The sequence below is a fragment of the Argiope bruennichi genome, chromosome 7 (genome assembly GCF_947563725.1).
Source record: "Argiope bruennichi chromosome 7, qqArgBrue1.1, whole genome shotgun sequence".
Lineage (NCBI taxonomy): Eukaryota > Metazoa > Arthropoda > Arachnida > Araneae > Araneidae > Argiope > Argiope bruennichi.
This window is the reverse complement of record NC_079157.1, coordinates 68,176,116-68,232,455: the sequence shown is the minus strand read 5'-3', so window position 1 is coordinate 68,232,455 and position 56,340 is coordinate 68,176,116. Positions and strand designations below refer to the sequence as shown.

At 37.5% G+C, this 56,340-nt stretch overlaps 1 protein-coding gene across 1 annotated transcript; it reads right to left on the bottom strand.

Annotated features, from left to right (window-relative positions):
* Nucleotides 1–42,344: 42,344 nt before the first annotated feature.
* Nucleotides 42,345–54,621, bottom strand: LOC129974983 (fibroin heavy chain-like). The gene has a single exon (XM_056087824.1). It carries the CDS (start codon nt 54,603–54,605, stop codon nt 42,438–42,440), a length of 12,168 nt encoding a protein of 4,055 aa, XP_055943799.1. The 5' UTR covers nt 54,606–54,621; the 3' UTR covers nt 42,345–42,437.
* Nucleotides 54,622–56,340: the final 1,719 nt, after the last annotated feature.

Here is a 56,340-nt window from a genome sequence, read left to right as displayed (position 1 = left end):
CACGGTTACAACGCATTTAAAAACATTTGCGAGATTCAAAACAATTTTAAAAAGGAGAAATGTGTTAGCCGAAATATCAGGAAAATGGTCAAATTACCACGCGCTAGGACTGCAAAGCATTTTAGTTCCCAAAATAAGTTGAATATTTCACATACAATTCGCAATCAAACTCATTCTATAGATGTTGCAAAATTAATTTTAATTCATTAAACGGAAGTTAATCATTTCGTTTCTGGAGGTTATACCAACGCTACTGATTTTAGAAACTGAAAATTTAGTGATCAATTCATATGCTTAATATTGATGCCTGTCATGCCTAATGACTTTTCATTAAGTCGGAACAAATTTATGAAACAAAAATTCTAACGCATTTCGAATATTCTATATGATGCTTTATACACTGCCAGGAGCTTCGCATATGTTAAAATGTTTTTTAAAAATTTATTTACACATAATTCAAGCATGCACATTCGACATTAGACATAGAATATTATTTAACACATTAGATATAGAATGAAAATATAAATTGACATTTATGTTTTTTTCTGCAAATTGTGAGAAGATAAATTTCAGAGTATCAACTAATTAACAACTCTTTCATAAAGAAATTGTGCTTTAAAATTCCATGAATAAAAACATTCATTCGTTTTGTGATTAGCAAATTCTTGGAAAATATTCACCCACATATTCTTGTGTGCATTAGACAACACTTGGGCGGTTAATGAAAAATAGGAGTTTTAAATATTAGGATGATAAGATACGAGTAATCTCATTTTAAAGTTCGCCAAAATTACGATAAAAGTTCCGATTATAAATGTAACACGCATCAAAATATTTTAGTAAATTCCCACGAAGTTTCTTTTACGAAAAATTAGCTACCTCAATTCCCAGTTACAAAATCAATTTCAAGAAAATATTTAAAAGGACACTTCGCTCTTCTAATTTGAATCCATTAGGTGACAAAATTCCGGAATCAGTAAATTAAATACCGATTATAAGTACTTGTTTGTACAAAATCTGAAGATTAATTTTGTATAATCATGACATTTCTGAACAGATGACGTATATTTTGCACTTACCATTACTTTTAAGTGAAAATGCTATTCAGTATTTAATTTCATTTTACATTTCATGAAATAACAAGAAAAATTGTTAAATGCTGCTGGCGACTAAAAAGTTATTCATCTGAAAGGATAAAATGCCGGTTTAATTTGCAATTAGGGTTTGTTACAGAGATTGGAAAAAGATGGCAACTTATAATTTAATCCATGACAAACAACTAAAAAGGAAAAAAATTCTTCCCATTCACGTTCAAAATAACCGATAATCCAGAAATGCTTTATTATTTATAAAGCGAAACCATCAGTGCTCAAATTCCGAACACTATTCTTGTAACCTTTAGCAATTAAAATTCTATGATAAATGGTTGCTGAATTTTTATAGTTTGAAGATTTTATAATGAAATGAAATTTAGGGAAATACAATTTAAAATACAAACTCAAAGTATTAAATTCTTCTTTTGCATCTATATGGGTGTCTAGTAATCGAAAAAGAATATTAGGAAAAATTCAAAGTAATTCATGATAAATATCGGAAGATGGAAATTTCCCAGGACAAATTGAATAATTTAATAAGTACCTTTTCATTTCCAACGATTCAAACATTTTAAGCAAAAGACGATGTTTCTGAAGAAAAACCAGAAAAACTCCCTTCAGTGTTTGTACAAATTCTAAAGTGACCTTATTTTTATAGCCTTGAAACAAACTCGAAAATAAAATCGCGGAAGATGAGTCCAAATCGAAGTAGTATTTCATTTGGCAAGCGCAACATTTCTCACGGATCAGATAATAAATTTGAGGTCTTAAATTCAAAAGGGATGCAAAAGAAACTTTCCTGCATTTACCAGACAAATATGCATATTTCATTTTTAAGGAACCGAATAGTTAAAAATAAATGCCAATATTTTAGCGAGAAAAACAAGTTGTTGCATCCGTGATACAGTTTTGGAACATCAAAAAATGCGAATCAAATATGGAAATCCGCATTTATCAAAGAATTTGTTTTTGAAACAAGCACCTAGGAGAGAAAGGATATATTCGAATAATCGAAGAATTTCGTTTTATTTGGTAAAAAAGATATAGGGACACATTATGCTTCTTCGCTCATTTTCTTTAAATGTATTGTCAGGAACTGAAATTATAGGTATCCTGGTAATGTCTCCAGATATGAAAGTCCCGTATAGCCATAATCCAGTACTGTAAATTAATAATTCTCTACCTAGAGATTTAGAATAGAAAGTTTTTTCCCCCTCTTCTTGTCCCCGCACTGCCGGAAAGATTGCGAGGGTCCCACAACCAGATTTTTCAATAAACATAACATTCTATTCATCTATTACTTTAAAATTTCAACATGCTAAACAATGAAGAAAGTTTATAGCACAATTCCCTCTATTAATTCTTGAAATAAGACTGCGATACTGAAATCGTTGTTCGCTAAGTTTTGATGTGCTTATCTTTAAAAGTTTAAATTCGTATCGTATATAACGTGAAATATCAATTGACGATACTATTCAGTACTTCATCCGAATGCATAGCTGTTAGCTGAATAGAAAGTTCCATTTTATGATAAGTGATCAATTTTTTACTACATAAAATTTTCAGGAATTTAATAACTGTTGAAGGGTTCTCTTTGTACACTATACCCAAAAGCATTCCAAGATTTATATCTTAACACATTTCCCATTCCAACAAACCTCCAGCCTCCTCTGCACATCCACACATTTCCCATTCCAAGAAAAATCCAGCCACCTCTGCATATCCACACATGTCCCATTCCCAGCCCACATCCTCCGCCACGCATCCACACATGTCCCATTCCCAGCCCACAACCTCCGTCACGCATCCACACATGTCCCATTCCCAGCCCACAACCTCCGTCACGCATCCACACATGTCCCATTCCAACAAACTCATAAACTACATCCTTACAACGCCCATCAGACCTCAGTTCTCACTTTTACGAATGAATCAATAACTCGAGTAACCATTCTGACACAGATTTCTCAGTGCTACTTATTAGATTTTTTTAATATTATAGAATTATCCATAAATCTCTTTTCAAGCTCCCCCCTCCGCTCCACACTCACTGCTGTTTTCTTGCTTCCATAGCACTCGTTTCATATGAATTAAGTTCTAGCATTTTCCTCAAAAGAAAGGACCGACGGAAAATTTAATATTAAGGAATAGGAATTCTACATTAAATTTCTCTCACTGTATTTAGTGAATACAATTTTAAAAAGTAATGAATGATCCATTTGGATATAATTGAATAAGGTATTTTAAAAAGTAATGAATAATATCTATTTAAAAGCCCTGGCTTTGGATCCTCTTACCGTTGAGAAGTAGAGTATTCAACAATTCAGCAACCGCAACGTCATGACGTTTCGGAGTTCCACCGCGTGACAAAGTGGTCACGAGCAACTGCACATCATAATTTGGACTAGCAATTATAATTTGTAAGTTTAGGGAAAGATTAATTTAATTTTAAACTATTTTAGACAAGCTCAAGGCTCTAATATCATGAATTTGTTTAATTATTAAATTGATTTTTTATGATATTTTTAATATAAAATAATATTTCCCCCCAATTCATAATAGAACCTATTTGGTAAAATTTAAATGTATAGTGCCACTAACAATGTTATAAGGCCATCACTACGTTTTGAAATCTAAATATTTCAGATTCAATAAATTCGAAAATGTAAGACGAAGACAGGACTAGACATGCAAGATCTTTTCGAAATGTCGAACTAAAATATTTGAATTTGTTTCAAAAGTAAAAGGTATCAAACGTCTAGATTGTTGAGAGTAATTTTTGGAATAGCGTATTAAATAATTCTTCGACATCCCATTCAAAATCATGATATTCTTATTTCGCTGTAATTAAGCTTAACCTCTTGATGCTATCGAAATATTCGAAACTTGTTAATTAAATTAAAGTATTAAGTCGAATTAAAGTAATGATTAATTGATTATTGGTTTTCACAGCATTTGATATTTAATGCTAAACAGCTTTACGGGAAAAATTAATGCGTACGCTTAAACTTACCAAGATCCCACAATCAATAAAGTTTCTTTTAAATGGGTAATTTGTTTAAATTAGCTTTTATCAAACTAGAAATTTGGTAGCCTAATACGCTTGTAATCACTAATTTCTACAATCATTTTTGACAATTCATTTGAAGAAAATAAATGAAAAAAACGGAACGTATTCCTGTATTTTTATGCCAAATGCGATGAAATTCTTAGAATATTCGAATATCTGCCCTCTCCTATGAAATATGTAATCTGAAGGAAGTATAAATTTATTAATAAATTTCGATTTTCAACGATGATTCACACCCTTGATAATCGAAACTTGTTGCATGGATGTAACAAATGGTCTTTCGCATTGAAATGTTGACATTTATTTTTAGCTCTCGGATGCTTAAAAATTGAAAGTTGCATATTTAATTGTCCGGTAAGGACTAGAAATTCTTTTGCATCCCTTTTGAATTTTAGACCTCAAATTTATTATCCGACCCTTGAAAAAGGTTGTGCTTTTCAAATAAAATACTACTACAGTTTGGAGACTCATTTTTCGAGATTTAACCATTTTCGAAGTTTCAAGGCTATAAAAATAAGGTCGCTTTAGAATTTGATTAAAAACTGAAAGGAGTTCGTTTTTCTGATTTTCTTCAGAAACATCGACATTTACTTACAATTTTTGGATCATTAGAAATGTAAAGGTACTTAAATTATTCGATGTGTCCTGTGAAATTTCCATCTTCCGATATTTATCATGAATTACTTCCGAAAAAAACTGACAAGCCAAAAAAAAACCTCGCTCTTGTCAAATTAAATACTATTACGATTTGGGGACTCGTCTTCCCAAATTTTATCATCTTCGAACTTGTTAACAAGCAATTTCAAGGCTATAAAAAAGTCTTTAGCATTTGTACAAAAATAAATGTCTATTATTCTCAAAAATAAAGATATGGTCTTTTGCTAGATTTGGATTTTTATTGTTGAAGATAAAATGTGAGCATTATTCTGGCGCAAAATCCTTTTATCGGATAAACTGCGCCGAAGCTTAAGGTTCGGAAAATAACTTTTTTTTATATTCTGAAAGTGAATTAAAAACCACACAGATGGAATAAAACCATAAGTGGAAGATTTTTTTATAGCTGAAAAACTCAGTTTAAGAGATATTTGGACACATTTCAATACTGCTAAAATACTTGATGTTTTGCAATTTAAAACAAGTTTGCAATAACTTACATTTCCATATAATGCTGAACGGACCAAAAAGACATCGGACCAACAAAAACGTTTGGTTTTCCAATACAGTCATGTGACCAACTCAAAAATTACTTGCTCATAAGAAAATATTTCTTAAAATTTCTAGAAACAATTTTATTCCTTTAGTTCTCTTTGTATTATATTTATATTATTTAGCTGGCAAAATATCTGCCTCGTCACCTTCCTCAGATTGTTATTGTCCCATTGTCCCTTTTACAATCCGTTAGTTAAATTCACCCGAGTATGCCATACTTTCCACATACTTTATAAAAATCTAAGTATCCACAGCCGTCATTGTAAAAAAACTAATCTAATATATCGGATTTATCTTGAATATCTAACGCATAAAGCGAATGTTTATTTTTGCTTTGTTTATGGTTCATTTTATTTGAAATTAAATCTAAACGGTTTAAATTACTGAGAATCCTCTAAGCATTTAGTTTAAGAATTTTAGTTTAGTTCGATTTTATTGCACAACGACCAGATTTGGTCATTCTGCGCCAAACATTTGTTAAACATGATTTTCGTGTTGAAATTTAAGACATTAAGAAAAAGATAATTAAATCTGATGTAAAATCTGAATATTTTAAAAGGAAAAAATATTTGAATGAGTGTTATCACCTAAAATGGCATTTAAGTTAAAAAACAGTCGTACCGAAATAAACTTGTTCTATATTAAATCTTGGCATTCTCATAGAATAGGCTTAACCCTTAAAACACAATTGCATTTATTACAAAGTGGTACATAATCAGAGTGCAAAATATGTCAAAAAGTTGTGGCCTACTCAAAGTCTCGTAATAACTATATCTTTCTTTCTGGTTAGAGTTACTTTTGAAACCTGTGACAAATGGCTTTATTTTAAAATACTATATTCGTAGAGAGCTTTTCCCACGGAGATTGCCAAAGTTTGTTTTGAATTATTTTTATTGCTTGTAAATACATCGGGTTAATGGGACATAATTAAGAATTTTCTATTTGTCATTCCGTTGTGGTGGAAGTATGAATGACTATATATACGGAATGTGCATACCTTAGTCTAAATTAAGATTTTGGTCTAAATGTTTGGATTACCTGAACTAAGAATTCTAATTAAGAGCAATACCTAGAAGCTCCTGGAATTGTAAATGTATCATATGGAATATTCGAGACAGAAGTATTCTTTCATAAATTTGTTCTATGCTTAATTAACTGTTAATTATTAAGCTTAATTAAAATGGTTTGGATAGAACAAAATAAACAGGATGAAGTAATGGAACGTCAGTAATCTTTTTGACCTCTAAGAACTGAAAAAGAATTGAATCATACTGCAGTTTAAAGCGAAATTAAAATTCATTTCAATTAAAATTAAAATTCATTAAATTTCAGATTAAAGTTAAATTAATTCATCGTGGGAATATCCACGAAGCGATTTTCTTAATAAATAGGGAAAATATTTGCCTGTCATTTGTAAAGGAATTTATTCTTTATCCGTGTAAATTCTCCATTTTAAAATTTATGTTCTCGTTATTTCCAAGAGTCCAAACACGGTTTTAGTTATTTTGAAACTCGCAAATGTGTCGATAAAACATTTAGATTTAGTCCTACCTTAGTTTAAATAATTTTAAAATATTCCAGAAAAGTTCTATTTGGCAGAAGTTACAAAATTATATGGTCTTACTTGATACAGTCCACGTGAATGAAGACATTCATAAGATGTTTTGTTACATCGTCGATAAACGACAGCATCATTTCGCAATCAACTTTCATCCAGTTTTGCATTCTGAACTGACAACAGAGAAGAATGGCTTTTTATAAATTGCATATACCATGGTTTTATGTGCATTGAGCAAAAGTATAGAACTGAAATGCTTCAAAGTGTTTGCGGGATAACAGAGCTGAAAAGAAAAAATACATATTAATAATTGGAAGATATTAGAAATGGAAGTATTTTTTAAACAGATTATCAAGTGACAAGCCAGTAAACCAGATAAATTTGGTTTTCTAGACTAGCAGTATTTAAAATATTCTTGTTTTGCAAAAGAAAAACGCTGCGTGAATGTAGAACTGTGACGATTGTAGATAAAATTCTGGCAAATACTATTACTTTCAAAAGTTTTTAAAGCTATTTATTTTATCACAGAATGCATAGAGATAAAACTTGTTTATTTAGTCTTTTATTCGAAATAATTACCCCAGGCAATTACGTCGTTTTTTCCATCTTTCGAGCAGTGATATAACTGCGGATTTCAACTCTTTGCTATTGTAATATCTTGATCCTGACCGATCAAATAAGAGTAGCGTAACAAAACAATTTTTATTTACAACCATATATATGTACACAAAAACAACTTGTTCTCATCTAGGTTAATATTACATACAAATTTATACAACAGTTGAAAATTTAATCACGAAATAGTTTTTAATAGTTCTAATACGAGAACATACACAAAAAACCGCTTACAGGCTGTTAGTTCATACGGCTATTCCAGGGGCAGCTCCAGAAGTGCATCGATTTTATTACAGTTGATTATATAAAAGTAAGAACTTTTGATTCAAAAGTTAACGGCCCCTGGATATTCTAGTTCACTGCTAGATTGTGCAATTGAACCCTGTCTAGATCCGAGTTCTCTTTCAGTATATCCAAAATATATTTGATATGCAGTTATCAATCGAATACATAGCGAACAGATTAGAGAATTTCCTTAAACTCGAACAATTATTTCAATAAATAATTAGAATTAGTTCATAATTAGGTTACTCACTTAAACCATACATGCATTGTAATGTTATAAATGGTTCAACATTTATGCAATGAAACTTAATATTTTCTTCTTCTGTCGGATGAGTCATACAAATCAATGCAAAACTTGATCAAAACAAATCTTGAAAAACTTTCTTCCAGTTCTCGTAGTTTTGTATGTTCACTCTCGGGGTTTAAAATTAATAAATTTTCCTTTATGATTACGGAAAATAAAAACTTCGGAAACTACGCAGTATATATAGTCTTTATAACTAGGAAGATCAATTAAAATGGTTTTAGCTTAGTTGCCAAATAAATTTGTAAAATGTATAAATTTTATTGCTTAAAAAATCTAAAAAGTACAATGTTTGTTTACATTAATTTGATAAAACTTGCGTAGTTCAAAGTATAATTGACTTTTAATGTATTCGAATATTAAATATTTATTGCTATTTTTCAATTGATAGGTATTTTAAAATAATAAATATCAAATAAATGTAATAAAAATTATTTAAAATCCTTCAGAATTAAACGCTTATTTTGCTTCAAGGAAATCTAATAATCAAGGTTAATTTTTCCTGAATTTCATTGCTTTATTTTAAAGTTAAAATTAAAATAAAAATTCACAAAGCTTCACAATTGGAAAGAAATTATTCATGTGCGAATAATTTTAGTTAACGATGTTTTGAAATAAATTGATCATTTAGTTAAAAAAAAAAAAAGTTAATATATTTATTGCCTAGTATTGCAAAATGGCTAAATCCGTCACTGAAACTACGCTAATTAACGAAAAGTAATTTTTTAAAATATAGCTTTAAACTTGACTGCGAGGTAAAGCTTCAATTTACAATATTTTAACATAACGCTAATAAGAAATTCAAGGATCAAGAGAGAAATTAGAATCACCGACAGATTAACGAAGCTCTACACTACTTATGGTTCTTTACTTAAACTTAAAGTTCACAAGTTATTAAACAATAACAAAATTTCAATTGAACAGACGAAGTTAACTTTCTGAAATTCATCATCATATTAAAATAATTATGAACAAACAAAATATTTTACCTAATTATTATCCCAAGTTTGAAATGAAACTAGGTAGATTTCTTTGGTCTTAAAAATATCAAAACACCAGAAAACTTAGCCAGTGCAACACTATCGTTCAAGTTCATTGCATGAATTAATAAGCAGTGAATAAAAACTTCCAAATAAAAATCTGTGAAAAATATCGATCAATTTATGCAAATAACACTAAGAGAAAAAGGTCCCGCTTAATGGAATTGCTTTTTATAAGCTTGTCTTCGCTCAGTCAAAACCCTTCAGTTCCTTCTTCCAAAAATGTATGCAACTGGAAGGTGTACAGATAACAAAAATCACATAAAAAAAGTCCAGATTTGACCCCAAAAGAAGCGTACACCATCATACTGAAAGATGAAAAATATTTCGACAAGTGAAAAAATAGCATAAAATAGAATATCTAAAAATATTTTAGCTATAAAATAAAAATAAATAAAACGATCCTCTTTGGAAGAGAAATAAAATAAAAGAACATGTCATTTGCCATTTAAATAGCATACATAGTGGTGATCTCAAATGTTATGTTCGGGTTCTATGTCAAAAATAGAAGATACCGGTCCGGAAGCATAGAGGTTAATGAAAAAAAATCATAAAGCTAAATTCGAACTCCTGTTCTCTCTGATTGTTTGTTCTTTTATCTAATTCAATCTATAAAATGAGAAAATATTGCACTCGTCAAAATATTCTATCTCGACATTTTAATTAATCTCCATGTTTCAAATCTACTTGAGTACGAGAACTGTGTTTGTCTACACGTCGGTCTCTGAATACGATAGTTCAAAAACCCAATGAGCTAATGCCGTGAAGCTCGGACAGTCGATTTTGTATAAATATAATATATTTATATTTATATTCACTCGAAACCTATAAGCAGGAAATCTATTCGTCCATCCACGTCCATGTAAATACGGTATCTAAAAACTAAAACAGCTAGATAGATGAAATTAAAGCTCATGCAATGATAAAACATATTCTTAAGCTTTGGATAAAATATTTATTCGCACTAATGCTTGAATTTTTCATCTGTTAAATATTGTTCTTTAACCCGTTAAAAAAAAAAAATTATTTAAATAATTTCTACCTCTTTTTCTTAATGCCTATCCAGAAAATAAACGACAAATATAATCGATTTGACCTACTCAAGAATAGAAGTATTACATAAATTTGAAAGAATGGATGACTATTTGGTGTCTTTTGTTGTCAGATCGAACAATGAACTTCGTAATCAACATAAAATCTTAAAAGTGATTCATATTGAAGCATTTGTATTATAGAACACTTATGTATTATCTACGTTTTGACTTCGTCCGAAAAAGTACATGAAATGACGACGAAGAAAGAGAAAAAGACAATAATTCATTTTTTAAAATTTTATTTATAGAAATTGAAAAGAAAAACAAAACTCTTTATTTTGTATAAAGCATTTTTAAGTAATTATCTACATGTCTGAATTTTCTGGAAAACGACTAAGTTCTTTAAGCTTGTAAATTTTGTGGAGAATGACCAGACTGTAGGAAGGCAATTTGCTAGCCAACTGCAAATAGTCAGTTATTAATTCCAAATTAGTTACTATGAAATTCTATTCCTGGTTTTGTTATTGATCACATTACATCTACGATAGAGCCGGCATCCTGGCCTAGGGGTAGCGCGCCTTCCCAGTGATCTGTGCATACCAGGTGCGACTCCTGGTTCGGGCATGGTTGTGTTTTACCCTGTGTTTTATCTATGAGGGGTGTGGAAAAACCCTCCCTGAAAAAAAACGGGTTGTGCAAGGGAGTATGTGAGTGTCATCTTCATACGAGCTGGAAGTCGGACATCTGCCCTTGGGTGTTCAGGGCTTTTACCGTCAGAAGCTAAAGCAACCCACAAACTCAGCTTAAATCACTGACCTATCGGAAGTCTTCTCTACGACAAATGTCATAAGTAACAACAATATCTTCTTCGGGCAATACATCATCCTGAAATGATAATATTACTTTGATCGAATAAGAGGAATTGTAATAATACTAGATCTAAACATGCAACCTGAAGTCAAACAGGAAAAGTAGGGTCACTACGAAATGAACTATCCTGTAGGTAAACACACATAAAAATAGTCATATATTAACAAAGAAAAAAAATGTGGATCGATACCCTCTCATTTACACAAAGGTCTCCCGGATTGTCAGATCGTTGGACAATAACCAATTGAAAGATTTACTTTTATCCTCCAAACTTCCTACTATATTCTAAAATCCATTTATAAATTCTTTAAATATTTCATAAATTCTTTTAAAACTAAGCACAAAAGTGTAGATGCAAGAGTGAAGAGTACGTGATGAGAAACAAAATAATATCGACAGTTATTGTTAACTAATCCTCATCTAACTTTTTAGTCAATGTTTTCTCAAGCATCAAAATGGCAAATATTCCGACAAGTTTGAATTTCAATAAAGTTTATCAGTTTCATTTCCATTCAGCCAGGAGACCACTGCTCATTCTGATTACTCTAAATTATTCCGTATTCAAAGATATTCCTCGTGCTCAGCATCTAAGGTTTCACTATTATTTAAATTCAACTATTTCTATTCTTAAAAAAACCCGACTCAACATAAAAGATTCAATAGTGTTTATTGAAAACGCACCACTCTCAATGTTGTCATATTAATATATTTTTTAAAAAAATAATTCACTTCAGTGAGAAAGGATCTCAGACTTTCTTCTCTCTTATACCACTTGACAAAAAGAAATAATTTTAAACAAATGGTATGGAATGATATAATCACAAAGCATTTTTTAAATATTTTTCGAATTTTATAATAGGCTTTTTTCCTATATTTCAATGTATATTGAACTAACCCAACTCCTCCACAGTGTTCGAAGTAAACTTAATGATAGCCATCACGTCATCAATATAGAATATATGGATGGTGTGCTAAGGTCTATCACCGACCACGACTGTACTAATCTGCTGGAGATATATCAATTCATTTGGATGGAGCTAACTTACCCTTAAACCTGCACTTTACATCCAGCTGAAATTAGAACATGCTAATCTATCCCGCTGGTTTCTTACTGTTCTACTCGTAATTCCCACTGGGGAGAACTGCAGTTACAGTGGGATATCCTCAAGGCTCGTTTGAAATTAGTTATTCATTGGCATTAATTCAGATTTCATCATGTCTTCGTATTAAGTTGCCGTAGTTGAAAAAACACGCCGAACCCGACCACAAATTTCTATTAGAAATACTTTGGAAGCCATTAGGATGTTTAGAAAATGAAGAATAGTATTGTTGTGAAAGCTTATAAACCAGTTAACAGCTACGCGACCCGAACTATTGCTTTTGTATTGTGGTCACGTTACTCGGCTGCAAACCAGAAGGTCCCAGGTTCTATCCTCACTCATACCAATTCTCTACAGTGTAATGAAGTTTTATTTAAAGATTGTATTTTAATATTTAAAAGATTTACAAATTTTAGAAAGCACATATAATTTGTAAGAGTGCGGTTATAAAACAAGTGAAAGAAAGGCGTTAAGGGGAAAAAAAACGTTGCATCTTGCAAGTGCGCAAATTTAAATTCACTACCTACCAACTGGTCTGACTGGAGTAATGCTCTCTAAAATTTTTGAATTAAATATTTATGCACCTTCTCCTCTTAGTAATTTTTTTCATCAAAATATTTTAAACTTCTAATTTTGATGTCTTATAAACATGCTATTATAGAAGCCTTACGATATTCAGTATATTGTAATATATATCTCTCCAATCTTGCTGTTAGTTCCCGTGAGATTTAAATTTGAATTTGAAATTGAACAGATAAAACTACAATAAATACGAAGACTTTTTTACTAAAAGCAATTTTTTGAAAATATGACTATAGAAAATCGAATCCTTCAGTAATGCAGTCTTTGGGTATCATAGAATAATTAATTATAATTTATGAAATATTTCCAAGAATTATTCGATAAAAAATTTTCAACATTCAAGAATATTTAAATGTGGTAAATAATATTTTATTTTATTTCAATTAATAAATGTACTTTTGAAAACAAGTATGAAGTCTAAATTTTATACAGTCCTTCAATCGTATAAATCATAAGCAATAAAATTATCTTAGCAATCTAAATTTTCAATCTTCTGTAATAAGTCTAACCGAGTTATAAAACTTTGAATATCATTATTTTAGGACAATCAACAATTTAATTACTTCAGACAATCAATCTTGGGGAAAATCCAAACCCTGAATGATTTATTTTCTTCAAGAAGGTCTATGGGGAGGTCTAAAATTGCGTGTTTTTGTAGAATAAAGGCATGCAAATTTTCACAAATCAATCATTTTTAATTGCAAAAGAGAGGAACTTTTTTCTTTAAAATATTAGTGTCTCAAGAATATTTTATTAAAATATTTTCTCACAAAACAAAGGGTCTGTATAAAATTCTAAAATTCGTAATTCATCAGAACATTTATTGATTCAAACAAAATAAAATATAATTATTTATCTTAGATATTTTTTATTAGATATATATGTTAATTAATAAAGTTTCAGTAATTAACTGCTGTCCTAATTACAGTGGATATCCTGTATTATTGAAACTATGTATGCCTTAAATAAAACTGAATCAACAATATACCTATTTTATATTGTATCAGAAAACTTTTTTCTCACTTTTTTTTAAAGAAAATATCACATTTCATATTTCATCTTAGGTTTAGTTTGCAGTAAGAGTTAACTTAATTCCTCAATTTGAGTTTTTGTCAACGTGATGGCAATGTACTGATAAAAGCTAATTTTTCACAAGCACTCTTAACTTGCTGGTGCAAGCTAAATTTTATTTTCATTTTCTGCAAAATATTATTGAGAAATTTAAAAAAATCATTAAAAATGGAAACAGTTTATAGGTTAAAACATTGATATAATTAGAAAAGATTATTTTTTGAACTTTAAAATGATGTAAAAATCAGTTTTGTACGATTTTATTTTCTTAAGTTATTGCGGAAAAAGATCAGAACTCTACTGAAATTTTATTAATTAAAATTTGGTTTTAAAAATATCTACGAAGTGCATATTCCCGTCCATCGAAGTATACATGACCCAAATTTGGCAGCTGTAAGTAGGGCTGGACGATGACCGAAATTCATCATCGCGATATATCGTCCAACACATATCGATATTTTTCGATATATCTTGATATCATTGTTTATTTATAGCTATTATAAGTTATAAACAGCATCTCTTAAAATATTGACTGACTGGAACGACTCCAAATAAAAGGAAATTTCAATTTATATAATAAAAATATAATGCTAAGCCGTCAGATAAAGTATTAATTATAGTAATATATTAGTATTATCAGGCAATTCTATAAAAAAAAATAATAATATGCCGTCAGGCGAAAGCGGATGTATAACACTTCATTTTTTTAATTTTTTTTAATGCCAGTGCGCTTGAGTGTGAAAATGCGAGCTGCGAATAAAATTGTGGATTCAATCTGAATTAATATTTTTTTCCTTTTATTTCTGAAGATGAATATTTAGCAATTAAAAAAAGTACAGACAATAACCTTCTGATAACTACAATTATTTTTCCATAATGGTATCATTCAGTCAGGGAACAGAAAACAGTTTATTCCAAAATCTCATGCATCAGCTCATAGCTCGCAAGTTCTTATCTGCCTACAGGGAACTTGCCTAAAAAATGTTTCTCATTGATTTATTTTCTGTTATTGTTTGCTTGTCATAATATGCTCGCTTGTTGTAGAGTGTAATTTCTGTTTCTTTCTAAACTTCGAAACTTTGAGTCATTTCGTCTTGTAGATAAAAACAGATATAAGTTTTAGTTCCTTGAATAAAATCTCGAGTTGAGATTAGCAAGTGTTATTTTCGACTTTAGTTAACACACGGTTTATCGACGCTAACTTCATCTACGCGACAATATACTTAATAAAAACGCTTATTGCATTCTTACAAAGTTTAATTTACCTCAGTTCATTTTGTTTCGCAATATATTTCTTGCTATAACTTATTGCCCATGACTGTTTATTGAAAAATTTAAATGAAATTGTAGATAAGCGTTCAGTTGCTACTGATTAAATAAATACTTTACAAAATTTAAATATTTTTATCGCTTCAAATATAAATTATTCATTTAAAAATGGTATTTTCATTTCAAAATTGAAAACAAGAATTCCTTTTTAAATTTAAATCTCCAGGTGACTAGTTTAAATTTCTACTGCGTACAAGAATCATAGACTTTATTTTCTTCGCATGTCGCGTCTATCCATATTGCAACGCCTTGGAATTCCAAATGTTCACGCAACTAGAAATCTCGGTGTTCGTGCCTGGTGCCATTCAGTTTTATTTAACAATGCCCAGCTGTTTGTCTGTGTTCTATTAATTTGCCATTCTGTTCGATTTATTGCGACATTTCGTGATAAAGGACAAGCAAGTCAATGAAAAGTGAAGCAGAATATGAGTAAGGGAAAACGTTTCTTCAAACCAGTCGGAATGATCTTCACCGAACTTTATCGCATGGACTTTTATTAAGCTAAGATTGTGTAGTCTACCTCATGACTAGGGCTGGACGATAACCGAACTTCATTATCGCGATATATCGTTCAACACATACCGATATATTTCGATATAGCGTGATTATTTATTTATAGCTATTATAAGATATAAACAGCATCTCTTGACTGATCAGAATGACTCCAAATAAAAGGAAGTTGAAATTTATATAATAAAAATATTTCCTTTCTTTTGAATAAAAATCGTTAGAAAATAATTTTGTTAAACCCCCTTTAATAAAGTGTGTAAATGCCAAAGCAATATATGTAGACATGTTATAATTTATAACATTACGTTTAAAACAAGTATTTATATATATTTATATTAGGATATAACAGTATTTATAGAAATATTAACAAAAATTCTGCATGAAGGTAGATAAGAAAAAAGACTAACAAAAATGAGCACTAACCGGTAACCAAAATGAAATCGAAAATGAAAATTAATTGTGAATATCGATTTATTGTATCGCGATTTATCATGAGCCGCTAGTTGAAAGTGGGAGTATAACGGAATTACTTTTTTTTTATGCGAGTACGCTTAAGTGTAAAAATGTGAGCTGCGAATAAAACTGTGAATTTAATCTGATTTCATCCTTTTTGCTTTTTTTTTCTGAAGATGAAAAATTAGCAATTATACTTAGGACAGCCTACAACCTCCTGATAACTGCAATTATTTTTCCATAATGGTATCATTCTGTTAGGGAACAGAAAACCTAATTCCAAACCGTGATTCCAAAATGACATCTTAAAACAAGTATTTTTATATATTAGGATATGACAGTATTTATAGAAATATTAATAAAAATTCTCTGTGGAGGTCAAATACAATGAAGAGCAACAAAAATAAACACTAACCGGTAACCCAAACGAAATCGAAAACGTAAATTAATTGAAAATGTCGATTTATTGTATCGCAATTCATCGTGAACTATCATTCATGATCAGAATTTTGGGAAATCGATATTTTTCGAGAGCTGGCAACAAAAAAATCGATTATATATATGTATATATATATATATATATATATATATATATATATATATATATATATATATATATATATATATATATATATATATATATATATATATATATATATATAAATCGGCACAGCCCTACTCATGACTGCTCAAGAGTTTTATTTGCAGAGATCTGCAGATGAAAATTTTGCGTACATTGAAGAAAACCGAGTATTCTTTTTGAATACCTTTTTATCGACCGATTAAAACTAAAAATTATCACAATTATTGAAATTTGTTACAATTTTAGTAACCACATCACATGCTAAATATGATTTATTTAAGTCTTAGGGTTTAAAATATTGCATTTACCTGCATGAGAAAGTACAGAGTTAGAGATGATCAACCCACTGATAGATTTGGTTCAAAAATTGACACAGATCTGTACAATGGTTAAATCGATATATCAAATTTTATCAATTTAATTTTTTGTGTTTTGTAGTTATCATATTCGATTTAATTCAGACAGATAGTAAACAGATTTGCGTAGTATGAATTGCGTTAAAAAGTTTTAAAGAACTATTCGAATTTGGTGTAAAGACCATATACTAAATTTGGTTCCTCCAGCTCAATGCATTTTCAAATTATCGCGTTCACAGACTTATAGACATAGTATCACTTTATGCCCCTGTTATATAACCTTTCGACTATTTAAGTAGTGAAGTGAACATGAAATGAGAAAACATCGGAAGATGCTGCTCGTATATGTTGCTGTGAATGTCACCCACCCTTCCCGCGTTTGACATTCTTTGAAAAAATCTAGAGGAAGGGGTGGGGGGTGGGGTAAACTGGATTGACAAAAAGCTGAGGTCAAGAAAATGGCCTGCTTGTGAGGCTCCAAACCAAGAGATATGGCAGTGAATTTATGTAATAAGATATTAATGAGAAACAGCTAGTCTAAACAGAAACAGCAATTGTGGTGACAAGAAAATCAGAAGAAAAATAACAAATTAACCCTTTGCGTTCTAGTCCAGTACCATTGGACATCACATTTTAGTTGAGCAAGTCCACTGTCCATTGCCACTAGACATATTTCATTGACAGGCTTATAAGGGTTCTTTATGAATTTTCCTGAATTCCTATTCCAGTCTAATACAATGGGTATTCGGGAAATAAATACCGTTTTGAGAAAAAACTGGTAAAAAAGTGTTTACCTTGCATACCTTGAACTATTTTTCGACTTAGTTTCCACCAATGTTTAAGCACTTGTTGTAGAGAGTTACCAGTTTTTCTATACTTTCTTCATAGAAACTTCCAGCCGCATGTTTAGAACTCATCGAGAACACACCATGTGATAACCAACTAAGAGGTCTGTAACAATTTCGTACAAAACAGTACGCGAAAGCTGCGGAAATTAGTCTGAAAGCATCGTCATTGTGAAACGTCTAATCTCATGGATTTTTTTCATCAACTTTCCTTACCAGATCATCGTTGACAACAGAAGACCGACCACTTTGAGCCTCCTCGTGGACATTTATTCGACCTTCATTAAACATTCTAACCCACTTTCTCTCCATTCCATCACTCATCGTGTCTTCACCATAAACATCTTTAACTCTCGATAGATTTCAGCCGGTTTCACATTCCTTGAATTCAAAAATCGAATTACAGTACAAATCTCACATTCGGCGAGATCAGTAATTACCTTAAACATTTTAATCAAACTGAATAAACAACATAGAGCGACCAAAATTGCATCAGTGGAGAGCCAGTGAATAAGGAAGATTAGTGCGCATGCGCGAAATGCCAATCGCAGAGTTGCGGCGGCGGTACAATGAAACGGTACTTACTTTCCGAATCGTGCTTTATTTTTAATCTAACTGGGTGAATTTTTAAACTCATTTAGTAACATTCTAATAAAATCATAGGATTGCAAAGGTAAAAAGCAACGACGGTAAAAAGCAATATTAGGTTGTGATTAAATGTTAACAGTTCTATAAAAGTACAAAACAAATACAAAAGAAGAAAATAAAATATAAAAACAAATGAGTGCCATTTAGAATGCAAAAATTATGGTAAAAAATATACAAACATCTTTTTATTATACCCATTTTCAGGAGACAGTAATTATATTATTTGAAAGAGTGTTCTTGTTTGTCTGAATCCTGAAAGGTTCTTGATTGTCTTCGAGATGACAAATCTATGTTTAAAAAATTAAAACTGTTCATCGAATTTTTACGTTTTGTAGTGTTCATTTGTACTCGAACTTACTTACTGTGACAAACCCGAACAGACAATCTTACTGTGGGTGCATGCCATCCAAAATTTGATAGAAATCTACAGATTTGGTGTAAAGACAACACACCAAATTTAGATTAAAACGATCCCGAGTTGTCTTATTTATAGACCTTCATAATTTCAAAAAAGTGTTTTTCTGACACGAATATATAAAACGTGCAGATTCGTCTAAATCTCGGAGTCGAATTTTTCAATGATTGCCGTACTTGTTCTTTGTATATTTCGTACAAAAGAAAGTTAAAATAGCGACATTTTATTTTAAGATATGCTTTTTGTAATTTTTTTAATTAAAAAGATTTGATCCTAATATGCATGATTAACATATTGCGGAATTCAAGTTATCAGGAATATGAATAAGATTTGAACATGGGTGAGCAGTATACGCCAAAATTAATTAAATCTTTGAATCATCAAGTCCGCAAAAGTGTGTTGCCCGTGCTTTGAATCCATCACATCAAGAAGCGTTTCCATGACACTCAGTTTTTGAAATCTTTTATATCGATAGAAACCTAATAAAGATTTTTTCTCTTGGAACAAAACTAGTAAAGATATCATTTCATTTAGTTTTCGATATCCCTGTTTCGGGTTACAGCCCCAGAAATATTTTTTCTCCTCTTTCGTGTAGACAATATATCACTTTTAAGCTTTCCTTATGAAAATTTTGAATTGAACGTGCCACAGGTTGGGTTAGAGCAACCCCCCCCCCAAAAAAAAAGACACTGTAAGTCCTCAAAAGTGAGTTTCCTGTACTGTGAATGATTACTTAGATTTTTTATGTCGTAGTTTATGAATTTCAGTAATTAAGCTATGTAAGAACTTACTTTCATAGCTTAATTACCTAAAACCATCTTATCCTTCGTACTTTATTTTATGGTGCGATGCAATGTGTACTTACTTTAACTCAGTCACTTCACTTGACATCTAAGTATACAGCTATTTAATCTTAATAAGCACGGTATGTCCAGAATGTCCACTCTTATCATAACCTAATATGGAATTTTTAAACTGTTATATATATATATATATATATATATATATATATATATATATATATATATAGAGAGAGAGAGAGAGAGAGAGAGAGAGATGAAATTATGACAGTTGTGGTACTTTTTTAAAATGCTCTTTAAAATTTAAGTATTCGACCAAAATTTAAATTAAATAGCTATACTGTGGTCAGTTTAAATATAAAATGATTGGGTTTTTTTATTGTATGCTTCTGAGCTTTGACAATTTTTTTTTTATTAAATAAGACTGATGGGGTTAGAGGACCATATAAAAAATTAGAATTCGTAGTTTCTTAGAAATATATTCATTAACTCAAATATATATATATTTTCTCGTCATTTAAAACATTTTTACTTTTTCGTATACGTAGTATAGACAAATAATGGTGATCATTAAAAAATTCGAACTCGAGTTTTTGACGAATCTTCGCGTTTTAGAACTCCCTGAGTCCGAAAAACCAATTTTTGGAAAATGTCCGTCTGTCTGTGACAAAGATAATTCAAAAATGTTTTGAGCTCGACGGTTGAAACTTGGTATACGGTTTTTATGTCAAATTTTCAGAATTGTCAAATTTTGAGTGAAATCTGTTCAGAGGAAATTCGTCTGTCCATCTTTCCGAATATAAGTTAACATGAAAGCTACAAAACAAAAAGAGTTATGTAGATAAGATTCGGTGCAAAGATTTAAAATCTACAATACAGTTACTTATCAAAGTTTGAGCCAAATCCAACTACGGTTTAACTGTCTGTCGGTCTGCACTTTCAGAAACTTGTAAATGCTATAATTCAAAAACTCAATGACTTAAATGTATCAAATTTGGTATGGAATTTTGTGACTGCAAGTATAGTTTTGTGTCAAATCTTTGTTCCAATCGGTTGAGAAAAACGTGTCTAACGCACAAATTCGATTTTCTGATGCTATTTCCTGCATGCCAAGGATTAATCGCCAAGGATGACACGAGAGATCCAGTAAAAATGCGAAATTCCCGTCAAAAGTTAATATTTCGTAGCTATTGTACGCCATGCAAGACATTCCTGGCCTAAGAAGTGTATTAGAGTGTATGTGAGAAAGTTTTGGGGGGACCACTCCCACTGGTTGTATTTGGAACTATATATATACCTCTTGCGATTTAAAAATTAGCCTTTGGGCCAAGAAAGTGGGGACACCCTGCATATTTGTACTTCAGTCCAGAATTCTACTAGATGCGTACACAAGAACTAGTTCTCCATGCGAGTTTAAGAACTAGTTATTGTAATCATTCTTTTAGTCGCATTAGTCTTAATTCTTGTATTCGCATTAGTCTTTATAGAAATTGCACGTATTCTTAAAAGTTGTTATAGTGTAATTTTATTAATAATTATCGTGTAATATATTAAATACACATATGTTCATCTTCTTATAAAATATTTCAAATAATAATTTATCGTCAGTTTTTGGTCAGTTCTATATACTACTTCAATACTACTTCAATACTTCACTCTACAAACTAATAGAGAAAATGCAATAACCTTGCATCTTCCCATACTAAATACCAAAGAGGTTATGGGCTTAGTATGCAACATGTAATAGAAGGACTAATGCAGAGTTTGAATTTTCCACATTTTCGTTTATATCGATTCTGTTCCGCAACCAATGGCAAGCGCTGTTGCAGCAGCGCCACCTATAACTTTCAGTGTAATGTATGAGCAGCATGATGTGAACGTCATGTTTTTCATTTTAAGAAGTGTGAGCCTCAAATAAACTGAGTTTAAATTTACAGTCCACGAGAATGAGTAATTATAATGAATAATTGAATATAATGAATGAATAATTTCCCAACTACAAACATCTGGTCCGTCGAGCCGGAGAGCGAACTTAAGCAACTTTTAATTTGAGAACTTTCAATTTCGTTTTGGTTAGTGCGACGTTGCGTTTCAAACCGAAAGCATTGGAATCATTGAGAGATGATATTAGATTACTAATGAGTATTGAGGTAGGTGCATGACATTTGTGATCATTTTTTTCCGTAAGATAATTTGAGCTTGTGGCCATTCACTCCCATAAAATAATTTGTGTTATTATTATTATTTTTTAAGAGTTTCGTTTTCAAAATGTTTAAAAACGCACGAAAAACTGATTTGCAGCTTGATGCTACAGAGTTAGGAGTGGTTGTAATTGGTAAAATGACGATCGTCGATTTGATTAATATTATAAAGAATACTGAGAAGTTCAGAGTTGAACCTGAATTTGTTTAGATTCTCATAGAAGGGGTAATTGAGGATCATAAAATAGAAGTAGAGACATTCGAGAAGAATAAAGAATTAGAATTACAATTAGAACAAACTAGAGATGCATAATCCGCGATTTTTTGAATAACAAATATTTTTGCTATTGTTATTCTTAAATATTTGTTCCAAATATCTGTTATTTCAATCATATTATTAATTAAAAATTATTACTTAATATTAAATATAAAATTTATTATTTGTAATTAATACTTAATTTACTAATTTAAGTAACGTGTGATTGAATTAATTTATCTATTTCAGCTTACTTCTTAAATTTGATTTTTTTTTCAAAACTATTTATTTAATTTTTTTATTGGAGTAAAACCATTTTCTGAAAAGTTTGAATTAAATATACATGTCATTTCTTTAAATTGTTTACTTTAGTTCTATATTCTACCAATAGATGGCGCCACCAGTAAACGGAATATATACAAACTCAAGACACAAGCAATTAAAAAGGATTTGTATGGAATAGTGCATCATCAAATTCACACTTTCCAGTGAAGTCACCGCGCTGATAAATTTCAGTGATATGCAATTCAATGATACGATAATTCCAATAACCGGTCCGTTCACTTTTCAATCCATTCACAGATTTCTCCTTTTCTGTTTTGTTCGAGAGCTTCCATTGGACAGATCGTATCTATTGTTACTTTCCAGTGAAGTCACCGCTCCGGTAAATTTCACTGATATCGTTATTGATTGTTACTTTCTATCGTGATCCAAAACCTGTAATTGAAATATCACCAGTAAGATCGTATCAAGGATTTTAATCACACCCTTCTTTGAAAAGTATTGATAACTGGTAAAGTCTGGTTACGTAATAACCGCTCGTAAAATATTCAATATTCGTCATCCCTAGAACAAACTAAATTGGAGAGAACAAAAGCTGAAATAAAATTGTCGCACATTCGAGCAGTGAAAAAAACCAACGAAGACGATTCAGAAAATAAAATTGAGCAATGTAATTCTCTGGATTCGCGAATAAAAAGTATTAAAACTTTAACGATTAGAGTTCCAAATAGTCCAAAAGGGTGGAGTCTTTTTTTTTTTTTTTTTTTTTTTGCATCTTTGGAAAGAGTCTTTACAAAGAAAAAGGTACTCGATAAATATAAAGCGGAAATTCTTTTGAATTTATTAAGTGAGAAAGCTTCTAATGTAATTTCGTACATAAGTGATAATGAGTTGAGTGATTATGATAAAGTAAAGAAAATTGTATTGAGAGAGTTCGAACCAACCCCTCAGTCGTGCTTAGAACAATTCAGAAAAACTACTAGGCAAGCAAATGAAATCCATGTGCAGTTTGCATCACGTTTGAAAACTAGTTTTGATTATTATCTAAAATTGAAAGAAGTGTCTGATTTTGAGAAACTTAAACAATTAATTGTATCAGACAAATTGTTTCAAACGCTTGATAAAGAAACCGCGTCCCATGTAAGCGTTAGGGGTAAAATCCTAGATGGGCCCACCTCTTGGCGACTTATTTGAAATCTCGCCAAGTTGACTACTAATTGAATATTTGTTATTATTATTATTTTTCAATTAAAAAACGATACTTGAAGGCCAGAAATAATAATAATATACTAATAATATAATAAATATAATAAAAAATAAAAAAATCCGTCTAGGTTGATTATTTATTAATAAAATAAAATAATAAATTAATAAAAATAACAAAAATTAAATAAATATAATAAAAAATAAAATTAATTAATTAAAAATAAATAAAATCCGTATAGATTGCCACATTGGCGACGTTATCGCCACTCGTTTGACGAGAATTCAAAAAGTCGCCAAGAGGTGGGCTGTGCTAGAATCCACCGCGTTAGGCAATCAGATAGTTGGTTTGATCCCATAACTTTAGGAAAAGAATCAGATCTTTATTTTGTATTGTGAGGAAAATCTTTAACGGAAAACACTAATCAAAAATTTTCTAATTCTAGAAATGTGGCGAGGATATTTCTTGCTGATAGCAAAAATGTAAAGTGTATATTGTGTTTTGAAAATAATCACCCCTTATATAAATGTAAAAATTATATGGCTTTGCCTGTTTCTGAAAGAGTAGAAGTAATTAAGAAAAATAGTTATTGCTTTAATTGCCTTGGCAAACATTTAGTGAATAATTGTAAATCCCATTTTTCATGTTCTTTATATAAACGAGAAGGAAAAATGAAGCGTCATCATTTTCTTTACATTTTCCTAGAAGTTCTGAGTCATTGCGTAATGAATGTGAAACCAATGCGAGTGGGCGGGAATTTCCTTCCCTCCTTCGAGAATCTGCAGTTCCTCCCCGCCCCCCCCCCCCCCCCGCCCCTCCTCGAGAGTCTGAGCTGGGTGGATCCTAACACAGCCCATCTCTTGGCGTATTTTTGAATTCTCGCCAAACGAGTGGCGATAACGACGCTAATGTGGCAACCTAGACGGATTTTTTTATTCTTATTTTTATTTATATATTATTTTATTTTATTATTATTTATTTATTATTTTATTTTATTATTTATTTATTTTATTTTATTTATTTATTATATTAATTTTTTATTATATTTATTATTATTTCTGGCCTTCAAGTGTCGTTTTTTTAATTGAAAAATAATAATAATAACAAATATTCAATTAGTAGTCAACTTGGCGAGATTTCAAATAAGTCGCCAAGAGGTGGGCCCATCTAGGATTTTACCATCTGAGCTTTCACCAAATGCTCTGATGTTTCAACCAACTATCGCTTATCAAAACAATAATTCGGTATACTCTCTACGAGAGTAATAAATCAATCAAAAATTGTTTTGCTGAGCACTGTAATTGCTTACTAAGAGATGATAGAGGAAACACTTATCCAGTGCGCGCGATTTTAGATCAAGGAGCAATGAATAATTATATGACCTCAGACTGAGCGAATAGTCTTCATTTAAAAAGAAAGAAAACTAATTTAACAGTTTGTGGTATCGGAGATACATGCACAAAAATTAAATATGTTGTTGATTCTGCGATTTCTAACTTTGAGGGAAACTTTGTAAAAGAGTTGGATTTTTTGATTGTATCTAAAATTACGGATTTCATACCATCAAAAATATTAAAGATTAATATGCCACAGTTAAAATATATAAAACTCGCAGATGAGAACTTTAATGTGCCAGGTCATGTAGGTTTGCTTTTAAATGCCGAAATTTTTTATGAATTGATGCGACCAGGTCAGATTTGTCCGACTAATAACACCAGCCTGCAACAATTTCTTGTTTTAAAAGTAATAGTTGTTTTTTTAATGTATTTTCGCATGCTTATTACAAAAATAATATCAGTTTTTACGTATCACGTACAGTTTTTTTGAAAAGTAAATTTTTAAATAAGTAAAAATACACAGATTTTTTGCGATTTGGATAGGATAAATTAATAAAGTATGTATGTTTATTTGTTTAAATAAATTCTGAAAACCTCTTACTTCATTGAAATTAAATAATACATTTATATTGAATAAATGCTTATAATTGTATTTAAAAAACCTTTTATTTTAAAATTCAAAACATAGATGGCAGTACTGTCTTGCATTATCTTTATTCTAAAAAAATTGTTCGTCAAAACAATAGCAATCACGTTTGCAGTTGTTTTACGGTTTATGTTTTAGTTTTACTGTATTTCTTTATCGTTGACCTGTGCCCTTTCTATTGTGTTTCTAATATGGCGAGTAGTTCCAGGAGATGTTGTGCGAATGATCCAAATTCATTTTGCTACATTTGTGGAGAATATATGTTAAAAAAACAACGAAATACGATCACTTCCTTCGTGAAGAAGGAAGTGATCGTATTCGTTGTGATCGTACTTTTGGTACTTCGGAATGAAACTGTGCGACCAAGACAAATATTGGGTGCCACATTTCACCTGTCGTTCCTGCGTAAAAAAGTTAAGAAATTGGACTTTAGGTAAGAATTTATCTTTACCTTTTGGAATACCTATGGTATGGCGTGAATCGCAGAACCATGTGGATGACTGTTATTTCTGTTTGTGTAAAATTGCAGGATATAATAAGCGATCGAAATCAAACATTGTTTACCCAAATTTAAAGTCTGCTATAAGACCTGTCGCACATTATGAAAATATTCCTGTCCCGACACGACCTGAGGCTTTTGATAGTGTTAATATATCTGAAAGCAAAAGTGATGAAAAAGACTTGGATTTCACCGTGAAAAATGAAGTACCTGAAAAATTTAATAAAGTCGAATTAAATGACTTAATTCGTGATTTAGGTTTAACTAAAGAAAATGCAGAATTATTAGGCTTTCGGTTAAAAGAGAAAAATTTATTAACGACACATACGTCGTTTAGTTGGTACAGGAATCTAGAAAAACAATTTTTATCATTTTTCAAATCTGATAACTTCTTGGTTTATTGTGCTGACATACCTGATTTGTTACATGAATAAGAAGATAATATTCCTTATAATCTGAATGATTGGTGACTATTTATATATTCCTCAAAGAGGAGTCTAAAAGCAGTTTTATTGCATAACGAATCTAACTTGCATCAGTTCCAGTTGCACATTCCGTTTTCATGAAAGAAACATATGAAAGTATGGAGATTCTTCTCACTAAAATAAAATACACTGAACACAAGTGGGCAATATGTGGTGACTTAAAGGTTATAGGTCTGCTTCTCGGGCAACAAAGTTGATTTACTAAATTTCCATGCTTTTTTTGTGAATGGGATAGCAGGGACAGAGAAAGTCATTGGATAAAAAAGATATGGCCGAAGAGACAAGAATGGATTCCTGGTAAGAAGAATATTTTAAATTAATATTTAATAGATCCACAAAATATTTTATTGCCCCCACTTCACATAAAATTGGGACTCATAAAGCAGTTTATGAAAGCTTTGGATAAAGGTGGAAAATGTTTTGAGTATCTTATATCGAAGTTCCCAAAATTGTCTAGCGCTAAAATTAAAGAAGGTGTATTTGATGGAACACAAATAAAGAAATTAGTTAAAGATTCCAATTTTGAACAATGTATGACAAATAGAGAGAAGCAGGCTTGGGCTGCATTTAAAGATGTCGTAGAAGGTTTTTTGGGAAATGAGAGAAAAGAAAATTACAAAGAACTTGTAACTGAGTTATTACGTACTTATCATCTTTTGGGGTGCAATATGAGCATTAAAATTCACTTCCTTCACTCACATTTGGAATACTTCCCAGACAATTTAGGAAAAATGAGTGACGAGCAAGGTGAAAGATTCCACCAGGATATAAAGGAGATGGAACGCAGATATCAAGGACTGTGGAATGTTAACATGATGGCCGATTACTGTTGGTCTTTAAAAAGAGACAGTGATGTGGACCATAAACGAAAAACCCAAAAAGAAGCTTCTTGACTTCAAGAAAAACACAAAAGTTATCATAATATTGTAAATGAACAGCATTATTGTGTTTAGTTAATAGTAACTACAGTTGCAACTGTATGCATTATACTGCATTTTGTTAATTTTTTCATCGTCATTTGTAAAAAAATCCTTACGTGTTACATAAAATTTAGTTTGCATTTTGGAATGACATCATCATTGATGATATAAATCAATTAAAATTTTACAAACAAGATTTTTTTTTTTTTTTTTTTTTTTTTTTTGCAGGCTGGTGTAATCTAATTTTTCCAAATACTGTTTTTTGATACGTAGCTTGTGGAAGTGTCCCGTTGAAACTCAGAGAAGGGTACATTGCGGCTTCATTGAGAATAATGATATTTTAAATGAAACTATACAGAAATTCTGGGGATTAGAAAACGTGCAGATTGAAGTACCTAAAAATGAAGAAGCAATAATTTGCGAAGAGATCTTTAAGAAAAACGTTAAAAGAGATAGTACAGGAAGCTACGTTGTAAAAATGCCGTTAAAAGATGATCCAATGTGTTTAGGAAAATCTAGAGATATTGCCCTTAAAAAATTAAATTCGTTGTGGAATCGGTTTTTAAAGAAACCTGATTATTTAGCATTATATAAGGAATTTTTAAGCGAGTACGAAAATTTGGGTCACATGACAGAGAATTCAGAGTGTGAGGAAGAAAAAGGCACATATTATATACCACATTTAGGTGTCTGACGCCCTAATAAAAGTACTACTAAGCTTAGAGTGGTTTTCAATGCCTCCTCACAAACAACATTAGGGAATTCTCTTAACTCCTTACAGTACAACGGTGGGGTTATTCAGGAAGACTGGTTTACTATAATAACAAGATTTCGTAAGCATATTTATACATTCGTGGCTGACATTAAACAGATGTATAGGATGATTTTAATTGATCCGAGCCAAACAAACTTATGAGAATTCTTTGGGAGTGAATGAACCAGTTAAAACCTATGAGCTCAACACTGTTACTTATGTAACAGTAAGTGAACCTTATCTCGCAACAAGAGTCCTACTTCAGTTATCTAGTGATGAGTGCGCGAATAATCCATTAGCTTCTCTAGTGTATGGAGAGACTTTTATATAGATGACGTGTTAACCGGTTCTGATAATTTAGTTACCGCCAAAGAACTTCAAAGGCAGTTAATTGATAGTTTGGAAAAGTCTGACATGCAACTGCATAAATGGCATAGTAATTGTGATGAGTTAGTGTCAAGTAGGGAAGAAATCTATAATTTTACATACTCCGAGTAAACACAAGTTCTAGAAGTTTCTTAGAATACCAAAAAGGGCAGCCTTTACTGTAAAGTCGATTTAAAGGCGTCTCAAGGAAAAAACTGTCGAGTCACAAAACGTTTCGTTTTATCCACTGTAGCAAGACTTTTCGATCCTCTTCGATTACTAGGACCCGTAATGACAAAGGAAAAAATATTTTTACAACAATTATGGTCTTTGAAGCTGGACTGGCATGAAGTACTGCCTGAGAAACTAACTTAAAGAGTGGTCAAAGTTCGTCGAATCATTACAGAGTATTAGTAGCATTGAATTTGAAAGAGGTATATTTACTGAGGGAGCTGACGTGATAGAAATCCATGGGTTTGCTGACGCTTCAGATGCCGCTTATGGTGCAGTTATCTATTGTAAGTGTATTAAAGATGGTCAAGCGTCATTCAAATTGATTGCCAGTAAGTCGAGAGTGTCTCCTTTAAAAAGAGTTACCATCCCAAGATTGGAACTTTGCGCTTCAGTGCTTCTAGCCAAGTTAGTGAAAAAGGTGATACATGTTCTCAAATTACCAATATCCCACACCTATCTATGGAGCGACATCATGATCGTTCTTTCAAGGATTCGCAAAGAACCATTTCTTCTTAAGACATTTGTGGTCAACCGTGTAACCCAAATTCAAGACCTCACTTGCATTGACGATTGGAGATATGTCCCTTCTTCTGAGAATCCTGCTGACCTCATCTCAAGAGGACTCGATCACGATAAACTTCATCAGTGCAGACTGTGGTTCGAGGAACCTACTTTTCTGTCTGATCGAGACAATCAGTCTCTGTAGACAATCTTTCTGTATCACAATGGGGAAATTCCTACATCTGTCATAAAAGACGAATTTACTTGTGAACTTAAAAATGCAGGACAAAGTGACTTACCTGTACTTACTATGACTTTAAATTCCTTTATTCAATAATTATTAACTATTAGTAATTATTATGTAAAAATTTTGCATGTTGTAAGTTATCTTTTCAGATTCTTCCACAACCTGAAGTACCCAGCTGAAAGGAGATTGGGACCATTAACAACAGAAGAGATCCACAAGGCTGAACTTTTTTATTGTAAAGGAAACTCAGCGAATAGAGTTTTCTGAGGAGCTAAGGTTTTTAACACAACAAAAAAGTATTCCGATTAAAAGTAAGATAAGGGGTTTAAATCCCTTTATTGACAGAGAGGGGATACTTAGAGTAAATGGCAGAATCAAGTATGCTTATGTAAGTTTTAATAGTAAATTCCCAATTATTCTGCCGAAAAGTCATAAATTAACTAAGCTTATTTTAGAATACTATCATAAGCGATATTTTCATTTAGGCCCTACTGCCTTGCTATATTATGTTAGACAAATGTTCTGGCCTATTCACGGTAAGGCAACATCTATGAAAGTCTCTGCCTCTGTTATCCGATTCTGATGTGTATGATGTGTTAACTCCTGCCCATTTCTTAATTGGCAGACCATTAAATGCTGTTATAGAGCCAAATTTAATTGAGGTTAAAGACAACCGTTTGTCTAATTGGAAAAAACTGACAAAAATAATACAAATATTTTGGAAAAAATGGCATATACAGTATTTAAATAATTTGCAACAGAGGTCTAAGTGGATGGTAGAAAAAGATAATGTGAAAGTCAATGAATTAGTGCTTCTTAAGGATGAAAACCTACCGCCGCAAAAATGGGCATTGGGAAGAATAATTGAACTTTATTTTGGTGAAGAAAAACGGGTCAGAGTAATTAAAGTGAAAACTCAAACTGGGGTTTACAAACGACCCATTTCACAAGTCTGTATTTTACCTAATAATGTGTAATCTAGTGTTCTTATAGTAGTAATCTTATATTAGTGTTTCTTTGTGAATTATTTAATGTTATTGTATTGTGTTAATTTTCTATTTACAATTGAAATAAATATATGATTAATTGGTTGAATGTAAACATTGCAACGTGGGGCGGAATGTTCCGCAACCAATGGTAAGCGCTGTTGCAGCAGCGCCACCTACAACTTTCAGCATAATGTGCGAGCAGCATGATGTGAGCATCATGTTTTTTATTTTAAGAAGTGTGAGCATCAAATAAACTGAGTTTAAATTTACAGTCCACGAGAATGAGTTTGTGAATAATTTTCCAACTACAAACAGATTCTGTTCAACTTTGAATGCATCCGTCTTGGTTAAAAACATGAATTCGGATGAAAATTCGTATTTTTATTTATTTATTATTTTTTGCAGTTTTAAAAAGTAAGTACGTTTTTATTTCCAGAGATATCTTTATTTTGTCTCTGTCAATCAGAAGCTAAGTTATCGCAAACTATGGACATGTAAGTAATGCTTATTTATCTGAATTTAAAATCTTGAATTCCATTTTTTGATGAGCGAGTTTTTTCATAATTCTACTGTACGAGTGTCGTCATATCTCAAAAAATAATCAAGTTATCTTAATGAAATTTATAATTAGTGCTCGTTATATTATGCAGAATGTAATGAAATATGGATTTGATGTTGATTGCTCTAGAAGTGGATTTATGTAAATTATGTTGAAAAGAATTCCGAATTTTCACAGATAATTTCATATATAATACACAAAAATTTGATTTTTGTATATAATTCTTAGGTAATAGTTAGTTGCACTCTTAGATATGTTATACATGTAATGTTATAAAGAAAAATGAAAAACTATAACAATTTTTTTCTCTAGAACAATCCTAGCTTTTGTAAATAAATGCTAAATTTTATGTCAAAATATGCATTTTCATCAAAAGCTCCTTATATATCTAAATAATTTCACTTTTATTCATCGTTTTATTCCTATCTTAATAAAAAAACATCATTTAAATATTAAAATATTTGTTTGTTTTTTGGAAACTCCCCTTCGAATCTAGTCGGATACCTTAATATAGATTTGAAATGTAATCACAGAACGGTACATCTAATTTTATTTGTCGAAGTAACTGCGTTTTTTAGCTATTGCGTTCGCATACATACAAATAAACTGACAGACATGCATATTTTAACATGCTATTGCGTTCGCATACATACGAATAAACTGACAGACAAATGGTAGAGGAGGCATTGACGGATTTTATCAAAATTTATTTGATGTAGTTATGTTTTATTTAAACATAATATGACTATAAGTTGCGTTCGCATACATACGAATAAACTGACAGACAAATGGTAGATGCATTGACAGATTTTATCAAAATTTTAATGTACCCATATATTCCATTTCTATGGTTAGATAATATTACACCAGAAATCTCATCCCTCTAGCCCTATGCTTTTTTGAATTTTGTTCTAATACAGAAAGACAAACCTAATTCTAAAATTCTGTTTTCTGAACTCGGAGAGGAATAAAAAGTGAAGTTTCATTAAAATTTCGAGATAAAATATTTTTGGTGATTATAGTTCTTTCGTTTTATGTGCCCATATACGAGAAAGTAAAAGGATTTTTGTCCCAAATTTTGATTACTTTTATCGATGGTATTAATGCAAAAGAATATCTGAATGGAAAACGTGATGAATTATAAATTCTTTACGCTTTTTCTATATTTTTACCATCTATATGGTGATCAAAATTAAAACACCCCTACTCTGAGCTGTCTATAAGCGAACTACTCAGTGTAAAGACTCCAAAATTGATGAATATATTATTCAAGACATGGGGAGACCGATTACGCGAAAAACTAGTGAAACACCAACAGATGGCGCTGTACAATAAAAAGGCTGAAAAGACTCAAAATACACATTTTATTCGAACGTATAAAACATTCAATCACAGTGACCTTACCGATACTTATCAGCTTGTTCTAATGCGGATTGTAATGGGTCGATTGAGATGCTTCTCACAATGACCTTGTGATACTGTCTTTCAAATCTGCCAGGTTTACCAGACGTCCTCGATAAACAAGATTTTTTTAAGTATCTCCAAAGCCAAAAATCGCAGGGGTTGAGATGTGTTGAACGAGATAGTAAGTTGCGGGCAACACAAAACTAATTACTCTATCATTAGTAAAATGTTGTCGAAGAAACTGCTGTACACAGTGTCCAATGTGTGGAGGCGCTTCAGCTTGCAGAAAGGTAATTGAATCAAGACATTGGCGGTGTTGCATTTGGGGTAAAACTAAATTTTTGAGCATATTTTGGTACCTGCTGGTCCTTTGCGTAAATTCTCATGTCCGCGAAACTCTCGAAATGCAGCTGCAGCGTTTCCTTTATTTTCATAAAACAACTTCACAAGCAAAGCGCGAAGCCATCGCTGATATGAATGACATTTTCCCAACTTTATTCATTTTATGCCTGAAACAGTAGCAGCAAACCAAGGATTTATGCAAATTTTAGTGCTTACAGTGCGAAAATGCAGTTACAATGACAGTTTCAGTTTCTTCACTTTTTTATCTTCTTTTTCCCATTTTGGCAATAGACACTAGAAAGGAAAAAGTTCCACACCGCATTTGGTTTTTTTTGTGTGTGTGTGATTATTTGAATCTTTTTAGCATGTTTTCTGTTGTGCTGTGCCATCTATCGGTGTTTCTGGAACTAACTTTTTTATCGCGCGATTCTTCTCTCCATGTCTTGAATAGTATGTTCAACAATGTTTGAGTCTTTACATTGCGGTGCATAGAGAGCTCAGAGTAGAGGTGTTTTAATTTTGAGCCTCTTGTATATAAAGGTAGAAAGTGGTTGGCACTGACGAGTTTAAATATTAAAATATTCGAATCAAAATCTTGCAGGTTTACTTTTAGTTCGCACAACCACCTTTAATACCCTCAGTCAAGAATTCACAAATTTCTTTATTTGTCCTGCGATAAAACGTGTCAAATGCTCAAGCACAGACCGGACAGAAATAATTGGTGAATCGTGAACGAAAGAGTTAAAAGCATAGTTACAAAAAAAATCAATTCGTTTGGGTGTATGGCAAGAAATCCAACATGCCCAATAATTGATAATGACACTTCATTTCGCAATAAAATACAAAATTCAAATAGCAAATCACAGCTGAAGCGTCACATGATATAACTTGCAGAAATTAAAACACATAGGCAAATTGCAAATATTTATTAAACCACAACAATACTATAGTCATCTGATTACAGCTAGAGAGCTTGCTCCGTGATCAACATTTCAGAGGGGGAATTCGTCTGTCGAACTCACTTAAACTCTCTTCTTTCGAAAACTTCCGAAACAGTTTATAGAAATTTTCAGTAGAACCTGTGAATTCCAGCTTCTAACAGAGATACTTTGATTGAGATAATAATAAAGAAATAATGCATTTTCCGATACAAAGAATAATATTGCCTTTTTAAAAGTCTTAGTGAACTGTTTTAATAGAACATGATTTTAAGGGAACACACGGTTTTGATATACAAGCACATAAATTTAAAAACTCTAATTTATATGCTTTAGATTTAATTAGTAATAACACTGAAATGTAATGTATTTAGAAAAATTATGATAATTTGTTAACGATAACCAATAAAATTTCAATTTTGAAATGTTCTCTTTGTTGGAAATTATGTAAGTTTATAATTATACGAAACTCGTACACAGTGTTTCGAAGGAAAAATTATTATAATAGTTTATAATCTGATGTTCTCTAATAATGAAAAAGAATGTGTGTGTGTGTCTCTCTGTAATTTGGGGCTTTGCAGAAAGCGCTTTCCCCTTTATCTAGAGCCTAGGTTCCCAAAGTGGTCCAGGTGTACCCCCAGGGGTCCATAGGAGACCACACGGGGGTCCACGTAGACGTGAAAAGAAAACAGGGGTTCACACGTTGTAAGTGGGGGTCCACGAAATATTTTCTGGTTTTCATAATAAAGAACAAAAATTTTGGCTTGGATTTACCTATCAACGTAGGCAGGTAGCATCATTCACTTTACAAAGGTAGGTAGTCAAAAATATTCGAGACTCAGTTCAAACACAGAATTGAATAGAACAATAGATAATAGTACAAGTGGGGAATAGTGGGAAATTGAGAGAAAATTTTTGATAGCATTTCCCTCGTCATAACTTGTCAAAAGAAGTTTTAGTGCTATTACCAACCTGTTAACAAAAAAAGGAGCAGATTGAACATCACAGAACGGGGAGATTTGAGATTACTTCTCACAAAACTGAAGCCAAATATTGATAATTTGCTGTCAATTCATCAAGTACATCTGTCTCATTAAAAGTATGACTATTTTTTATTGTTGATTTACATTTCAGAGTTCATTGTTGATTTTTTTTTGTCAATTGTTGATTGTTTGTAATGATAAATGTTTATAATTTTGTATAACCACAAGTATTATTTTAATAAATAGGACACAAGAAAATATGCTACTTTTTTTTCTTCTTAACAGCCCCAATTTAGGGTGATATTTTTTAGGAGTTTTGAGAATACAGTAGAAATGTAGCAGCAAGGGGCCTACCGAAAATAGTAAAACTTTGAAAGTGGTCCACGAGAAAAAAAAGTTTGGGAACCTCTGGTCTAGAGATACCGAATGTGGTATCTTTAGATAATACTTTAGAGACTAAAAATGTTTTAGAGAGTAAAAATGTGCATCTCTGAGCAATCTTTTTATTTTGAAATTTTATTAGACTTTCACTTAATTAATATTAAGCGTTATATTGCCATTTCTCCCCGAGAACTTTTGGTAAATATTATTCACAAAATTAATTTTTACAAAAGTTATATTTTAATAAAATTGATTTTAAAATTATCAAAAATTTGTTATTTTATTAATAATAAGTCAATGGAACAAATTTTTCCTGATGTCTGACAATATTTCTTTTTTTGCGTTATTTTGAACTATAGATTTAAAAATTTGCATTATTGAGTTGAAACTAACCGTTTTCATTTTTCCGTCAAGTATTTAATGGCGTGATTTTCTTCGATTTTTGAATGATAAACAAGGAGGATTTCTGTTTAAAGTATCCGACTAGGTTGAAAACATGAATTTAAATGTAAATTTGCACTTTTTATTTATTAATTTATTTGCAGTTTCAAAAAAGGTACATTTCAGTTTCCAGTGATATCTTTATTTTTTATATGTCAATTAGAAACAAAGTTATAGCAAACTATTGACATGTAAATCATACTTATTTATAAAATTTAAAAACTTCAAATGCTTTTTCTGAAGATCGAGTTTATTCATAATTCTACTATATGAATATCGTCGTATTAAAAAATTCAAGATATCTTAATGAAATTTGTAATTAGCACTCATTATGATACGCAGAATGTAATGGACTATGGATATGATGCAGAATAACTCTAGAAGCGGATTCATGATTATTTAATACAAATATTGTAGAAAAACAATTCCAAAATTTCATAGATAATTTCATATATTACACACATAAATTTTATTTTTGAATATAATTCTTAGATAATACTTAATATATCATAGTACGTATTGTACATAGATTGTAGAATATATGCTACATATGTAATGTATAAAGAAAAATGAAAAACTGTAACAATTTTTTTTCTCTAGAATAATTCCAGTTTTTGTAAATAAATGCTAAAATTGACATTAAAATATGCTTAAAAAACCACATATACATTTAATTCTTATTCAGTATTTTATTCTTCTATACTTATATATAAAGCTCAATGTGTGTGTGTGTTGGCGCTCTATAGAAAAGACCATTTGACCTACAACTACCAAATTTGGTACATGTATACCTTGGAGGTCGGGAATGTGCACCTGGGGTCCCTTTTTTAAAATTTTTTAATTAGAATTTTAATTATTAATTAAAAACTAACTTTCCCACCAAAAAAATCTTTTCATTTTCCCCACCGCCAAATGAGTAAGGCTTCAATTTTTTTCCCAACAGTAATGAGGCTAGGCTTAAGATTTTTCAGCCGATTATTTCAAACGATTCTGTTTATTTTCTTAATGTTTGATGCATTTAAAAATAAACATTGTTCACGAATCGATCTTTCAGATTCATTCTGAAGTACTTTTGAATTAAAATAAAACAGAATAAAGGAAATTAAAAATTTCTAATCTGCATAGCGTTACCCCAACTGGTGTAGAAAAACTCACTCATTTGCGTTTCCGTAACTGGCGTTGAAAATTCACGCATGTGCATTGTGTTCTGATTGTTGACATGACAACCATTATCAACGGTTGATTTAAATTATTTTTAGATTAGTTGCATGCTTTTGTAATTAAAGTGTATTTATGTTAGTTATATATTCTTTGTATATGCTTATAGTTTTAAGTACATCGTTTTTTAAGTAGTTTTTTTAACCTGTTTTCGACCGATTATTTTAAACGATTCGTTTTATTTTCTTAGTGTTTAATGCATTTAAAATTAAACATTGTTAATGAATCGATCTGCTCATGATGAATCTGAGAAAATTTTGTTGACAAATTCTTGAAATATTACATAAATTAAGAAAGATATTCTTTAGTGCCCATAAGGTTTAAATGCTCAGTGACTCTGTTTTCAGTAATTATATTATTAAAAAAAATGCTTTGTTTCAGTAAAAAATATTATTATATTAATTGCAGATTCACCATTTCCACTTTAATTTAAAGCATAAATTCTACGGGAGCTAACAGAAAATTAGAGAGATACATCTTACGTTATGACTGAAGGCGTTTATAATATTATGAGTGAATTATATGACTATCAAAATTTGAAGTTTTAAAATATTTTGATGAAGAAGCTATTAAAGTAGGAATTGCATAAAATATTTAATCATTAAAATTTTAACGAACATTAAGATCGGCGAACCGGCTAGTCGCCAAAGGCGGCTAGTATATTAATAAAAAATATCATATAAACATGAAAGTATTTGTTTTTTGGGGAAAATCTCCCTTTAAACCTAGTCGGATACATTACCTATCTTAATATCTGTGTTCCTTGGAAAATAAAAAAGTGAAGTTGCTATGTCGCGAAAGTCTGATACGATATTATCCGGACAGTCGCGTTTTTTATAGCTCTATGATGCCGTCATTCTATTAGAATGATTCAAGAACTGGTGAAAGACTATTAAAATAACATGTCACAATTTAATGCTTAAAAATATTTTCATGGGGATTGGATTGTTTTGTTCATTAATTTATTTATGCATGAGAGATTTAATTGAAAGCTAACACATCCAAGGTTCCCAACTGGTCGCCAAAGACGACTAGTTATAAATAAATTAAAAATCTAAATAAATTTTTGTTGAAATTTCTATTTTCAGCACCTTTCTATTCATTCCCATATATCATTGCTAGCTATGTATTCCGTATACAGTAGAGCGAAATCAATTAAACTCTCATCCGACGTTTTAAAACAGTTTTTTTTTTTTACTTTTTAGAAGGAAAATTATCTATTTGCTATAAAACCATTATGGGCAGAGTAAAAAAAATTCAAAATGATATCAAATTTATAAATACTGTTGATAGTATCTTTACTACTTTAAATTTTCAATTATGTTACAGTTTTTTTCTTTTTGGACTTTACTATTAATAAAGATGTGTGTTGTGCGTGCGTGTATGTGTTAGCACTCTACAGAGCAGACCATTTGACCCATAACTATCAAATTCAACATGACGTTTTTCAGCATTACTTTCAAAAATATTATCGCAGAAAAATGTATTTTACATTGCTTTGAAATTTTAAAAAATTGTATCAGGGGAGTCATTTTTATTATTTCATCAAATGTTTAATTATGTTTTTCCTCCTTTGCTGACAGCTAAGGAAAAAATATTCTGTTTAATGTATGTGTTGTTTATAAAGCGAATAAAAAGTTACACTACCGGGTAATTAAAAAAGATATGCGATCCAGATATTTAGGTTTTTGATATAATGAGATATCATTGGGCTGGCCCCTATCAGAAAGGTTCATGTACACAATAAACAAAACATGTGTAAGACAACCTAAGCAACACAGCTTAAAAAGCAAAATATTTAGATGCAAATTCTTGCTTAACTAATGTTAATAACCAAAGAACCAATCCGAAAACTGGGATGTCAATGTCTGTCGATGCATCAACAAATTATCCATTTATTGAGATAAAAGTAGTGGGTTCAATTCAAAATAACATGTCGCGAATCTTTTTCCATTTCATAGCTACACGACTAATATGCTTAAGAATTCTGTTTTAAACCAACTTAAATCTGTTTTAAACTAAAATATTTAAATGAAAAATTTCGCTTTAAATTTTTGCTTTTGCTTTACTTATTTGTTAAAATTTTTGCTTTGCTTCATACAGTAATGTTAACATTTATTATATGAAAGCCATCCCAAGAACTGAGATGTCAAGGCCATCTTTTAAGAATTCGAATTTTTAGTAATCATATAAAAAAATTTGTATCATTACAATTGTTTCATTTTATTCGATTTCGGGGTTTTTCCCAAATCCAGATTAAAATTGAGACATATTTAAACTAATTACTCTTCTTCTTTTACACTACAAATATGTACTAAATAAAAAATAGATAAACATTTGTTTTGCAGCATTTCATTTACTCTTGCAGAAGAAAAATTAAATTGAGCAAAATATATAGTACTAAATGAAGAATGCTTTATTCAATAATATAAAAGCTGCCAAACAATATCTCAATAACATAGTTATTAATCATGGGTGAAAAATAAGCAATTCAATATTTGTAGCAATTATAGAAGCGGTTTTGATCTACGCCTAACAATGGGAAATATTATTAGGAATCACATTAAAAATATTTTTAATCATTGAAATTAGAAAAAAAGAAGCATCACTATAGCTGAATTATTTACTTTTAAACTACAAATATAGCTTCTTCTGACTATTGTATGACTGATTTCACTTATGTAAAGTAACAAGTCTTCGAGTCAAGATGCCAAAAGTGTGGATGTTTTGAAGGATCAGTTTTCTTCTTTCAAGTACAGATCCGGATAACGTGCTGTGAAAGAGAAGAAACCGCGATCTTTGAAGAAAATAGCGGTTTATACTTATATAATAAACAGGGTGTTCCATAAGGTATGCAGCGTCTAATATTTTCAGATTCGGATAAAACACGTCCAGACGAGTATTTTGATGTATAACATGTGGGGTCTCCGAATATAGCGTCAAAGTCTAATTTCACGAAGAACATTAATTACGAATTTGATAATTTGTATTTCAGATTACGATGCATAAGACTTTTGCACAACAGCGAAGCTTCCCTAAGTGACAATGAAAATTTGTGGCAACCAATGAGAAAAAAAGTGCGTCTACAAGTGAATATGCGAATAATCACAGTTTGGTGTATGTTATCTGCTGAAGGCATCTTTGGGCTAGTTTTTTTTTTTATTTTTTTTTTTATCAAAAATGTCACCGGTGAAGCTTATTTTGATGTGCTGAATATGCCATCGCATTCTTATATGGCACAGTCAAGATAAATGATTATTGTTTTATGCAAAATGGTGCTAGACCTCACCGCACTCAAGGAAACTTCGAACTCTTAGCGGAACATTTTCACGATAGACTGATCGGGTTGGATTCCATTACAAAAACAGGCAATGGTACAGAGTAGCCAACTTACTCTCCGGATTTTAACATGTGCGACTTCTTTTATAGGGACGTCTGAAAGACACAGTGTATCCCACACAGCCCTCAACATTGAACGACTTGAGAGCAGCAATTGAAACGAAGTCAAGGAAATTGGAACAGAGTTTTGCAGAAAACAATTGCAAACTTCGATTCCAGACTTCGCCATATCTTTTATACGAACTGCCGACATTTCGAAAATCTGTTATATTAAAACTTTTTTAAAAACATTGATTTTCACTTTTTTTTTCTGATTTCTTGAAATTTTCATGACACATGCTTCGTACCTTAATTAGACTATGACGCATTCGGGGACCCCACACGTTATACCTCAAAATATTCGTCTTGATGAAATATTTGTTCTATCTGAATCTGTAAATATTAGATCCTTCATGCATTGTGGACACCCTGTACATGCAAATAACATTTTTAATTTGAGACGTGCATTCTTGCTTGAAAAAAATATTAGAATTGCTCGTGAATATATTAGAATTCTCAATGTTTTTAATTGTGCTGAATGGAATTTTACTGAAATATGAACCAGCATTGTTTTCCTTTCGATCGCTGTATAAAGGAACACGTATTTCTTATTTCAAAATATTTATAACATAAATATAAAACTTATTTAGAGTTATAAAATATTACTCTAAAATTGCACAGCTTTTACCTGTATCGTTTAGTAACTTAATATATTGCAAGAGTTATGCAGATAATTGGTTTATTATATATAAAGTTTATTATTTTTTTTAAGATAACTTTTATCTAACCTTAGAAAATCAAATCTCAATTGTTCATTATCCATCACATCGGTGCCATAAACAACTTCAAGGTTTTAATGAAATAAAAGAATATTATTTAACTTGGGGATGAACTTGATAGATTTTATTTAACCTTAGGAAAACAAATCTCAACTGTTCATCATTCATCATTCATCAATTCATCATAAAAAAAAAACTTCTTTATTGAGATAAAAGAATATTATTTTTAGGTATAACTTTCCTAGCACCACAAATTCTGCAATTTGTTATCTAACGATTGTAAGCTTATAGGAAATAAAAATTTTTTAACCATTTGAGAAATAAACAATAGTTGGTTTTCAAATGTCCTCACATTACAATTTTAAAGAAGAATTGTCACGAGAAAGTGTTGAAGAAGATCCAATCATGTATGCATATGCAACTTTTACCTTTCTAGAATCTAGATATAATATTACAATAAAAAATATCTAGACACCAATAATCAGATGAAAAATTGTCTTTTCGAAGATCAGAACCTTAAAATTAATCTCGATACATTTTTATTTTTGCATCATTTTGAAAATGAGCCTTTCTAAAAAGAAAAGTCACGGCAAATAAATATCAGAGATTTTTTTCTAACAGATAATATAATAATGTCATTTAAAAAAAATTAATTGTAAATTAATATTCTAATTATCAAGAGTATAAACCCCTCCTACCTTTAAGACTTTAGAGTCATCTTAATTTGTTCGAAAGTTTAACATGAAATAATTTTGAAGAACATTTGATCTTCACATTATATTTCTAGCTTTCATATCGTTTTGTAATAAATTAAATTTTTAATAGAGTCTGTACTTCCAACAGAAAATGTCATTGCATTAACGGATCGATAAGTACTTGGTTCCAAGCCTTCTTTGATAGAATATATCATCTAAATAACAATTAACTAAAAGTATATATTTCGCCGAAACATGAGTGTTGAAAAGTACATTTATTTCCATGAGGATTAAATAAATATCTCTTTTTGCAAAGGCAGAAAAAGTTTATAATTTTACCATTTGTCTAATAAATGATTCTAGCTGACAAATTAGGATGAAATTACAAGTAAATCCTTCTAGCTTATATTGGGTGCTGATAAAGAAATTTATTATCTTATGTTGAATATACATTTTTCAGCAAATAAAGCGAAAAACATTTAGTAACATTTAATAAAATAAAAATGTTGAAAAAAAGCAACAAAGAATGCGAAATATTTCAATAATTCTTAATTTTATTTCAAAAGAAGTATATTGGAAAAAATCAGTTAGGGATTCAAAAAATTAAAGACAGCTTACATCAATTTCTTAAGAGAGAGCTTGGTATACGGATTGTCTGACCAAAGAAGCTGATTGCCCAGCAGCGCTGGAGTTAACTTGCCCAATGTTAGCTGAACCAAGAATATGTACCAAAGCCGAAACGAGTTCGAGTAAAGCTTGTACAAGAACATCACAGCCAGACAGGCCAGGATTACTTGAACTAATTTGAGAAACAACATTGCTGATAGTATTCGATAAAGCTGCAGGATTAGTTGGGCCGCCACTTGATACCAAAGACGTAACAGCGGAAGACACTCTCGAAGCCGCACCAGGTGATGACAGGCGTGACGCTGCAGCGGAAACCGATGCTGCTGCACCTTGTTGTCCACTGTATGCACCACCACCATATCCTCCTTGACCGACTCCTTGAGAACCTAATCCACCATATCCACCTTGTCCTCCTTGGCCGCCGGCTGCTGCTGCGGCTGCGCCACCTTGACCAGCTCCTCCTTGACCGCCTAATCCGGATCCATATCCTTGTCCTGCACCTAAGCCTCCTCGTCCTGCACCGCCAGCTCCTCCGGCTGCAGCTGCAGCGGCAGCGGCACCAGCTCCTCCTTGTCCGGCTCCATATCCTCCTTGACCGGCTCCTTGAGAACCTAATCCACCATATCCACCTTGTCCTCCTTGGCCGCCGGCTGCTGCTGCGGCTGCGGCTGCGCCACCTTGACCAGCTCCTCCTTGACCGCCTAATCCGGATCCATATCCTTGTCCTGCACCTAAGCCTCCTCGTCCTGCACCGCCAGCTCCTCCGGCTGCAGCTGCAGCGGCAGCGGCACCAGCTCCTCCTTGTCCGGTTCCATATCCTCCTTGACCGGCTCCTTGAGAACCTAATCCACCATATCCACCTTGTCCTCCTTGGCCGCCGGCTGCTGCTGCGGCTGCGGCTGCGCCACCTTGACCAGCTCCTCCTTGACCGCCTAATCCGGATCCATATCCTTGTCCTGCACCTAAGCCTCCTCGTCCTGCACCGCCAGCTCCTCCGGCTGCAGCTGCAGTGGCAGCGGCACCAGCTCCTCCTTGTCCGGCTCCATATCCTCCTTGACCGGCTCCTTGAGAACCTAATCCACCTTGTCCTCCTTGGCCGCCGGCTGCTGCTGCGGCTGCGCCACCTTGACCAGCTCCTCCTTGACCGCCTAATCCGGATCCATATCCTTGTCCTGCACCTAAGCCTCCTCGTCCTGCACCGCCAGCTCCTCCGGCTGCAGCTGCAGCGGCAGCGGCACCAGCTCCTCCTTGTCCGGCTCCATATCCTCCTTGACCGGCTCCTTGAGAACCTAATCCACCATATCCACCTTGTCCTCCTTGGCCGCCGGCTGCTGCTGTGGCTGCGGCTGCGCCACCTTGACCAGCTCCTCCTTGACCGCCTAATCCGGATCCATATCCTTGTCCTGCACCTAAGCCTCCTCGTCCTGCACCGCCAGCTCCTCCGGCTGCAGCTGCAGCGGCACCAGCTCCTCCTTGTCCGGCTCCATATCCTCCTTGACCGGCTCCTTGAGAACCTAATCCACCATATCCACCTTGTCCTCCTTGGCCGCCGGCTGCTGCTGCGGCTGCGGCTGCGGCACCTTGACCAGCTCCTCCTTGACCGCCTAATCCGGATCCATATCCTTGTCCTGCACCTAAGCCTCCTCGTCCTGCACCGCCAGCTCCTCCGGCTGCAGCTGCAGCGGCAGCGGCACCAGCTCCTCCTTGTCCGGCTCCATATCCTCCTTGACCGGCTCCTTGAGAACCTAATCCACCATATCCACCTTGTCCTCCTTGGCCGCCGGCTGCTGCTGCGGCTGCGGCTGCGCCACCTTGACCAGCTCCTCCTTGACCGCCTAATCCGGATCCATATCCTTGTCCTGCACCTAAGCCTCCTCGTCCTGCACCGCCAGCTCCTGCGGCTGCAGCTGCAGCGGCAGCGGCACCAGCTCCTCCTTGTCCGGCTCCATATCCTCCTTGACCGGCTCCTTGAGAACCTAATCCACCTTGTCCTCCTTGGCCGCCGGCTGCTGCTGCGGCTGCGGCTGCGCCACCTTGACCAGCTCCTCCTTGACCGCCTAATCCGGATCCATATCCTTGTCCTGCACCTAAGCCTCCTCGTCCTGCACCGCCAGCTCCTCCGGCTGCAGCTGCAGCGGCAGCGGCACCAGCTCCTCCTTGTCCGGCTCCATATCCTCCTTGACCGGCTCCTTGAGAACCTAATCCACCATATCCACCTTGTCCTCCTTGGCCGCCGGCAGCTGCTGCGGCTGCGGCTGCGCCACCTTGACCAGCTCCTCCTTGACCACCTAATCCGGATCCATATGCTTGTCCTGCACCTAAGCCTCCTCGTCCTGCACCGCCAGCTCCTCCGGCTGCAGCTGCAGCGGCAGCGGCACCAGCTCCTCCTTGTCCGGCTCCATATCCTCCTTGACCGGCTCCATATCCTCCTTGACCGGCTCCTTGAGAACCTAATCCACCATATCCACCTTGTCCTCCTTGGCCGCCGGCTGCTGCTGCGGCTGCGGCTGCGCCACCTTGACCAGCTCCTCCTTGACCGCCTAATCCGGATCCATATCCTTGTCCTGCACCTAAGCCTCCTCGTCCTGCACCGCCAGCTCCTCCGGCTGCAGCTGCAGCGGCAGCGGCACCAGCTCCTCCTTGTCCGGCTCCATATCCTCCTTGACCGGCTCCTTGAGAACCTAATCCACCATATCCACCTTGTCCTCCTTGGCCGCCGGCAGCTGCTGCGGCTGCGGCTGCGCCACCTTGACCAGCTCCTCCTTGACCGCCTAATCCGGATCCATATCCTTGTCCTGCACCTAAGCCTCCTCGTCCTGCACCGCCAGCTCCTCCGGCTGCAGCTGCAGCGGCAGCGGCACCAGCTCCTCCTTGTCCGGCTCCATATCCTCCTTGACCGGCTCCTTGAGAACCTAATCCACCTTGTCCTCCTTGGCCGCCGGCTGCTGCTGCGGCTGCGGCTGCGCCTGCGCCACCTTGACCAGCTCCTCCTTGACCGCCTAATCCGGATCCATATCCTTGTCCTGCACCTAAGCCTCCTCGTCCTGCACCGCCAGCTCCTCCGGCTGCAGCTGCAGCGGCAGCGGCACCAGCTCCTCCTTGACCGGCTCCTTGAGAACCTAATCCACCATATCCACCTTGTCCTCCTTGGCCGCCGGCTGCTGCTGCGGCTGCGGCTGCGCCACCTTGACCAGCTCCTCCTTGACCGCCTAATCCGGATCCATATCCTTGTCCTGCACCTAAGCCTCCTCGTCCTGCACCGCCAGCTCCTCCGGCTGCAGCTGCAGCGGCAGCGGCACCAGCTCCTCCTTGTCCGGCTCCATATCCTCCTTGACCGGCTCCTTGAGAACCTAATCCACCATATCCACCTTGTCCTCCTTGGCCGCCGGCTGCTGCTGCGGCTGCGGCTGCGCCACCTTGACCAGCTCCTCCTTTACCGCCTAATCCGGATCCATATCCTTGTCCTGCACCTAAGCCTCCTCGTCCTGCACCGCCAGCTCCTCCGGCTGCAGCTGCAGCGGCAGCGGCACCAGCTCCTCCTTGTCCGGCTCCATATCCTCCTTGACCGGCTCCTTGAGAACCTAATCCACCTTGTCCTCCTTGGCCGCCGGCTGCTGCTGCGGCTGCGGCTGCGCCACCTTGACCAGCTCCTCCTTGACCGCCTAATCCGGATCCATATCCTTGTCCTGCACCTAAGACTCCTCGTCCTGCACCGCCAGCTCCTCCGGCTGCAGCTGCAGCGGCAGCGGCACCAGCTCCTCCTTGTCCGGCTCCATATCCTCCTTGACCGGCTCCTTGAGAACCTAATCCACCATATCCACCTTGTCCTCCTTGGCCGCCGGCTGCTGCTGCGGCTGCGGCTGCGCCACCTTGACCAGCTCCTCCTTGACCGCCTAATCCGGATCCATATCCTTGTCCTGCACCTAAGCCTCCTCGTCCTGCACCGCCAGCTCCTCCGGCTGCAGCTGCAGCGGCAGCGGCACCAGCTCCTCCTTGTCCGGCTCCATATCCTCCTTGACCGGCTCCTTGAGAACCTAATCCACCATATCCACCTTGTCCTCCTTGGCCGCCGGCTGCTGCTGCGGCTGCGGCTGCGCCACCTTGACCAGCTCCTCCTTGACCACCTAATCCGGATCCATATCCTTGACCTGCACCTAAGCCTCCTCGTCCTGCACCTCCAGCTCCTCCGGCTGACGCTGCAGCGGCAGCGGCACCAGCTCCTCCTTGTCCGGCTCCATATCCTCCTTGACCGGCTCCTTGAGAACCTAATCCACCATATCCACCTTGTCCACCTTGGCCGCCGGCTGCTGCTGCGGCTGCGGCTGCGCCACCTTGACGAGCTCCTCCTTGACCGCCTAATCCGGATCCATATCCTTGTCCTGCACCTAAGCCTCCTCGTCCTGCACCGCCAGCTCCTCCGGCTGCAGCTGCAGCGGCAGCGGCACCAGCTCCTCCTTGTCGGGCTCCATATCCTCCTTGACCGGCTCCTTGAGAACCTAATCCACCATATCTACCTTGGCCGCCGGCTGCTGCTGCGGCTGCGGCTGCTCCACCTTGACCAGCTCCTCCTTGACCGCCTAATCCGGATCCATATCCTTGTCCTGCACCTAAGCCTCCTCGTCCTGCACCGCCAGCTCCTCCGGCTGCAGCTGCAGCGGCAGCGGCACCAGCTCCTCCTTGTCCGGCTCCATATCCTCCTTGACCGGCTCCTTGAGAACCTAATCCACCATATCCACCTTGTCCTCCTTGGCCGCCGGCTGCTGCTGCGGCTGCGGCTGCGCCACCTTGACCAGCTCCTCCTTGACCACCTAATCCGGATCCATATCCTTGTCCTGCACCTAAGCCTCCTCGTCCTGCACCGCCAGCTCCTCCGGCTGCAGCTGCAGCGGCAGCGGCACCAGCTCCTCCTTGTCCGGCTCCATATCCTCCTTGACCGGCTCCTTGAGAACCTAATCCACCATATCCACCTTGGCCGCCGGCTGCTGCTGCGGCTGCGGCTGCGCCACCTTGACCAGCTCCTCCTTGACCGCCTAATCCGGATCCATATCCTTGTCCTGCACCTAAGCCTCCTCGTCCTGCACCGCCAGCTCCTCCGGCTGCAGCTGCAGCGGCAGCGGCACCAGCTCCTCCTTGTCCGGCTCCATATCCTCCTTGACCGGCTCCTTGAGAACCTAATCCACCATATCCACCTTGGCCGCCGGCTGCTGCTGCGGCTGCGGCTGCTCCACCTTGACCAGCTCCTCCTTGACCGCCTAATCCGGATCCATATCCTTGTCCTGCACCTAAGCCTCCTCGTCCTGCACCGCCAGCTCCTCCGGCTGCAGCTGCAGCGGCAGCGGCACCAGCTCCTCCTTGTCCGGCTCCATATCCTCCTCGACCGGCTCCTTGAGAACCTAATCCACCATATCCACCTTGTCCTCCTTGGCCGCCGGCTGCTGCTGCGGCTGCGGCTGCGCCACCTTGACCAGCTCCTCCTTGACCACCTAATCCGGATCCATATCCTTGTCCTGCACCTAAGCCTCCTCGTCCTGCACCGCCAGCTCCTCCGGCTGCAGCTGCAGCGGCAGCGGCACCAGCTCCTCCTTGTCCGGCTCCATATCCTCCTTGACCGGCTCCTTGAGAACCTAATCCACCATATCCACCTTGTCCTCCTTGGCCGCCGGCTGCTGCTGCGACTGCGGCTGCGCCACCTTGACCAGCTCCTCCTTGACCGCCTAATCCGGATCCATATCCTTGTCCTGCACCTAAACCTCCTCGTCCTGCACCGCCAGCTCCTGCGGCTGCAGCTGCAGCGGCAGCGGCACCAGCTCCTCCTTGTCCGGTTCCATATCCTCCTTGACCGGCTCCTTGAGAACCTAATCCACCATATCCACCTTGTCCTCCTTGGCCGCCGGCTGCTGCTGCGGCTGCGGCTGCGCCACCTTGACCAGCTCCTCCTTGACCGCCTAATCCGGATCCATATCCTTGTCCTGCACCTAAGCCTCCTCGTCCTGCACCACCAGCTCCTCCGGCTGCGGCTGCAGCGGCAGCGGCACCAGCTCCTCCTTGTCCGGCTCCATATCCTCCTTGACCGGCTCCTTGAGAACCTAATCCACCATATCCACCTTGTCCTCCTTGGCCGCCGGCTGCTGCTGCGGCTGCGGCTGCGCCACCTTGACCAGCTCCTCCTTGACCGCCTAATCCGGATCCATATCCTTGTCCTGCACCTAAGCCTCCTCGTCCTGCACCGCCAGCTCCTCCGGCTGCAGCTGCAGCGGCAGCGGCACCAGCTCCTCCTTGTCCGGCTCCATATCCTCCTTGACCGGCTCCTTGAGAACCTAATCCACCATATCCACCTTGTCCTCCTTGGCCGCCGGCTGCTGCTGCGGCTGCGGCTGCGCCACCTTGACCAGCTCCTCCTTGACCGCCTAATCCGGATCCATATCCTTGTCCTGCACCTAAGCCTCCTCGTCCTGCACCGCCAGCTCCTCCGGCTGCAGCTGCAGCGGCAGCGGCACCAGCTCCTCCTTGTCCGGCTCCATATCCTCCTTGACCGGCTCCTTGAGAACCTAATCCACCATATCCACCTTGTCCTCCTTGGCCGCCGGCTGCTGCTGCGGCTGCGGCTGCGCCACCTTGACCAGCTCCTCCTTGACCGCCTAATCCGGATCCATATCCTTGTCCTGCACCTACGCTTCCTCGTCCTGCACCGCCAGCTCCTCCGGCTGCAGCTGCAGCGGCAGCGGCACCAGCTCCTCCTTGTCCGGCTCCATATCCTCCTTGACCGGCTCCTTGAGAACCTAATCCACCTTGTCCTCCTTGGCCGCCGGCTGCGGCTGCGGCTGCGCCACCTTGACCAGCTCCTCCTTGACCGCCTAATCCGGATCCATATCCTTGTCCTGCACCTAAGCCTCCTCGTCCTGCACCGCCAGCTCCTCCGGCTGCAGCTGCAGCGGCAGCGGCACCAGCTCCTCCTTGTCCGGCTCCATATCCTCCTTGACCGGCTCCTTGAGAACCTAATCCACCATATCCACCTTGTCCTCCTTGGCTGCCGGCTGTTGCTGCTGCTGCGGCTGCGGCTGCGCCACCTTGACCAGCTCCTCCTTGACCGCCTAATCCGGATCCATATCCTTGTCCTGCACTTAAGCCTCCTCGTCCTGCACCGCCAGCTCCTCCGGCTGCAGCTGCAGCGACAGCGGCACCAGCTCCTCCTTGTCCGGCTCCATATCCTCCTTGACCGGCTCCTTGAGAACCTAATCCACCATATCCACCTTGTCCTCCTTGGCCGCCGGCTGCTGCTGCGGCTGCGGCTGCGCCACCTTGACCAGCTCCTCCTTGACCGCCTAATCCGGATCCATATCCTTGTCCTGCACCTAAGCCTCCTCGTCCTGCACCGCCAGCTCCTCCGGCTGCAGCTGCAGCAGCAGCGGCACCAGTTCCTCCTTGTCCGGCTCCATATCCTCCTTGACCGGCTCCTTGAGAACCTAATCCACCATATCCACCTTGTCCTCCTTGGCCGCCGGCTGCTGCTGCGGCTGCGGCTGCGCCACCTTGACCAGCTCCTCCTTGACCGCCTAATCCGGATCCATATCCTTGTCCTGCACCTAAGCCTCCTCGTCCTGCACCGCCAGCTCCTCCGGCTGCAGCTGCAGCGGCAGCGGCACCAGCTCCTCCTTGTCCGGCTCCATATCCTCCTTGACCGGCTCCTTGAGAACCTAATCCACCATATCCACCTTGTCCTCCTTGGCCGCCGGCTGCTGCTGCGGCTGCGGCTGCGCCACCTTGACCAGCTCCTCCTTGACCGCCTAATCCGGATCCATATCCTTGTCCTGCACCTAAGCCTCCTCGTCCTGCACCGCCAGCTCCTGCGGCTGCAGCTGCAGCGGCAGCGGCACCAGCTCCTCCTTGTCCGGCTCCATATCCTCCTTGACCGGCTCCTTGAGAACCTAATCCACCATATCCACCTTGTCCTCCTTGGCCGCCGGCTGCTGCTGCGGCTGCGGCTGCGCCACCTTGACCAGCTCCTCCTTGACCGCCTAATCCGGATCCATATCCTTGTCCTGCACCTAAGCCTCCTCGTCCTGCACCACCAGCTCCTCCGGCTGCGGCTGCAGCGGCAGCGGCACCAGCTCCTCCTTGTCCGGCTCCATATCCTCCTTGACCGGCTCCTTGAGAACCTAATCCACCATATCCACCTTGTCCTCCTTGGCCGCCGGCTGCTGCTGCGGCTGCGGCTGCGCCACCTTGACCAGCTCCTCCTTGACCGCCTAATCCGGATCCATATCCTTGTCCTGCACCTAAGCCTCCTCGTCCTGCACCGCCAGCTCCTCCGGCTGCAGCTGCAGCGGCAGCGGCACCAGCTCCTCCTTGTCCGGCTCCATATCCTCCTTGACCGGCTCCTTGAGAACCTAATCCACCATATCCACCTTGTCCTCCTTGGCCGCCGGCTGCTGCTGCGGCTGCGGCTGCGCCACCTTGACCAGCTCCTCCTTGACCGCCTAATCCGGATCCATATCCTTGTCCTGCACCTAAGCCTCCTCGTCCTGCACCGCCAGCTCCTCCGGCTGCAGCTGCAGCGGCAGCGGCACCAGCTCCTCCTTGTCCGGCTCCATATCCTCCTTGACCGGCTCCTTGAGAACCTAATCCACCATATCCACCTTGTCCTCCTTGGCCGCCGGCTGCTGCTGCGGCTGCGGCTGCGCCACCTTGACCAGCTCCTCCTTGACCGCCTAATCCGGATCCATATCCTTGTCCTGCACCTACGCTTCCTCGTCCTGCACCGCCAGCTCCTCCGGCTGCAGCTGCAGCGGCAGCGGCACCAGCTCCTCCTTGTCCGGCTCCATATCCTCCTTGACCGGCTCCTTGAGAACCTAATCCACCTTGTCCTCCTTGGCCGCCGGCTGCGGCTGCGGCTGCGCCACCTTGACCAGCTCCTCCTTGACCGCCTAATCCGGATCCATATCCTTGTCCTGCACCTAAGCCTCCTCGTCCTGCACCGCCAGCTCCTCCGGCTGCAGCTGCAGCGGCAGCGGCACCAGCTCCTCCTTGTCCGGCTCCATATCCTCCTTGACCGGCTCCTTGAGAACCTAATCCACCATATCCACCTTGTCCTCCTTGGCTGCCGGCTGTTGCTGCTGCTGCGGCTGCGGCTGCGCCACCTTGACCAGCTCCTCCTTGACCGCCTAATCCGGATCCATATCCTTGTCCTGCACCTAAGCCTCCTCGTCCTGCACCGCCAGCTCCTCCGGCTGCAGCTGCAGCGACAGCGGCACCAGCTCCTCCTTGTCCGGCTCCATATCCTCCTTGACCGGCTCCTTGAGAACCTAATCCACCATATCCACCTTGTCCTCCTTGGCCGCCGGCTGCTGCTGCGGCTGCGGCTGCGCCACCTTGACCAGCTCCTCCTTGACCGCCTAATCCGGATCCATATCCTTGTCCTGCACCTAAGCCTCCTCGTCCTGCACCGCCAGCTCCTCCGGCTGCAGCTGCAGCACCAGCGGCACCAGTTCCTCCTTGTCCGGCTCCATATCCTCCTTGACCGGCTCCTTGAGAACCTAATCCACCATATCCACCTTGTCCTCCTTGGCCGCCGGCTGCTGCTGCGGCTGCGGCTGCGCCACCTTGACCAGCTCCTCCTTGACCGCCTAATCCGGATCCATATCCTTGTCCTGCACCGCCAGCTCCTCCGGCTGCAGCTGCAGCGGCAGCGGCACCAGCTCCTCCTTGTCCGGCTCCATATCCTCCTTGACCGGCTCCTTGAGAACCTAATCCTTCATATCCACCTTGTCCTCCTTGGCCGCCGGCTGCTGCTGCGGCTGCGGCTGCGCCACCTTGACCAGCTCCTCCTTGACCGCCTAATCCGGATCCATATCCTTGTCCTGCACCTAAGCCTCCTCGTCCTGCACCGCCAGCTCCTCCGGCTGCAGCTGCAGCGGCAGCGGCACCAGCTCCTCCTTGTCCGGCTCCATATCCTCCTTGACCGGCTCCTTGAGAACCTAATCCACCATATCCACCTTGTCCTCCTTGGCCGCCGGCTGCTGCTGCGGCTGCGGCTGCGCCACCTTGACCAGCTCCTCCTTGACCGCCTAATCCGGATCCATATCCTTGTCCTGCACCTAAGCCTCCTCGTCCTGCACCGCCAGCTCCTCCGGCTGCAGCTGCAGCGGCAGCGGCACCAGCTCCTCCTTGTCCGGCTCCATATCCTCCTTGACCGGCTCCTTGAGAACCTAATCCACCTTGTCCTCCTTGGCCGCCGGCTGCGGCTGCGGCTGCGCCACCTTGACCAGCTCCTCCTTGACCGCCTAATCCGGATCCATATCCTTGTCCTGCACCTAAGCCTCCTCGTCCTGCACCGCCAGCTCCTCCGGCTGCAGCTGCAGCGGCAGCGGCACCAGCTCCTCCTTGTCCGGCTCCATATCCTCCTTGACCCGCTCCTTGAGAACCTAATCCACCATATCCACCTTGTCCTCCTTGGCTGCCGGCTGTTGCTGCTGCTGCGGCTGCGGCTGCGCCACCTTGACCAGCTCCTCCTTGACCGCCTAATCCGGATCCATATCCTTGTCCTGCACCTAAGCCTCCTCGTCCTGCACCGCCAGCTCCTCCGGCTGCAGCTGCAGCGACAGCGGCACCAGCTCCTCCTTGTCCGGCTCCATATCCTCCTTGACCGGCTCCTTGAGAACCTAATCCACCATATCCACCTTGTCCTCCTTGGCCGCCGGCTGCTGCTGCGGCTGCGGCTGCGCCACCTTGACCAGCTCCTCCTTGACCGCCTAATCCGGATCCATATCCTTGTCCTGCACCTAAGCCTCCTCGTCCTGCACCGCCAGCTCCTCCGGCTGCAGCTGCAGCAGCAGCGGCACCAGTTCCTCCTTGTCCGGCTCCATATCCTCCTTGACCGGCTCCTTGAGAACCTAATCCACCATATCCACCTTGTCCTCCTTGGCCGCCGGCTGCTGCTGCGGCTGCGGCTGCGCCACCTTGACCAGCTCCTCCTTGACCGCCTAATCCGGATCCATATCCTTGTCCTGCACCGCCAGCTCCTCCGGCTGCAGCTGCAGCGGCAGCGGCACCAGCTCCTCCTTGTCCGGCTCCATATCCTCCTTGACCGGCTCCTTGAGAACCTAATCCTTCATATCCACCTTGTCCTCCTTGGCCGCCGGCTGCTGCTGCGGCTGCGGCTGCGCCACCTTGACCAGCTCCTCCTTGACCGCCTAATCCGGATCCATATCCTTGTCCTGCACCTAAGCCTCCTCGTCCTGCACCGCCAGCTCCTCCGGCTGCAGCTGCAGCGGCAGCGGCACCAGCTCCTCCTTGTCCGGCTCCATATCCTCCTTGACCGGCTCCTTGAGAACCTAATCCACCATATCCACCTTGTCCTCCTTGGCCGCCGGCTGCTGCTGCGGCTGCGGCTGCGCCACCTTGACCAGCTCCTCCTTGACCGCCTAATCCGGATCCATATCCTTGTCCTGCACCTAAGCCTCCTCGTCCTGCACCGCCAGCTCCTCCGGCTGCAGCTGCAGCGGCAGCGGCACCAGCTCCTCCTTGTCCGGCTCCATATCCTCCTTGACCGGCTCCTTGAGAACCTAATCCACCTTGTCCTCCTTGGCCGCCGGCTGCTGCTGCGGCTGCGCCACCTTGAGCAGCTCCTCCTTGTCCACCCAATCCGATGCCATATCCTTGTCCAGCACCGCCAGTTCCAACAGCGGCTGATGCGCTAGCAGAAGCTGATGTCGAGGAAATGCTATTTGCCTGAGCGAACATGGAAATTAAGCCTCTGATTTCGTTTATGAACTGGCTGTTAACTACTCCAGTCGTCTGTAGGAATGCAGATGCTAAAGCGTCGGCAATAGCATTAGTTTTTACTTGAGCGCTCTGTCCTCCTCCTTCTGCTATGGCTATCTCTGCCACTGCTGAGGCGAAGGCCATGTTCATTGCTTGCAGTTTGTTCTGGGAAGTCTTTCCGCTTCTCTCCATTTTATCTACACCCATCTTGATAGATGTGGCAATCGTATCTATGTCATCCATCTGTTCATTTGTAAATGCTCCTGATTGTCCTAAAGCAGCAGAAAAGTAAGTCATGAAGCTTTCGGCCATGCTTGCGCTTTGCCATGGTGACTGACCTAGAGCGAATATGCTCTGGGAGCAGATCACTACGAGAACTGATAGGGCAAGTCGAGTTGTCCAAATCATTATGTTATTGGTCCTTTTCGACTGAATGATTTTTCAATGCATTTTTTCCTTTTTTATACTCTGGATTTCGTGATTCATGCAGTTGAGTCAACATATTTGTTCCACTTTCTGTGGCTGACGCATATTTGTATATGAAAATGATTTGCGTCATCCAAATTGCACAGTATTTTTTTATTTTTGTTTTCCTTGCGTGCGAACTTATTATTGCTGAAAGAGATTACATTATTTTTTTATGAATGATGAACTTTCATTATTAAATCCTACGTTAATATAATTGATTATTCTCATCCTTCAAGAATTCTAATTATTACAATATTTGATATATTGTGAGAAAATGAACATGAACAGTGAAATTTTAATCGTTGATTTGGATCAAACTATGCTATGAGAGATAAAAGGTAAAACAATTAATCTACTCCCTGAATAAAAATTCTTATAAATACATTCCATTATTAAACTGTAAATAACATATCAAATTATAAACTTTCACTAATTATCTATTCTTCTGTAAAATTTCATTTTGAAGTAAATTTTTTGGAACACGTTAAAATGTTAATTTGTCCATTTATAACAAATTTAATTAGTTTGATCCATTTTTTGAAAGCATAATACCAAAATATACTCTTTAAAATATGCTTTTCTTTGTTTTCGGTAGTTACGTACAAATAACTAGTAATTTTAGCATTATAAGTGATAGTCTACATAACGTAATTCGTAATTATTTCTGTATTGTGTTCTTTTCTTATTGTAATTTTGTATAAAAGAAAACGGTTTTTAAATAGCAGTGAATTAAAATAAATACTTTAATATTTAATTCTGATTACGTTAATTTTTCGTATGAATCTCCCTCGTTCAACATTTTTTTTTTATAACTTGATATATTTTTTCGAACAATGTAAAAACGATCCCGTTTTAGAAAAGCATATTTTAATAGATAGTTGCATTTTGAACGATAATCTGAAACTGACTAGCCCGAAGGAACACGAAAAAATCTGAATGACTGGACCTCCGCAACGGCAACACTGGCGGGAACTGTGGTTGAGTCCTATGGACAATCACCGGCCACAGTATAACCCTTCCTGTGGGAAGTATATCCCGTCATCGATGGGAGACCCGACCAACACCTTTTTCTGTACTCATCAGAGTGGCGAGAACCAACCACCATGCCGGAAGCTTCGGACCCTCAATTACGAGATGCTCCGCAGTGGGAGCTTGAACTTTTATAAAAAAAAAAAATGGTAATGCTTCCTTCCTTCCACTCTGCTTTCTTTCTAGTACTCTGTTTCCTTTCTTTTACTTTTACTTTGAAGCACTGTAAAAATATTTTTAACTTAGCAACATATATAATATACACGAATCAGTTGTATATTTAAATGTTTGGTAAAATAAAATTTCAAAAAAAGAAGTTGAGATTTTATATTTTGATGGTAATTTCATGATTTGTAAAGAGTTTTAACAAAGTAGATGTTTAGTTTCTGATACAGATTACTCAAATAACTACCAAAAAGATTTTAAATTTCTAATAGATTTAACTGAATAGAGTTTTCAAAAGATGAGACATATTTTGTTTTATACGCTTGCTAAAATTAGTTAAACTATTTCATTAATGAAATTTCATAAACTCTAGTTTCATGTTAATAAAATATATGAAAATATGTAAATGAAAAGTACATCTCTGACGTAAAATTGATTCGTGTGTATTCAGGTATTTTTTAGTAATATTCTTTTCAATTAT

Excerpts from the sequence above, each read along its gene's own strand:
- LOC129974983 (XM_056087824.1), bottom strand. The coding sequence starts at position 54,605 with ATGATTTGGACAACTCGACTTGCCCTATCAGTTCTCGTAGTGATCTGC.